This window comes from Panthera leo, chromosome E3, assembly GCF_018350215.1.
Source record: "Panthera leo isolate Ple1 chromosome E3, P.leo_Ple1_pat1.1, whole genome shotgun sequence".
Lineage (NCBI taxonomy): Eukaryota > Metazoa > Chordata > Mammalia > Carnivora > Felidae > Panthera > Panthera leo.
In genome coordinates, this window is record NC_056694.1 from 41,486,656 (window position 1) to 41,558,744 (window position 72,089).

Sequence of the window (72,089 nt, forward strand, 5' to 3'; positions counted from 1 at the left end):
GGATTAAGAAGTGCACCTGGGATGAGCTCCAGGTGACGTATGGAAGGGTTGCTCTATATTGGACACCTGAATCTAATATTACACTGTATGTTTACTAAGTGCAATTTAAAGTAAAAGATAACATAAGGTTAAGACACCAACCTACCAGGTTTTCTGTAGTTTTCAATCGCTTCATTAGGTTGGAAAAATAACCATAATTTTTTTAAAAAAGCATGTATGATGTGGGGGACAGTTTGTGCCCTTACCTTGGTCTCTGGTTCCAGCAGGACTCGGAAAGTGGGTCCCAGCTCATTCTTCTAGAAGGTCCTGAGATGAACATTTCAAGTATTCAAGTCCTAATGGAATGCAGCTCCCGTTCTTCTGAATTTGTCAGGGTTTCTTACCGGAAACAAGCCTGAACCCAGAACAAACCATCGACTGCATCTATGAGGTGATGTCGTGGGACCCCGCAATCCACTAGTCCTTTCATAAAATACGTCTTGTTCAAATACTGTCCAGGCAGTGGAGGAATGAAACACGGGAACAACCCAGGAAATGCAAGGGCCTGTGCTGCTTAGCAACCAGCTTGCCCAGGGAGGCCACCCAGCGCCCCCTCCTCAGCACTCAGTACAATAAGGCAGCTTCTCTCTGGCGACTCAGGAGATGCCAAGTTGCTGCAAACCTCCCAAGGTCTCCCCTGGGGCTTGTGGCAGAACCTGCTGGAAACGCAGCTCTGATCTGTGTCCTGAGACAGCGGTAGAGGCCCTGTGTCCTCTGGGAGCAACAGCAGCCCTTCCTGATCTGAAGTGCCCTGGGTCAGAAAAGCCGATGGTGCGCCCTCTGCTGGCCATCACTGCCTAGGCAGAGGAACCCGCCCCTCTGGGTCTGTGGTCCTTGAGCTCTCTCTGCTGGCTACCATGGGAATTCCTGCAATGTTGAAGGCCCTGGGGGCTCAGCTGAGGGACCGAAGGTGCTCTGGGCAACCCAGCCTGTTCTCCACATTGGGAAGGGTCTTAGTGACAGGGCCTGGGACACAAATCTTTTCCTTCTCCCTTCTTTTGAGTGAAGAATGAAACCGAATTTATTAACATAATGGCATCATTTGTAATGTTTTAAGCAATGTCCACAGAAAAATAGACCGCCAATTTACACATGCTGAGCAAGTAATTGTGTTTACCACCAGAGTGTTTAGGTTAGATGAAGAATTGACACCTTTGAGACAGAGATAACTCCTTCCAGCTATGGAATGAATGAGTCCTAGGGATACAAGAGACAGCCAATTGAATAGTGTCAATCCTGTAATAATATTGTTGCATGCTTTCACAGGATAGCTACACTTGTGCTTAAGTACAACATAATTTATAGGCATATGGAATGACTACAATGTATGCCTAAAACTAATACAACAAATGTGTGAAGAATATTTCAGTGAAAAGTCGACATCCTTTATGTTATCTTTAATTAATTAATTAATTTATTTTTTTGTCAATAAACTATCATTCCTGGGGTGCTTGGGTGGCTTAGTCAGTTAAGCGTCCGACTTCCCCTCAGGTCATGATCTTGCAGTCCATGAGATTGAGCTCCGTGTCAGGTTCTGTCCTGACAGCTCAGAGCCTGGAGCTTGCCCCAGATTCGGTGTCTCCTGCTCTCTCCCCCCTCCCTCCCTCAGGCTCTCTCCAAAAAAGAAAAACAGAAACATTTTAAATTAAAAAAAAATCATTCCTAATTTAGGACCTGTGAAATTACACTTATACTAGGTTCTCTAACATCACCATCTTGATGTTGAGAGTTTATCTGAATAGTCACTAATAATATCTATGATGACACATATGTGGCAGGGTCAGAATGCAACTTATAAGGAGCTACGCATCTGTTATGAATTTACTGTATGTATCCTTGGCTAATATTTCCAATGAAATGTGCTTTAGGGATACAGATGTATGAAATAATGTCCATCAGTCATATAGGTCAAATTCCTATAGGACCATTCATTATGCCTTCAATTACTAATTGCCATCTCTTCAGAATTAAAGCTGGGACAAGAAAATGTCTTTGAATTTGATGTAAGAGAAGACTATGGTGTTTTAAAGGGTTCGCTTACCATCTGGCATCCTCAGTTTGGCAGTGGACAGGAGGATAGAAACCCACGATCTTGATGCACACCGCTAGTTCCAGAGGGAGAATATGGACCTTCTTGTCAAATACTTTTTATCACTATCAGCAGTTCAACTCTGCCAGGTCCAGACTGCCGGACCTGGAGGCAACACAATGCCTGATGCTTGGGTTCAGAACATGAGGAAGGGCAGCTGGTAGGGAGCGGCGGGGAAATCCAACAGGGCCTGGGGCAGTGAGAGAGATGGGTCCGGGTCCCCTCCCCACAGGGCGGCTCTAGTATTTACCTGCCAAAGAGCAGCACACTCTCCCTCAAGACATCCCTCTCCATGACAGAACATGAGGCTGTGCCCCCACAATTCCAGGAGAAATGAGGGATACCCATCTTTTCAAATGCAATAGCCTCTGCAAAGCTTGGCCCCAGGGATGTTGGAATCTGGAGTCACGGAACACTGATGCCCATGATACCAGCCATTTCTGCCCCAGCACTCAGAGACACTTCATACATCCCCTTCTCCCCTGGCCCACCCCACCCCATCCACATTCCTGGACCAGGTCTCTACTTTCTCCTTGTACTTCCTCTTTGTCTCTCTTTCTCTCTAACCACATCTCTCTCTATTTCTTCCTTTCACTCTCTAGGACTTGCCCAATTCCCCTATCACAAATTCAATGTCTCTCTCCCTGCCTGTCTCTTTCTCCAACTCTCCCCAGGCTTCAGGCTATCTGCTCTGTGCATGCAGCCCTGTCCAGGAGCACAGGGCCCTCCCGTCTCTCCCTCTCTCATGTCTTGTTTTGTCCCAGGCCCTGATCACAATGGAGGAGAATCCCCTGTACAGCAGCTGCTCACGTTGACATTTGCTAGAGCAATGCTGGCAGCACGTGGACAGCCAGACATTTACCCTTGGTGGCCCAGCCATGGCCCAAAAGCTGCTGGAGAGCTGGCTGCTTCCCTAAGCTGGGAGGAAAAAGGGGCTCACAGGTTCAGAGTCCCTGGGGCAAAGTGGATTGGATTGGCCGATGTAGAAGGAGCCATAGGCTTACACCCAACTCTCCTGGGTGGTGTCGAAGGAACCTATCTCAGACCATGGAGCTCTGCCCTACCCATCCCTCAGTAAGGCAACACGGGAAGCTTTGTGGGACATCATGTGACTCACCACAAAAGCTGCCCCATTTGCTCCCTTGGAGGCCACCTAGATTGGTGCTATTGGGGGAAGCTGGTAAGGTGCACAAGGGCACAAGAGCTGAGTTAATGAAGGGCCTCCCCACTGGTCTCCTGAATCCATTCCTCAGCATCGGAAGAGACCCTTTCCTGGAGACAGATACCTGCCCTCCTCATCAGCACAAACCCCATCAACTAGCACGCACGCCGTGTGCTCATGAGTATCTATCTACAGATATAACAACCACCACCAGGTCTCCCTAAAGGACGTATCCAACTCCTCAGATGGAACTATAGGTCCCTTCCAGGCATTACAACCCCAAAGAATGATCTGTCTTCTTCCACCAATCCTGTACATACTATGTGTTGGCTAACTGCATATACAGGAACCCCAAAGTGTGCGCTTGATGGGGAATGAGTGTTGATTTTCCTGGAAGCAGATGCTGACACAGAAACACAACTGTGACAAGTGTATTAGGGGAAATTAGGGAAGAACAAAGTGGAGTGGACAGGGTGGTCAGGGAAAGCATTCAGACCAAGGGACAGATTAGACACCATCTCTAAATAAATAATAACCATAGCTGGTTTGTAATGGTTCAGTGTCCTCTTCAAATTTCAAACGGATTGTCCTCTATGTCAAAGTAATTTTGACTTATTGCAAAGGGATCTTCTGTTCTTCTCCATGCATTTTGTCTTCTATAATACATCTGTGGCCTTGGATGAGCACATATTTGTGTGGCTGCATTTGTGTGTCTACCTCAGATCTTAGATGTAGATGCCTGAATATACACATTCTCATATTTATCTTTTCCTTCTTTGTAAAGTACGACCTGAATTTTAATAGAAAAAAAAACACAGGTGTTTTTGTTGTATCTTTTGAAACAGGAATTGCCAGTCTCCCAACCTCAGGCATTATACCCTTAATTTCATGAAACTGAATGAACATCTGTTGGTGATCTGTGTGCAGATACATTCATTTCCACCCTGAGAAGAGTGAATGCCCACTCATCACATACATTTTACAAATTCTTTATGTGCTTAACCACCTCCTCATCGCACTGACCTCAGAGACCAACATTGTTCCTGCTTCTCAGATTACAATGCTGAGGCTCTGAGTTGGCCTCACTGAGAGCTGGCATTAGGGCTGAGACATCAGGATCACAGGCAGTGCCTCTGGAAATTGTGAGGGAAGTTTCAGAGATGTACACCTTCATGCAGCATCATGAAAGTAGGTTCAGGGGTGTGGTGACAAGATTCCAGCAGGGGCATTTCCTGGTCAACCCTGACTTCCCTGCTAAGAGTCTGATTCAGGCTGAAGGCCAAGGAAGCCACACAGCTAATCTACAACCTTTAATCACATTTAGTCTCACAGACTTAGGCACACAAACTTAGGCAGACAAGCATCCCATAAGAACCAAGGTAAAATACAAATCTCCAGGGCATTCTTTCACAAGGATCCAGAACCCTCAGGAGAACCTCCAAGAGAAATAACAGTCTTTATTTAGATAATGAACTAGGTGCACTTTGGCCACAATGACATTTCAGAGATGATACCTGCATGAACTATCCTTGAACCCATACAGCAGCTCTGTGTGGATGTCACCTTGCGCTCACTCTCCCTGCCCAGGTTGTGGGCCCTGCCACAAATGGCCTCCAACTCCATCTCACTGAGTCCAACATCCTCCCCTCTGTACCATCTCAGCTCTCCCTTCTCATGCACAGTCTCCAATTCATTCCCATGAGATTCATGTCTCCGTCTCTTGTACTTAAGGACCCATTACTGGAGCTGCCATTATTGTAGACCAGAAGCTCCATGTAATTTAATGCATGGGACTCTCTCCCCATTAGGACAGTTGAAGCCCCTGATGGTAAGGGTTTGCCTCATCTCTCACAGAGCCAGGGACATGGACTATGTACAAGGCACATCTGCAGAACTGATATGCCTGCTTTTCTATTAAAAGACTCTTTCCTTCTCCACAAAGGCTATATGCAGCCAGCTCAGTAATGGAAATGACACAGCCCAACATATGTATGTCCTGAGAAACTTGAGGAATCTTAACAGTGTCCTCTTCCAATAGCGCCCTTGCATCACAAAGCGTGTGAGGCCATCTCTACGTCTTCTCAAAGACTCAACAACATAGAAGCTGAACATGCTGAACATGTCAGCTCATAGAGCTCAGTTCATCTCACAAATAGTCGAGGTGGAGGTGATGGGTCCTGTACCTGAGAACATCAAGGAGCTGGAGGTAGCCCATAGAACCCATGAACAGTGATAAAGGGTATCTGTGGGGGATGGACCTGGGAAAGAAGGAGGTCCTCTTGCATCCATAGGGACCTACAGAAGTGACAGGTGTGTTGGTATGACAGACAGAAGCAGAACGCCCACAGGAGCTGAAACACAATGAAGTAGGTGTCAGCACCTGGCCCCTTGTTCATTCATGGGTCGTAGTAGAACAGAGCATCAGTGTCAGAAAACTCTACCCTTCCATGAGGTCCCACCTATAGCCTGAAAGTACCAGATGCCACAAGGAAAAACTACTGTTGCCACACATCACTGCCAATGTTTACAAATGCAGAAAGGCAAGGAGTCCTATTCTAGAAGATTGATGGCAGTAATGCCAGTCTAATAAAGGAACGTATTCCAGAGAGGCAGGCATCTATGTCCAGGACCCCTCTGGTGTCCTCTTCCACCAGATCTGAAGACTTTTTATTAGCACACTGAGAACAGACAGAACATGAGGAATGAAAGAAATGACCAGAACCACACAGAGATCCAGGGCCACCCCAAGGTCAAAGCTCTACCTGCCATCCCATGCCTGTCCTCACTCTGCTTCCCTCCCTGACAAAGACATCTTCTGTGCAAGGCCACAGAGACCTCTGAGGAGATGGGGGTTCCTGGAGTCCAGAATTGGGTCCTGGATATGTGTTTGCTGAGGGAAACACATTACCTGTGCATATTCATTGGTCTCAAGTATGTTTATCTTAATTCACAGGTAATTCAGCTTTTAAATACAATATGAGTTGCAGAGCTATTTTGTGCCATTGTAAAAGGGAGGTAGAAATTCTACGTAAAAGAATGAACAGAAACATGTCTCAATTTCAGGTGCAAAACTCCCATAAGGTATCATGAGACAAAGTACCGATTACAACTGCTCCCGGGACACAAGAGAACCTACTCCTATAAACACAACTGAAGAACTCTGTGAGGAATTGGCCCTGCAGGTAATCACTGATTCTCTCCCTTCACGACTGCAGTTCCACGTACATTTTTTATTACACGTGCCACTTCTGAAAATTCAGAGTATTTCCACCTAGGGGACAACTGGAGAAATTCTCTATCATACATTTACCAACACAGAAGGACTAGTAATGAATTCTGAAATTTTTCTAAGAACCCTCAGCACTGCACAAACACACAATATAATGTTGGAAAGAGTTTTTATCTATTCCAGTCATGAGGCTCATAGCAGACATTCTGAACAAATTCATGGCCTACACTGAAATAGGAAAAAATGAAAATAATCAGGATAATCCCATGTAAAGAAGGTGCTGAAGGAATCAGACGCTCCAGAAGACTTGAGGGTGCAGTGAAGTGTCATCCTCCTCAAGTTATTTCCACAAACACTAAGTGAGAGCCACGTGGTCCTCAGCCTCCATGCACTTGTGGTGTCCAGAGGCACTAGCTAACATGATGATGTTACATTGGAGAAGCCTGGAGGCTTGTGAGGATGTAAATCAAACAGTAAAGACAACAGTAGACAAAAAAAAAAAAAACCAAAACAAACAAACAAACAAACAAAAAAACCAGACAAGGCCAGATAAAAGTTTCCAGAAAGCATTGCAACTGAAACTGGCAACAGAATTTACCTTGTCTTTTTCTGCATCCTTGGTAGAGACACAACTGATATTTCCCATTGGAGCTGCATCACGTCTTAGGTTTCATAAAGGATGGAGGTGGATGGAGGTGGATGGAGGTTGATTCTGACTTGCATAGACTGTGTGGAAGAAAAACAAACCATCCTGAACATGTTTCATTATATTCAACTCATTCACACTCTCAGGTTCCTTACCAGGGACAGAGTGTTTTTCATGTGCCTCGGGTGACCCTTGAGGACAAGAGGGAGATCTGATCCTGTCTCTTGAGGAAGGTTTACAGGGCCCTGGTTCAGGTGTTTTTTATAGCTAATCAAGCAGCTGTGAACAGCTCAGGTCTCAACTCGCTAGAAAGCATGTTAGGGGTGTGTTTCATTGCTCAGAGAGCCCAGCACATGATCTCTGTACAAGCTACATCCTAGGGAGTGCTATGTCTGTCAGCACGTATAAGGCGTCTTTCCTTCTCTATCAGAAACACGTGTTGCCCAGCTCACTATGTGGAAATGACTGCCCATTTCATGCATGTCCTGAGAAACTTGAAGAACATTACAACATCCTCACTCAGGCTGACCTGAAAGCCCTGTGGTGCCCTCACTGCATCTTCTTCAACACATAACAAGTAAAAGACAAAACGTGTTTTAGAAGTCAACTCATACTGGTCATATCATCTTTCCACATGGTGGAGGAGGAAGGTGAGGTCCCAGAGGACCCCAGTTTGGAGAAGATGGGCGTGGTCCAAAGCCCATGGGTTGTGATTAAAGTCAGCCCACGGGGTATGACATGGAGGGCACTTCTGGGAAAGGAGGAAATATCCTGGAAACCATGTGGATGGACCTGAAGGACAGAAATTAAACTTTTGAGATTTGGTAGGGTAAAAGGTGAAAAATCCAACCCCAGCACCAACACTAACATACCTGAACCCCAATGAAGCCGGAATGGTACCTGTCTCCTTCCCCTCCACCTGGTTTCAACAGGGCAGCATCAGTGCCACTAAAATCCATGGTTCCCATTGGGTCCCACCTAGAACTTCTAGGAGTTGGAGGAGACAAAGCAGTGCCTTGCTGGCAGCATGGTACTAGCTGTGTCTGCAAATGTGGGGAAGGAAGTGGGTAGTCTTAAAGGATCAGAGGGATAATTCCAGACAACTAAAGAAAGTCTGTTCCACACACACAGTCTTCTATGTCCAGGACTACTCTCCACCCAGCCCTTCACCACCTCAACAGCTCCGTCTTGGCATAGTAAGAGCTGAAACGATGGGGAAGAATTTTGTTTCTGTACTATTCATTTACATCTTTAATCCATTTCAAGTTAATTCTTGGAGTGGTATAACATAAGGTGCTAAGCTTTATTCTTATGCACTTGTATATCCAATTTTCCCAGCCCCAGTTATTCAAGAGACTACCCTTCTCTACTGTGTATTCTTGACTCCCTTGTCAAATACTAGTTGACTGTTCATGCAAGGATTTAGTTTGGGCTCTCAATTTCTGTTCCATTGTCTTGTGTGTGTGCTTATGCCAGTGACATAACTGATTTCTTTGTGTTAGAATGCAGCTTGAAATCGAGAAGTGTGATGCCTCCTGTTTTGTTCTTTCTTGGCATTGGCTACTTGGGTTTTTTTTTTTTTTTTTTGTGGTTCCAAATACATTTGAGGATATGTGTTTCTAATTGCATAAAAATTGCATCGGAGTCTTGATAAAGATTGCACTGAATCTCTAGATGGCTTTGGGTAATATGGACATTGTATCTATATTAATTCCTCCAAAAGATGGACATGGGATGGCTTTTCACTGACTTGTGTGTTCTCCTGTTTCTTTCATACAAATTGAATTTCTTCCATTTCAGTATGCGGGTGTTATAGTTTTCTGTAGAGAGATCTTTCATTTCCTTGGCTAAATTTATTCCTATGCAGTTTATTGTTTTTGATGCTATTGTAAATGGATTGTTTTCTTTTCTTCTTAGATAATTTGGTTACTGTATAGGAAAGCTACAGAATTTGATATGGTGACTTTCTAGTTTGGAACTTTAATGCATTTCTTGATTAGATATTAACAAGTTCTTTTACACTGAATTATTTCATTCTTTTACCTTATTAAAAAATCATGTTATTTGGGAATAGCTGATACAGTGTGTTACATTAGTTTCAGATGAACAACATAGTGATTGGACAAGTGTATACATTCTGATAAGCTAACACAGGTGTAGCTACAATCTGTCACCATGCATCACTATTCTAGTACCATTCTCAATGTTCCCTATGCTATATCCTCTATCTGTAATTTATTATTCCATAACCAGAAGCCTGCATCAACCAATCCCCTACACATAACTAGGGCATCCTTGTCTTGTTCCTTATCTTAGAGGACAATCTTTCACGATTTCACTATAGAGTATGATGTTAGATATGGGCTTCACATACATGGCTTTTCTTATGTTGAGATATGTTCCCTCTACAGGGAATTTTTAAAGAGTATTTTAGCACAAATGGATACCAAATTTTCTCAGAACTTTTTTTGTGTGTCTATTGACATCGTCACAGGGGTTTTCTTTTTAATTTTGAAAATGTATGGGGCGCCTGGGTGGCTCAGTTGGTTGAGCGTCCGACTTTGATTCACATCATGATCTCACTGTCTATGGGTTCGATTCCCGCATCAGGCTCTGTGCTGACAGCTCAGAGCCTGGAGCCTGCTTCAGATTCTGTGTCTCACTCTCTCTCTGCCCCTCTCCTGATCATGCCCTCTCTCTCTCTCTCTCTCTCTCTCTCGCTGTCAAAAATAAATAAACATTAAGAAAAATTTAAAAAATGTATTTATTTTGTTTAGTTTAAATTTATTTATGTATTTCTTTAGTATTTATTTTTTCAAGTTTTTATTTAAATTCCAGTTGGTTAACATACAGTGTAATGTTAGTTTCAGGTATACAATGTAGTCATCCATCACTTACATACAACACCCAGTGTTCCTCACTTCTAGCGCCCTCCTTAGCCCATGACCCATTTAACCCATCCCCCTGCCCACCTCCCTTCTAGTAATCCTGCGTTTGCTATTTATAGTTAAGATTCTGGTTTCTGGTTGATTTTTCTTTCATTCAAGGATGTGAGGAGTCACATTTATTGATTTGTATTTCTGAAACATACTTCCTTTACAGGGAAAAAAACCCTACATCACCGTCAATGATTCTTTTTATGTGATGCTGAATTTGGTTTGCCTGTATATCACTGGTATTATTCATCTATATTCATCATGGGAATACTGGCCTAAAGTTTTCTGTTCAGGTAGTATCCTTTTCTCGTTTCCTGCCAGGGTAATTCCAGTCTCATGAAATGAGTTTATGGTGTTCATTCCTTTTGGATCAGTGAGAGGACTGCTGTTATTTCTTCTACAAACGTTTGGTCACATTCACCAGTGAATCTACCTGGTCCTTTTCTTCCCTGAGAGAATTTCAATTACTGTTTCAATTTACTTACTTTGGTTATCTTCTTGTATTGATGCAGTCTTCTTTAATGGGTCGGTGCAAACCTTCTATTTCTTCCTGATACAATCTTGGTAGGTTGTGTGTTTCTAAGAACCTATCCATTTCTTCTAGTTAGGCGATTTGCTGGCATCTAATTTGGCCATGGTCGCCTCTTTGTCTCCTTTATGTTTCTTTGGTATCAGGTGTAATGTCTTCTCTTTTATTTATAATTATTTTCAGTTGGGTCGTCTCTCTGTCTTAGCATAGTCTATGTATAATCTTGAAAATTTTGTTTCACTCTTCAGAAAACCCACTTTTGGTCTTCTTCATATTTTCTATTGATTTCAACGTCTCAGTTTCATTGGTTTCAACTCTCATATGAATTACTTTCTCCTTTTTGAGAACATTGGACACTGGTAGATTGTTTTTTTCTAGTTCTTTTAAGTTAAAGGTAGGTTGTTCATTTGAGTCCCAAAGCTATCCTCCATGCATGCAAAACCAGTGACTCATCAGAGAACCTTCAATAGGTCTCTCCTGCCCTATTTCTCATTCTCCAAACTCTGAGAAATGGAACCAGAAAATTTATTTGAAGACACAATAGATGAAAACTTCCTTAATGCGGGGAATGAAACAGATCCAGAAGCAGGAGGCAAAGAACCCCCAAAATATTCAACAGAAGCAGATCCACATCAAGTCATCTAGTAATTAAAATGCAAAATGCCGTGATAAAGAAAAAAATTTAACAGCAGGAAAACAAAAGATGACAATTACCTACAAGAGAAACCCCATAAGGTTATCACTGGATATTTTTCAGAAGAAACTTTGAAACTGTAAGTGAGCAGCACGGTATGGTAAAGGTGCTGAATGGATAGCATCTGCAGCCAAAGAGAGTCTATCCACAACACTATCATTCAGATGGAAGGAGAGATCAAGAGGTTCCCAAATAAATAGGGAGTTCACAACCAACAAACCACCCCTGCAAGAAATGTTAAAGCGGACTCTTTAAGTGGAAAAGAAACACCTAAAGTGACAGTATTAAAGTGCGAAACGCAAAGGCAATAAAAATGAGTATATCTGTAAAACATCAGCCAAAGTATTCGCGATATGAAAGGTTTTGAAATATGACACTACATATCTACAACACGGGGAGGAGAGGAGTAAAGAACTGGTTCAAACTTAAACAACTATCAACTAAATATAGACTTCTATATGCACAAGTGGTTAGGTACAAATCTAATAATAACCACAAATCAAACACCACCAATACATATGCAGACTATAAAGACAAGAAATTTCAACTGTGGTACTAAAGAAACCCAGCACACCATAAAAAAGAGAAAGAGGAGAAAGGATCAAAAAGGTTCAGAAACAACAATCATCAAGTAATAAAAGGACAAGTATATGTCTATCAATTACTTTGAAGGAAACAGAATAAATGCTCAAATCAAAGGCACAGGGTGACAGATAGGGCCCCTGGATGGCTCAATCACTTGAGATTTCAACTCTTAATTTTGGATCAGGCTATGATGCCAGGGTCATCGGATTGAGCCCCAATTGGGCTCTGCACTCAGCATGGAACTTGCTTAAGATTCATCCTCACTCTCATTCTCTCTTTTTGTCTCTATCTCCCCCATTCCTCCCACCCCGCCCTCCCATCCCTGAGCTCTCTCTCCTCATAATAAAAGGCACTGGGTAAGAGAATGAATGAAATATAGGACCTATCTATCCTCTACCTATAAGAGAGTAATTATAGAAGTAAATTATCAAAAGAAAACAGCAGTAGCCATACCTATATCAGACAAATAGATTTAAAAATAAAACACTAACAAGAGAGAAAGAAGGACACTATAATGATAAAAGGTATAATCCAATGAAAGATACAACAATTGCAAACATATATGTGCTCAACCTGAGAGCATCCAATACACAAAACACTGAAAACCTAAAGAATTGATACTCATACAATCATAGAAGGGCACTTTAACACCGCAAAGACATCAAGGGAGATATCATTCCATCAGAAAATATACATTTGTATATTTTCTAATAACAGCATGCACATGGGTTCCAGAATTGATGAAGAAATTCTCAACACGGAACGTGGAATATCACCATGTCATTTACAAAGCGTGACGGCAGCGGCATGAGAGGATACCTGAAGCCTACTCTAAGGGTGGCAATTACATTTGTCTAGCCTTGGAACACATAGAATAATCCTGACCAGCACACAAACTTGTGACTCCACTCAGCCCTTTGGGAAGACACCTGCTCTGCTCTGGGGTAACTACCTGGAGCATCCAGGGACCTAACCCTAAACCAAATGGTTACCCTAACCAGAATACTCACCCTACACCTAACCCTATATATCATAGTGACACTACAACAGATGCACATCGGAGCATGTGCCCACATTTCAGCCTTACATGGAATTCAAAACACTGATGTCGCTTTGACCCTGGCGACTTCCCTGGACCGAACCATAAACCTCTCACAACACCACGTGACTGGGGTCCAGAAGTGGTAAAGTGTCACTCGGAATGGAACCTGGAACCTCACCATGTCACTTCCCAGGCCCGGCTGCAGCTGCCCGAAAGGATTCCTGAGGCTTACCCTACCATGGGGCCATAGATTTGTGTGAAATTGGAAGCCAGAGAGTGATCTTGACTGACACCTCCCTAGTGCCCTCAACTGAGACCTTCGGGGAGACCACTACACTGATGTGGGTTCAGCGCCTGGAACCTCCTGGGACCTAACCCTAATCCTAACCCAACCCCTAATTGGAATCCTCCACCGAAGTCTAAGCCAACATCGAACCCTAACCCTATACTTGAGCCCCACCATCGCATACACCCTCACTTCAGACCTCGAGGGAGATCATGAGTCTCGGATCGAGTGGTCCTGGCCACGTCACTAACCCTAGCTAAACATGGAGACCCAGTACCCCAGTCTGACAACACCACGCGCCAGGGGTCCAGAAGCAGTGCAGGCTCAGTCGGCATGGAACCTGAAACCTCAACATGTCGTTTCCCAACCTGGCTACAGCTGCCTGAGAGGATTCCTGAGGCCTCCAAGAACAGGGGACCAGAGAGGTTGTGGTCTTGGAAGCCAAAGATGATCCTGAATGGCACCCTCCCATGTGCCTAAAAACAGACCTCCGGGGAGTACACTGCACTGCTGAGGGGTCACCACCACATCCTCCTAGGAACAAACCCTAACCCTATCCCTACCCGTAACTGGAACACTCCACTGAAACCTAAGCTGACCATGAAACCAAACCCTAGACTTGAGCCGCACCGTCACATGGGCCTTCACTTCAGCCCTCGAGGAAGATCACGAGACTAGAGTCGCTTCTGCCCTGGCGACGTCCTTGGAAAGCTCTCTCCCCATGGGGACATAATAACAAAGTCTGACAATACCACGTGCCTGGGTTCCAGAAGGGGTGCACGGTCACTCGGCATGGAATCTGGAAGGTCACCATGTCGTTTCCCATGCCCGGCAGCCGGTGCCCGAGAGGACTCTTAAGCCTCCCCTACCAGAGGCCCATAGAGTTGTGTGGCCTTGGAAGCCAGACACTGATCCTGAACGGCACCCTCAATGTGCCCTCAACTCAGCCCTTCAGGCACACCACTGCACTGCTGGGGGTTCGGCGCCTGGAGCCTCCTGGGACCTAACCCTAACCCTAAGCCTAACCCTAACCCTAACCGCAACCCTCCACCGAAACTTAAGCCGACCTCGAAACCTAACCTTACACTTGAGCCGCACCATCGCATGGGCCCTCACTTCAGCCCTCGAGGGAGATCACGAGACTGGAGTAGCTTCATCCCTGGCGACGTACCTGGACAGAATCATAACCCTAGCTAAGACTCTCTCCCCATGGGTCCCAACCCAAAGTCTGAAAACACCACGTGCCTGGGGTCCATAAGCGGTGCAGGCTCACTTGGCATGGAACCTGGAAACTCACCATGTTGATTCCTAGGCCGGCACCACCTGCCTGAGAGGTTCCTGAGGCCTCCCCGACCAGGGGCCCAAAGAGTTGTGTGGCCTTGGAAGCCAGAGACTGATGCTGACTGGCACACTCCCTTGTGCCATCAACTCAGCCCTTTGGGTAGAACACTGCACTGCTGTGGGTTCAGCGACTGGAGCCTCCTGGAACCTGACCCTAACCCTAACCCTACTCCTAAACGAAACTCTCCACCGAAACCTAAGCCACCCTTGAAACGTCCCCCTACACTTGAATGCACCGAGGCATGAGCCCTCACTTAAGCCCTTGAGGGAGATCATGAAACTGGAATCGCTTCTTCCCTGGACACGATCCTGGACTGATCCCTAACCCTATCTTAGGCTCTCTTCCCATGGGGACCCAAAACCAAAATTTGACACCACGTGCCTGGGGTCCAGAAGCGGGGCATGGTCACTCGACATGGAACCTGGAAGCTCACTTTGTTGTTTCCCAGCCACGACAGAAGGTGCCCGAGAGGATTCCTGAGGCCTCCCAGATGAGGGACCCATCGACCTGTGACCTGGGGAGCCAAAGACTGATCCTGATGGGCACCCTCCCTTGTGCCCTCAACTCAGCCCTTCAGGGAGAGCACTGCCCTGCTGTGGGTTCAGTGCCTGGAGCCTCCTGGGACCTAACCCTAACCCGAACCCTACCCCAAACCGGACCCCTGCAACAAAACCTGAGCCGGCCTTGAAACCTAACTCTACACTTGAGCCGCGCCATCGCATGGGCCCTCACTTCAGCCCTCGAGGGAGATCACGAGACCGGAGTCGCTTCTGCCCTGGTGACATTCCTGGACCAAAACCTAACCCTACGTAAGGCTCTCTCCCATGGTGACCCAATAGCAAAGTCTGACAACACCACGAGCCTGGGGTTCAGAAAAGGTGCAGGCTCACTCAGCATGGAACCTGGCAGCTCACCATGTCATTTCCCATGCCCGGCTGCAGCTGCCTGAGAGGATTCCCAAGGCCTCCCCAACCAGGGGCCCATCGACCTGTGTGGACTTGGCAGCCAAAGACTGATGCTGACCGGCACCCTCCATTGTGCCCTCATCTCAGCATTTTGGAGAGACAACTGTCATACTGTGGGGTCGGTGCCTGGAGCCTCCTGGGACCTAACACTAACCCTAACCCTACCACGAACGGGACACTTCCACCGAAAAGTAAGATGGCCTCGAACCCTAACCCTACACTTGAGAAGCCTCATCGCATGGGCCCTCATTTCAGCCCTCGAGGGAGATCACGAGACCAGAGTCACTTCTGACCTGGCAACGTCCCTGGACAGAATCCTAACCCTAGCTAAGGCTCTCTCCCCATGGGGACCCAATTCCAACGTCTGACAACACCACGCACCTGGGGTCCAGAAGTGGTGCAGGCTGACTCGGCATGGAACCTGGAAGTTCACCATGTCTTATCCCAGGCCCTGGTCAGCTGCCCGAGAAGATTCCTGAGGCCTCCCCAACAGGGGCCCAACGACGTGTGTGGCATTGGCAGGCAAAGACTGATGCTGACAGGCACCCTCCACTGTGCCGACAACTCAGCCCTTCGGGGAGACCACTGCCCTGCTGTGGGTTCGGTGCCTGGAGCCTCCTGGGACCTAACCCAAACCCTAACCGTACCATGAACCGGACGCTTCTACCGAAACCTAAGACAGCCTGGAAACCTAACCCTACAGTTGAGCCGCAACATTGCATGGGCCCTCACTTCAGCCCTGGATGGAGATCATGAGACCAGAGTCTCTTCAGCTTTGACGTCGTCCCTGGACCGAACCCTAACCCTAGCTAAGGCTGTCTCCCCATGGAGAACCAATAACAAAGTCTGACAACACCACGCGCCTGGGGTCCAGAAGCAGTGCAGGCTCACTCCGCATGAACCTGGAGCTCACCATGTCGTTTACCAGGCCCGACTGCAGATGCCCGAGAGGAATCCTGAGGCCTTGCTGACCAGGGGCCCATCGACATGTGTGGCCTTGGCAGCCAAAGACTGATCCTGACTGGCACCCTCACGTGTGCCCTCAAATCAGCCCTTCGGGGAGACCACTGCCCTGCTGTGGGTTCGGCGCCTGGAACTCCTGGGAACTACCCCTAACCCTAAACCTACACTGAATAGGAAGCCTCCACTGAAACCTGAGCCAGCCTCGAATGGTAACCCTACATTTCAGCTGCCACGTTGCATGGGCCCTAACTTCAGCCCTTGAGGGAGATCACGAAACTGGAGTCGTTTTGGCCCTGGCGAGGTCCCTGGACCGAACCCTAACCATAGCTAAGGATCTCTCCCCATGGGGACCCAACACCAAAGTCTGACAACACCACATGCCTGGGGTCCTGAAGCAGTGCAGGCTCACACGGCATGGAACCTGGAAGCTCATAATGTCGTTTCCCAGGTCTTACTGCAGCTGTCTGAGAGGATTCCTGAGGCCTCCCCAACCAGGGGCCCATCGACATGTGTGGCCTTGGCAGTCAAAGAATGATCCTGACCAGCACTTTACCTTGTGCTCTCAACTCTGCCATTCGGGAAGAACACTGCACTTCTCTGGTTTCATCACCTGGAGCCTCCTGGGATCTAACCCTAACCCTAACCCTACCCTGAACCAGAACCCTCCACCGAAATCTAAGCTGGCCTCGAACCTAACCCTACACTTGAGCCACCCCGTCACATGGGCCCTCACTTCAGCCCTCGAGGGACATCATGAGACAGGAGTTGCTTTGGCCCTGGTGACATCCCTGGACTGAACCCTAACCCTAGCTAAGACTCTCTCCCCACTGAGACCCAACATAAGTGTGACAACATCACGCGCCTGGGGTCAGGGAGCGGTGCAGCCTCACTCAGCATGTAACTTAGTAGCTCACGATGTCGTTTTCCAGGCCAGGCTGAATCTGCCCGAGAGAATTCCTGAGGCCTCACCGAGCTGGGGTCCATCGACTTGTGTGGCCTTGGCAGCCAACGACTGATCCGGACCAGCACCCTCCCTTGTGCCCTCAACAGAGCCCTTCGGGGAAACCACTGCCCTGCTGTGGGTTCAGCACAAGGAACCTACTGGGCTGTAACCCTATCCCTACCCCAAACTGGACCCCACCCCTGAAACCTAAGCCGGCCTCGAACCCTAACCCCACACTTGAGCCACCACGTCACATCGGCCCTCACTTCCGCCCTCGAGGGATACCACAAGACTGGAGTCGCTTCGGCCCTGGCAACGTCCCTGGACCGATCCCTAAATCTAGCTAAGGCTCTCTCCCCATGGGGACCATTTACCAAAGTCTGACAACACCACGCGCCTGGTGTCCAGAAGCAGTGCAGGCTCACTCAGCATGGAACCTGGCAGCTCACCATTTTGTTTCCCAGGCCCGACTGAGCATCTGCCCGAGAGGATTCCTGAGGCCTCCCCGATCAGGGGCCCATCGACGTGTGTGGCTTTGGCAGCCAAAGACTGATTCTGACCAGCACCCTCCCTTGTGCCCTCAAATCAGCCCTTCGGGGAGACCATTGCCCTGCTGAGGGTTCGGCGCCTGGAGACTCCTGGGACCTAACCCTAACCATAACCCTGCCCTGAAATGGAGCCTCCACTGAAACCTAAGCCGGCCTTGACCCCTAACCCTACACTTGAGCTGCCCCATTGCCTGGGCCCTCCTTTCAGCCCTCGAGGGAGATCGAGAGCCTGGAGCCACTTCAGGCTTGGTGACGTCCTTGGACCGAACCCTAACCCTAGCTAAGGCTCTTGCCCCATAGGTACCCAATACCAAAGTCTGACAACACCACTGCCTGGGATCCAGAAGCGGTGCAAGTTCATTCGGCATGGAAGCTGGAAGCTCAGCATGTCAATTCCCAGGCCCGGCTGCAGCTGCCTGAGAGTTTTCCTGAGTCCATCCCGACCAGGGGCCAATCGAGTTGTTTGGCCTTGGGAGACAAAGACTGATACTGACCGGCACCCTCCCATGTGCCCTCAACTCAGCCCTTAAGGGAGACCACTGCTCTGCTGTGAGTTCAGTTCCTGGAGCCTCCTGGGACCTAACCCTAACCCTAACCCTACCCCGAACTGAAACTGTCTTCCAAAACCTAAGCCTGCCTCGATCCCTAACCCTACACTTGAGCCGCCCTGTCTCATGGGCCCTCATTTCAGCCCTTGAGGGACATCGAGAGCCTGGAGTCGCTTCGGGCTTGGCGACGACCCTGGACCGAACCCATACCCTACCTAATGCTCTCTCACCATGGGGACCCAATACCATATTCTGACAACACCACGCGCCAGGGGTCCAGAAGCAGTGCAGCCTCACTCAGCATGGAACCTGGGAGCTCACCATGTTGTTTCCCAGTCCCGGCTCTACCTACGCGAGAGGATTCCCAAGGCCTCCCTGACCAGGGGCCCATCGACCTGTGTGGCCTTGGCAGCCAAAGACTGATCCTGACCGGCACCCACCCTTGTGCCCACAACTCAGCCCTATGGGGAGACCATTGCCCTGCTGTGAGTTCAGAGCCTGGAGCCTCCTGGGACTTAACACTAACCCTAACCCTTCCCCGAAACGGAGCTGCAAAAGAAACCTAAGCCGGCCTCCAACCCTAACCCTACACTTGAGCCGCCCTGTCGCATGGGCCCTCACTTCAGATCTCGAGGGAGAACCCGAGACTGGAATCGCTTAGGCCCTGGTGACATCCCTTGACCGAAACGTAACCCTAGCTCAGGCTCTCTCCCCATGGGGACCCAATACCAAAGTCTGACAACACCATACACCTGGGGTTTAGAAGTGGTACAGGCTCATTCGGCATGGAATATGGAAACTCACCATGTCATTTGTCTGGCCCGCCTGCAGCTTCCCGAGAGGATTCAGGAGAACTCCCCGCCCAGGGGCCCATCAAGTTGTGTGGCCTTGATAGACAAAGACTGTTCCTGACCGGCACCCTCCCTTGTGCCCTCAAATAAGCCCCTTGGGGAGACCTCTGCCCTGCTGTGGTTTCAGCGCCTTGAGTCTCCTGGGACCTAAACATAACTCTAACCCCACCCTGAACCAGAACCCTCCACCAAAACTTAAGCTGGCCTGGAACCCTAATCCTACACTTGAGTCACCTGGGCCCTCACTTCAGCCCTCGAGGGAGATCACGAGACAGGAGTCGCTTCGGCCCTGGCGACTTCCCTGGACCGAGCTCTAAACCTTCCTAGGGGTTTCTGCCCATAGGAACCCAAAACCAAAGTGACAACACCTTGTGCCTGGGGTCCAGAAGCGGTGCAAGGTCACTCGGCATGGAACCTGAAGCTCACTATGTAATTTCCAGGCCCGGTTGCAGCTGTCCGAGATGATTCCTGAGGCCTCCCCGACAATGGGCCAAGAGATTTATGTGGCCGTGGAAGCCAGAGACTGATGCTGACAGGCACCCTCCCTTGTGCCCTGAACTCCGACCTTCAGGGAGCCCACTGCACTGCTGTCAGTTTGGCGCCTGTAGCCTCCTGGAACTTAACTAGTCTCCTAAATGGAACCCTCTACCGAAACCTAAGCTGGCCTCGAACCCTAACCCTACACATGACCGCACCATCGCATGGGCCCTCACTTAAGCCCTCCAGGGAAATCACAAGACCGGAGTCGCTTCGGCCCTGGCGACATCCCTTGAGAGATCCCTAACCCTAGCTAAGGCTGTATCCCCATGGGGACCCAATACCAAAGTCTGAAACACCACGCGAGTGTGATCCAGAAGCAGTGCTGGGTCATTAGGCATGGAACCTGGTAGCTCACCATGTCACTTCCCTGGCCCGGATGCTGTTGCCCCAGAAGACTCTTGAGGCCTCCCCGACCAGGGGCCCAGAAAGCTGTGTGGTCTCTGAAGCCAGAGACTGATGCTGACCGGCACCCTCCCTTGTATCCTCAACTCAGCCCATCGTGGAGACCACTGCACCCCTGTGGGTAAGGCGCCTGGAGTTTCCTAGGACCTAACCCTAACCCTAACAATACCCCTAACCATAACCTTCCACCGAAACCTAAGCCGTCCTCGAACCCTAACCCTACACTTGAGCCGCACCATCGCATGGGCCCTCACTTCAGCCCTCGAGGGAGATCACGAGACTGGAGTGGCTTCAGCCCTGGCAACGTCCCTGGACATAACACTAACCCTAGCTAAGGCTCTCTCCCCAAGAGGACCCAATACCAGAGTCTGACAACACCACACACCTGGTGTCCTGTAGCGATGCAAGGTCACTCAGCATGGAACCTCGATGCTCACCTCGATGCTCGTTTCAGAGGCCCAGATGCAGCTGCCTGAGAGGATTCCTGAGTCATCCTCGTCCAGGGGCTCAGTGAGATGTGTGGCCATGGAAAGCAGACTGATGCAGATGGGCACCCTCCCTTGTGCCCTTAACTCAGCCCATCGTGGAGACCACTGCACCCCTGCAGGTTAGGCGCCTGGAACCTCCTGGGACCTAACCCTAAAACTAACCTTACCACTAACACCAACCCTCCACCGAAACCTAAGCCAGCCTCGAACATAAACCCTACACTTGAGCTGCACCGACGCATGGGTCCTCACTTCAGTCCTCGAGGGAATCACAAGACTAGAGTCACTTCAGCCCTGGAGATGCCCCTGGACCGAACCCTAACCCTAGATAAGTCTCTCTCCCAATGGGGACCCAATACCAATATCTGACAACACCACATGCCTGGGGACCAGAAATGGTGCAGGGTCACTCAGCATGGAACCTAGAAGCTCACCATGTCCTTTCCCATGCCCGCCTGCAGATGCCCGAGAGGATTCCTGACGCCTCCACGACCAGGGGCCCATAGAGTTTGGTGGCCTTGGATTCCAGAGACTGATGCTGACTGGCACCCTCCAGTGTGCCCTCAACTCATCCCTTCGGGGAGACCACTAAACCGCTGTGGGTTGGGCGCCTGGAGACTGCTGGGACCTAACCCTAACCATAACCATAACCCTCCACCGACACCTAAGCCGACCTCGAACTCTAACTCTACACTTGAGATGCACCATCGCATGGATCCTCAGTTCAGTCCTAGAGGGAGATCACAAGACTGGAGTCGCTTCATCCCTGGCGACGTCCCTGGATGGAACCATATCCCTAGCTAAGTTATCTCCCCATGCGGACACAATACCAAACTCTGACAACACCACGCGCCTGGAGTCCAGAAGCGGTGCAGGGTCACTCGGCATGGAACCTGAAAAAGCTCAGCATGTCGTTTCCCAGGACCGGCTGAAATTGCCCGAGAGAATTCCTGAGGCCTCCTTGACCAGGGGCGCATAGAGTTGTGTGGCCTTGGAAGGCAGAGACTCATGCTGAACTGCACCCTCCCTTGTGCGCTAAACTCAGCCCTTCGGGGAGACCACTGCACTGCTGTGATTTCGGCAACTGGAGTCTCCTGGGACCTAATCCTAACCCTAACCCTACCCCTAATCGGATCCCTCCACTGAAACCTATGCTGGACTCGAAACCTAATTGTACTCTTGAGCCACACCATCGTATGGGCCCTCACTTCAGGCCTCAAAGTAGATAACGAGACTGGAGTCGCTTCGTCCCTAGCAACATCACTGGACCGAACCCTAACTCTAGCTAAGGCTCTCTCCCGATGGGGACCCAATGCCAAAGTCTGACAACACCACGCGCCTGGGGTTGAGAAGCGGTGCAGGGTCACTAGGCATGGAACTGAAAACTCACCATGTCGTTTCCCATGCTCGGCTGCAGATGCCCCAGAGGATTCCTGAGGCCTCCCCTACCAGGGGCCCATAGATTTTTGTGGCCTTGAAGCCAGACACTGATCCTGACAGGCACCCTCACTTGTGCCCTCAACTGAGCCCTTCAGGCAGACCATGGCACTGCTGTGGCTTTGGAGGCTGAAGCTTCATGGGACTTAAACCTAAACCTAATCCTAATTGGAAACCTCCACTGAAACCTAAGCCAGCCTCGAACCCTAAACCTACACTTGAGCCGCACCGTCACATGGGACCTCACTTCAGCCCTCGATGGAGATCACGAGACTGGAGCGATTCGGCTCTGGCGACGTCCCTGGACTGATCCCTAACCCTAGCTAAGGCTCTCTCCCCATGGGGACCAAATACCAAAGTCTGACAACACCACGCGCCTGGGGTCCAGAAATGGTACAGGGTCACACCCGACCTTGTGTGGCCTCCCCGACCAGGGGCCCATAGATTCCAGGGCCTTGGAAGCCAGAAACTGATACTGGCCTGCTCCCTCCCTTGTGCCCTCATCTCAGCTTTTCGGGGAGACCACTTCACTGTTTTGGTTTCGGTGCCTGGAGCCTCCTGGGATCTAACCCTAACCCTAACCCTACCCCTAACCGGAACCCTCCACCGAAACCTACACTGGCATCGAACCCTAACCCTACACTTGAGCTGCCCAGTCGCATGGTCCCACACTTCAGCCCTCGAAGGAGATCACGAGACTGGAGTCGCTTCGGCCCTGGCAATTCCCTGGACCGAACCCTAACCATAGCTAAGGCCCCCCCCGGATTGGGACCCAATACCAAAGTCTGACAACACCACGTGCCTGGGGTCCAGAAGCGGTGCGGGGCACTCGGCATGGAATCTGGAAGCTCACTATGTCATTTCCCAGTTCCAGCTGCAGCTGCCCGAGGGGATTCCTGAGGCCTCCCTGACCAGGGGCTCAAAGAGTTGTGTGCCCTGGAAGCCAGAGACTGATGCTGACTGGCACCTTCCCTTGTGTCTTCAACTCAGCCCTTCGGGGAGAACACTGCACCCCTGTGGGTTCGACGCCTGTAGCCCCCTGGGACCTAACCCTATCCCTAACCCTTCCCCTAACCAGAACCCTCCACCGAAACCTAAGCCGGCTTCGATCCCTAACTCTACACTTTACCCGCACCATCACATGGGTCCTCACTTCAGCCCTCAAGGGAGATCATGAGACTGCAGTCGCTTCAGCCCTGGCGACGTCCGTTACAGCCCTAACCCTAGCGAAGTCTCTCTCCCCATGGGGCCCAAACCAAAATCGGACAACACCATGTGCCTGTGGTTCAGAATCATTGCGGGGTCACTCAGCATGGAACCTGGGAGCACCTATGTCGTTTCACGGCCCAGCTGCAGCTGAGAGAATTCCTGAGCCCTCCCCGACCAGGGGCCCAGGGAGTTGTGTGGCTTTTGAAGCCAAACACTGATCCTGACCCGCACCCTCCCTTGGGCCCTCAACTTAGCCCTTCGAGGAGTCCACTGCACTGCTGTGGGTTCAACTCCTGGAGCCTCCTGGACCTAATTCTAAATCTAACCCTACCCCTTACCGGGATCCTCCACTGAAACCTAAGCCAGCCTGGAACAGTACTCCTACACTTGAGCCGCACTATCTTATGGGACCTCACGTCAGCCCACGAGGGAGATCACGAAACTGGAGTCCCTTTGGCCATGGCGAAGTCCCTGGCCCAAACCTTAACCCTAGCTAAGGCTCTCTCCCTATGGGGCGCGAATACCAACATCTGAGAACAACACGCACCTTAGGTCCAGAAGCGTTGCAGGGTCACTCTGCTTGGAACCTGGAAGTTCACCATGTCGTTTCACAGGCCCGGCTGCAGCTGCTCCAGAGAATTCCTGAGTCCTTCCCGACCTGTGGTCCATAGAATTTGTGGCCTTTGAATCCAAATTCTATTCTGACCGGCACCCTCCTTTGTGCCCTCCACTCAGCCCTTCGGGGATACAACTGCAGTGCTCTGGCTTCAGCACTTGGAGCCTCCTGGGTCCTTACCCTAACCGTAAATCTAACCACAATGGTCAGTGGAAACCTAACCCTTTCTGAGAGATTATCCTACACTTGACCCTCCCCGTCGCTTGGGCCCTCACTTCAACTCTTGAGGGATATAACGAGTTTGGATTTGCTTTCCCCCTGGGACGACCCTGGACTGAACTTCAAACCTAGCTAATACTCTCTCCCAATGGGGATCCAATACCAGAATCTGACAACACCACGTGCCTTGTCTCAGAAGAGATGAGGGATCATTGGACTAGATCCTGGTACATTAGCATGTTGTTTCCAAGGCCTGGCTGCAGCTGCCTGAGAGTTTTCCTGATGCCTACCCAACTAGTGGCCCATACAGCTGACTGGTCTTGGAAACCAAAGACTAATATTGACCAGCACCCTCCATTTTGCTTTCAACTCAGGTCTTTGGGGAGACAACTGCACTGCTGTGGTTTTAGCCCCTTGAGTCTCCTGGGAAATAAACCTAACCCTAACTCTAAGCTTATTCCTCAACCAAACCCTATTGTATAAACGAAGGTCATGAGACTGGAGTTGCTTCAGCCTTGGTGAAGTGCCTGGATCGAATCCTTAACAATGTTAAGGCTCTCTCCCAATCGGGACCCAATTCCAATGTCTGACAACAGCAAGTACATGGGTTCGAGTATCAGTACAGAAATACTCGGCATGGAAGGTGGAACATCACCATGTCATTTCCAAAGTGTACCTGCAGCTGCACGAGATGATACCTGAGGCCTCCCTGAAGGGTTGACCATATTTTGTCTGGTCTTGGAACCCACGCCTATTCCTAACTCGCACCCTCCCTGTGTACTCCACTCAGCCCTTCGGGCAGAAAATTGCTCTCCTGTGGGGTCAGTGCCTGGAGCCTCCTCGGACATAACCCTAACCCTAACCTTAACCCTTACCATAAACCTCAACCTACACCTAACCCTATCTGTCACAGTAACTCTACAGCAGACCCGCATATGCCCTCACTTCAGCCCTCCATGTAATTCACGACACATGTCATTTCAGCCATGGTGATGTCCCAGGTCGAAATCTAACCCTAGCTACAGCTGTCTCCCCATGGGAACCCAATTTCACAGTCTGACGACAGCACACACACGGGTTCCTAAATCGGTGCAGAAATACTCAGCATGGAACCTGAAATATCACCATGCCATTTCCAAACCACGACTGCATCTACAAGAAAGTATTTCTGAGGCCTACTCGAAAGGTGTCCCTTAGAGTTGGCTGGTCTTGGTACTCAAAGATTAATCCTGACTGGACCCTCCATTGTGTACTCCACTCAGCCCTTCAGGGACGCAAGTGCACTGTTGGGGTTTCAGTGCCTGAAACCTTCTGGGGCCTAACCCCAATCCCAACCCTTACCCTAACCATAACCATCAACCTACCCCTAAACCTATCTCATTAAAAAGAACAACAACAGAATCACAGCGTCCCAATGATAAAGAGAGAGAAAAGGGGTAGAAGTGTTAAGTTAGCAAATCATAGCAGATAATTTTTCTTACCTGGGAAAAGGCACAGACATTAAAATCCAGGAAGCACAGAAGTCTCTCATTAGATTCAAGAAAAACCCACAAGTAAAAGAAATATTACATTCCAAGTCAGAAAATACTCAGGCAAGGAAAGAATCATGAAAGCAGCAAGGGAAAAAAGTCCTCAACAAACAATGGAAGACAGATCAGATTAGCAGCACACCTATTAACAGAGACTTGGCAGGGCAGAAAAGAGTGGCAAGGTATACTCAGTGTGCTGAATCAGAAAACTATGCAGCTAAGAATTCCTTATCCAGCAAATCTGTCATTCAATATAGAAGGACAGATTAAAAGTTTCCCAGAAAAACAAAACTTAAAGGAGTTCGCGACCACTAAACAAGTCCTCAAGGAATTTTCAGGGGGACTCTCTGAGGAATAAAAGATGTAAAAAAGAAAAAAAAACATAAAAAGTACCAAATACTGGATAGCACAAAAAACACCACCACAAAATCCAACTCTACAAGACACATAATGACAAAAATCTCATATCTTTGAGTACTCACTCTAAACGTCAGTGGAATAAATGCTCCAATCAAAAGACATAGGGTAACAGAGTGGGGAAAAAAAGAAGATCCATCTATATGCTGTTTACAAGATACCCACATGAGACCTAAAGACACCTTCAGATTGAAAGTAAGGGTATGGAGAACTATCTATCATGCTAATGGTAGCCAAAGAAAGCCAGAGCAACCATACTCATATGAGACAATCTAGACTTTAAAAAAAAGACTGATACAAGAGATGAAGAAGGATGTTGCATCATAATTGAGGGGGCCTATCCACCAACAAGACTTAACAATTGTAAACATTTATGATCCCAATGTGAGAGCACCCAAAAATATAAATCAATTAATCACAAATATAAAGAAGATCATTGATGGTAAAACCATAATAGTATGGGACTTCAACACCCCATTATAACAACAGAAAGATCATTTAAACAGAAAATCAACAGACAATGGATTTGAGTGAGACACTGGACCAGATGGACTTAACAGATATTCAGAACATTTCTTCCTAAAGCAGCAGAATATACATTCTTCTCCAGGGCACATGGAACGTCTGCAGAATAGATATCATACTGGAAACAAATCAGCCCTCAAGAAGTTCAAAAAGTTCGAGATCATGCCATGTGTATTATCAGACCACAATGCTATGAAACTCAAAATCAACCACAAGAAAAAATTTGGAAAGAAAACAAATACTTGGAGACTAAAGAACATACTACTAAAGAATGAATGGTGGAATGCAAGCTGGTGCAGCCACTCTGTAAAAACAGTATGGAGGTTCCTCAAAAAACTAAAAACAGAACTACTCTATGACCCAACAATTGCACTGTTAGGCATTTATCCAAGGGATACAGGTGTGGTGATTCGAAGGGACACATGCACCACCCCCATGAGTATAGCAGCACTATCAAAAGTAGCTAAAGTATGGAAAGAGCCTAAATGTCCATCAATGGATAAATGGATAAAGAAGAAGTGGTACATATATACAAAGGTGTGTTACTCGGCAATCAAAAAGACTGAAATCTTGCCATTTGCAACTATATGGATCGAACTGTAGTGTATTATGTTAAGTGTAATTAGTCAGTCAGAGAAAGACAGAAACCATATGTCTTCACTCACATGAGGACTTTAAGAGACAAAACATATAAACGTAAGGGAAGGGAAACAAAAATAAAATAAAAACAGTGAGGGGTCAAAACAGAATTAACTCATAACTATGTAGAACAGACAGAGGGTTACTGTACGGGATGTGGGAGGGGGTTGGGCTCAATGGGTAAGGGGCATTAAGGAATCTACTCATGAAATCATTGTTGCAGTATATGCTAACTAATTTGGATGTAAAATTTAAAAAATAAAAAATAAAATTAAAAAAAAAGGAATGAATGGGTGAACCAAGAAGTTAAAGAGAAAATTTAAAAGTACATGGAAGCCAATGAAACGGATAACACCACACCCCAAAACCTCTGGGATTCAGCAAAGGTAGTCATAAGAGGAAGTTTATAGCAATCCAGGCCTTCGAAAAGAAGTAAGAAGGTCTCAGATACACAACCTAACCTTATACCTTAAAGAGCTGGAAAAAGAACAACAACAACAACAACAACAAAAAACCCAAAAACCAGCAGAAGGCAAGAAATGATAAAGATTACATCAAAAATCACTGCTATCAAAACTGAAAACAAAACAAAAACACACACAGAAAAAACAACAACATATAACCCCACACAAAACAAACTAACAAACAAACAGTAGAACAGATCAATGAAACCAGAAGCTGTTTCTTTGAAATAATTAATAAAATTGATAAACTCCTAGCCAGTTGGATCAAAAAGAAAAAGGAAAGGACCCAAATAAATAAAATCAAGAATGAAAGAGGAGAGATCACAACCAACACAGCAGAAATACGAACAATGATAAGAGAATATTATCAGCAAATATATGCCAATAAAATCAGCAATCTGGAAGAAACGGACAAGTTTCTACAAATATATAAACTACCAAAACTGAAAAAGGAAGAAATAGAAAACTTGAACAGACCCATAACCAGCAAAGACATTGAATTAGTAATCAAACATATCCCAAAAAACAAGAGCCCAGGTCCAGATGGCTTTCCAGGGGTATTCTACCAAACATTTAAGGAAGAGTTAACACCTATGCTCTTGAAGCTGTCCCCAAAAAAGAAATGGAAGGAAAACTTCCCAACATTTTCTCTGAACCTAGTATTACCTTGATTCCAAAACCAGAAAAGGACCCACTAAAAAAGAGAAGTATAGACAAATTTTCATGATGAACATGGACGCAAAAATCTCCCACAAGATATGAACCAACCAGATCCTACAATACATTTAAACGTTATTCACCAAGACCAAAAGGGATTCATACCTGGAATTTAAAGCTGGTTCAATATCTGCAAAACAATGTGACTTATCACATCAATAAAGGAAAGGACAAGAACCACATGATCCTCTCAATAGATGCAGAGAAATCATTTGACAAAATACAGCATCCTTTCTTTATAAAAAGCCTCAAGAAAGTAGGGATAGAAGGATCATACCTCGAGATCATAAAAGGCATATGTGAAAGACCCGACTCTAAGATCATCCTCAATGGAGCAAAACTGAGAGCTTCCCTACTAAGGTCAGGAACAAGACAAGGATGTCCACTCTCATCACTGGTATTCAACATAATATGGGAAGTCTTAGCCTCAGCAATCAGACAACACAAAGAAATAAAAGGCATCCAAATGGTTCAGGAGGGTGTCGATCTTTCACTCTTCGTAGATGGCATGAAATTCTATGTGGAAATATAAAATAGTGCACCAAAAAACTGCTAGAAATAATACATGAATTCAGCAAAGTGGCAGGATATAACATCAATGCACAGAAATCAGTTGCATTCCTATGCACTAACAATGAAGCAACAGAAAGAGAAAACAGAGAATCTATCCCATTAACAATTGCACCAAAAACCATAAAATACCTAGGAATATATCTCACCAAAGAGGTGAAAAATCTATACACTGAAAACTACAGAAAGCTTATGAAAGAAACTGCCAATGACAAACACACAAAAAGGAAAAATATTGCATGCTCCTGGATAGGAAGAACAATTATTGTTAAAATGTCAATAGTACCCAGAACAATGTATATATTCAACACAATACCTATCAAAATAACACCAGCATTCTTCACAGAGCTACAACAAAGAATCCTACAATATGTATGGAACCAGAAAAGACCCTGAATAGCCAAAGCTATCTTGAAAAGGAAAACCAAAGTAGGAGGCATCAGAATCCTGGACTTCAAGCTGTATTACAAAGTTGTAATCACCAAGACAGTATGGTCCTGGCACAAGAACAGACACTCAGATCAATGGAAGAGAATATGAACACAGAAATGGACCCACAGACGTGTGGCCAACTAATCTTTGACAAGGAAGGAAAGAATATCCACTGGAATAAAGACAGTTTCCTCAGCAAGAGTGCTGAGAAAACTGGACAGCGACATGAGAAGAATGAGTATGGACCACTTTCTCACACTCAAAATGGATGAAAGATACTCAAATGGATGAAAGACCTAAATGTAACATAGGAAACCGTCAAAACCCTTGAGGAGAAAGCTGACAGAAACCTCTTTGATGTTTGCTTCCACAACTTCTTAGTCAACAAGTCTCTGGAGGCAAGTGAAACAAAAGCAAAAATGAACTATTAGGTCCTCATTAAAATAAAACGCTTCTGAACAGAGAAGGAAGCAATCGGCATAACTAAAAGGCAACTAACAGAAAGGGAGAAAATATTTGCAAACGACATATGAGATAAAGGATTAGTATTCAAAATCTATAAAGAACATATCGAACTCAACACCCAAAAAACAAGTAATCCAGTGAAGAAATGGGCAAAGACATGAGAAAACACTTCTCCAAGGATGACATCCAGATGGCCAAATGAGACATGAAAAAATGCTCAACATCACTCATTATCAGGGAAATACAAATCAAAACCACAATGAGATCACACCTCACTCCTGTGAGAATGGCTAACATTAACAACTCAGGCAACAACAGATGTTGGCGGGGGAGCAGTGAAAGAGGAACTCTTGCACTGCTGGCGGGAATGCAAAATGGTGAAGCCACTCTGGAAAACAGTAGGTAGGTTCCTCACAAAATGAAAAAGAGGACTACCCTAACCCAGCAGTAGCACTACTAGGTATTGATCCAAGAGATGCATATATGCTATTTCGAAGGGACAAGTGAACCCCAAAGTTTATAGCAGCACTATCAACAACAGCTAAAGTATGGAAAAAGCCCAAATGTCCATTGATGGATGAATGGATAAAAAGATGTGGTATATATATGTATGTATATATACATACACAATGGAGTATTAGCAACCCAAAGAATAATTGTACAACTCGCATGAAGGCAAATATACTTTTTAAAACAAAGCTCATTCTGAAATAGACAATCTATGCAGAAAAATCCTAAGTTCTATTTCCAACAACCAGCTGCACCCAAAGAAAGAACAATACTCTCTTAAATATAAATAACTGACTTTCAAAGTCTACCACGGTTTTCACCAATACAGCTCAGTCATGTTACCAAGAACACATGGTAAACTCTTACAACAAAGGCAATGACCTTTTCCTCTATATTGTAGGAAAAAATAACAGCTATTATCTTGACATTATGAATTCATTGTATAATTCAGACCTGTTACAAAGGAAACAAACTCAGTATTCTTGCTGGCTAAATTTTGCAAAGGGCCGAATGCATTTATATAATCAATAAGGATAACAGATATTGCAGCAGTAAAAAATAAAAGGATGTGATATTGTAATTCAACCTGAGGGTATAATTACTCAGATACTAAACTTAATCCCATTTCCTGGAATGTGACAGCAGCTTTACATGTACCGTTGCTTATAATATACCAGGCTGAAGTATGGCCTTTCCCCGTTCATCTTGGGGACAGTGTGGTAGATGAAAGAAAGTGGGCTTTGGAGCCCATGAGAACATAGTTATCCAAAGGACATCACTTACCAGTACTGTGATCTCAGAAACATGACGTACTCTTTCTTGAGCTTCAGATTGTGGATTTTCAAAATGAAAATAATCATACTTACCTCACCTAGATGTTGTGATGCCCATGCTAAGGATGTAATTCCAGTGCCAGCCAGGAACTTGGAGTATAGAGGTAGAGGGAAGATGCAAGCCTATACAAATAAATAAACAGAGTTATAACTTAGGCTAAGGGCAAACTGGGATTAGCACTGTGTGAGCAAATAATGGGAAAAAGGGCATAGAGAAAAAAAAAACATGTAGGTAGTGACTAGGTACAACAGACAGAAAACTGTTATGGAATGCTTTTGCCCCCTAAGTCCATATATTGAAGTCCTAACTACCCATGGGACTGTACTTGGATACCATATCTTGAAAGGTAAAGTGGAGGTCAAATGAGCTCAATTGCTGGGAGGGACCCTAATCTGATAACTGGTGTCCTATAGGAAGAGAGTGGGCACCTACACACATAGAAGGAAGACCACGTGAAGACAGTGGGAAGGAGGTCGTCCACCAGTCATGAACACAGGACACCCACCCTGGCCACACCTTGATCTAAAGTGTGAGAAAATTGGGGGCACCTGGGTCGCTCAGTCGGTTAAGCATCCGACTTTGGCTCATGATCTCGCGGTTCATGAGTTCAAACCCCGTGTCGGGCTCTGTGATGACAGCTCAGAGCCTGGAGCCTGTTTCAGATTCTGTGTCTCCATCTCTCTCTCTGACCCTCCCCCATTCATGCTCTGTCTCAAAAATAAATAAACGTTAAGAAAAATAAAGTGTGAAAAAATAAATAAATCAATTTCTGTTGCTTAAGCCACCCAGTGTGGTACTTTGTGATCGTGGACCCAGCAAAGTAATATGAAATCCCAATATTACTTGCTCAGCAAATGGTGTTTGAGCCTTTGAAGGAGTTAGACACTGATCTAGGGCCCTACGGAAACAGCCCTAAACAAGCTAGTTTGGTCTTTGCACCCCATGGAGCCGACATTCTGGCAGGGACTGCAGTAGGCGACATCCAGCAAGCAAGAAAGAAAAACAGATGGTGCCAAGGGCCGGGAAGAAAAGAAAGCTAGGAAGGGATACTGGGTGTTCAGGTTGGAGAAGGAGCAGCTTTCGGTTTTAGATAGAGAGCTAGCAGAGACTCCACTGTGCAGGTGATGTCAGAGCAAAGATATGACAGAAATGATGGAGTATGCCATGTTGGTCTGTGGGAGAACATTCCTGACAGAGAGAGGAAAAGTGAGTGCAAAGACCTGAAGCAGGAATATGTGCCTGACATGCTCAGGGGGCAGGGAGGGGGCAGGTGTGGCCGCAGCCTAGTAAACAAGGGGAGGGGAATAGGAGAAGCCTTCAGGGAGGAAGCAGAGTCTGGGGAGGGTAGCACCTTTGTGGTATACATTGGAGTCAGTAGTCTGGAGACATGAAGAGCTGGGGGCAGGGCATAAAGACTTGGAGGCCCCAGCTGCTGGTAGATAGAAGCCTGAGGCTGGCTGCAATGACACCAGAGTAAGGGTGGACTGAAAGCAGATGGGGGAGGGTGTGGGAAAAAGATGAGTACCAACCAACACAGACACTGGTGAGCAGCGGCCCGGATGGTGGGAGGAGGACGGAAGTAATTTTTAAAGAAAGGGAGTAATCAAGTGAGTCTGTAAAATGGTGCCACGTCATCCACATACTGGGGGTTGAGACTTCACTGTGAGCTTTAGCGATGTATGTCATTCATTAAAGAGATGAGAACTAGGGACGAGTGGGAGAGGAAGCCCATTCAGACTCAGCTGACAGAGACAAGGGAAGGTCTGCAGGCACAGGCACGTGCAATGCTAGGCATAGGAAGACCAAACAGGTGGTGCTGGATGGGAAGTGATTGCTCCCCATGGGCTGGGAGAAATAGCTGGAGGTGCACAGGATGGCCGGGTCCTGAGAAAACTCGTGGTGTGCAGAAGAGAGAGAAGCGGTATGGGAAGCATGTTAGCAAGACATGGATTCCTCCCTTAGGAATACGACCCAAATGTGTCAACGGGACACCAGCCAGAGCCATGGGGATAGATGTAGCAAGGTGGGCGGCTGTGAGGTTGTTGGGAATGTGTGTGATTGGGAAACACGATAAAGATGCCCTACGTTCTCTCTGCCTGTAGAATGGGATCATGGCCAACATTTCAATACTGATGCACACAAGAAACAGAGCATCAAGCCCTCCATAGGGACTCCCAAGTTGTCCTCTTACAGCAGACATTCCCACCTCCTTCCTGCACCCATCAACTGTGATGCCTGGCAATCCCTGATCTGCTAACCATTTTTATGATTTTGTCACATCGAGAGGATTATACAAATTGAATTGAAAAGCATGTGATCTTTTTAGGATTCGCTTTTCCACTTTGGGCATAATTCTCCAGAGATTCGGTCCTGCTGCAGTGTCTGTCAGCAGTGCGTGCCCTGGCACTGCTCACAGGTGTGCGCCCACCACACGGGGATAGCATGGTTTGGCTGTCTCCCTATGGAAGGACACGTTGTACTAGGCTGTTCAATGGCACTCAAAGAAAGCAAGTCCTAATAGCTGGAATCTAACTCCCATCGATGGGATCTAGTTAAGGATCTTGAGTCCTGGGTTGCCTAAGTGAGCCCTAGATGGAATGACGAGCATTCTTAGGCGAAGGGAGACTTGACAAATAGGAGGCACTGTGTCCATGAAAACAGACTGGGGTGATGTGGTCACAAGCCAAGGGAGGTTGGTGGCCACCAGGAGCTACTAGACAGAAGGGGTACACTGTCCCCTGGAACCCTTGAGTCTCCACCGGGAGTAGAGCCCTGGTGACACCTTAGTCTCAGTAAAGGGATTTCGGGTTCCTGGCCTCCAGAACTCTGAGAGAACATGATTTTGTTCTCATAAGCCATCAAGATTGTGGTAAAAGAGCAGGTGTGCGCACAACAGGCCCCCATTCCCATCTCCCTTGGACTTTGGAGTCTTCCTTCCCTGAGAAAGTCGGGGAAGTTCTGGCATTTCAACTTAGTTGACTGCAGGCAGCCATTGAGTCATTATTATGACTATTCCCCGTTCTCCAGGCAACATATTAAATTACATTTCCTGCAGGAAGAACCGTGTATCCATGTCTGGCCTATCTTATGTCACCCTCTTTGGTGTAATACTCTTCAAACCCACTCCCATACTTGTCCCCCATCTACTACCAGTGTGAAATGGTAATATCCTGCAACTCCCCTGCATGGACACCTGATCATGCGTGGACCTGATCCCACACCTCCGTTTGGAGTACACTGGAATCCCTCTATTTTCCAGGAAGTAAACACAGATGGTAGATGTGGAGCGTGAAGATCACTGTTCTCGGTCATGACAGTATTGTCTTAGATGAAGCCATTGAAACCTTTTCTCTAGGGGTCCTGGGGTGGGATAGGACTATTTTCCTCAGACAGGGGAGTTGCTTCTCTTGGCAACAAACACAAGATACTCACCTCATGAAGTCATACATTTTCTGGTGTTTTTCCCTTGCTTTCAACCTCTCCTATTTCCTGCGTATACACCAGACACCCAAAACTGACCCCGGACAGGCTCTGTAACTGCCCCCCATGGCCACAGTGACAACTCCACCCGTGATCCTCCAGTGTGCTGTCCTCCATCACTCCACACCAGCACTAGTGGTAATGTGAGCAAATGTGAAATCACCTCTTACCACCAATGTCCAGTATCCACTTCTGCCATCAAGGAAGCTACTTGTATGTCTTCTACTGGAAGATCAGTCCAGTCCCAGAATTCCAGTTCTAACCGGTTTCCTGTGGCCACTCGTGGTACAAATTACCACTGGTACAGGACTGCAACAGAGGCAGACAGCACATCCAAAAGCAGTGAGTGAAGAGCAGTGCAAAGGTAAGAGAACCTCCAGGAGATGGTGGAGAGGCCAAAGCAGCCATGCTAAGCAAAGACAAGATGTTTCCACCAAGAAGAAACTGCAAAGAAAAGTGGTTCCTGATCCTGTAATATTTATCCGGAGAGGAGAGACTTGTGGGGAGGTGTAATGCAGAGGAACATGACTACAGAAGCTCCCTGTTATCCATGGGGATATGTCCGGAGACCCCAGGTGGGTCCCAGAAACCATGACAGTACAAACACTGTAGTGGCCATGAAGGGGTGCTGGCGCCACAACCCTACATAAACCATGAAGGGGCACAGGTGGCTCTCCCCTACATCGCCCAGGAAGGGACACAGGCGTGACATATATACAAGGCCAATGAAGGGGCACAGATGGGCTGCAAATATCAGACCCCTGTATTGCCGATGTAGGGGTATCAAGGCTGTCCTTGAAGGTCAAAATATATGATTCACACACTGTAGGCAGCTGTTAGAGATACGGCCATGAGCATTCGTAGTAGATCTCAGGCACTGGTATATGATCTTAAGATCTGAGTATCAAAAATAGACAACCAACTCCTAAGTTAACACTGGGTGTATTTCATAATAGAAACAATATTGGTAGTATGTGCAACAAGAAATATTTGTACTTGCCTAAGCTCTATGAGGGCGGATAACCATGGATAGTTAACCATAAGATAAAAATAACCTAACTGTAAAGTCAATATCAAACCAATTGTTGATGCAACACAGATAGGCCATTAAGGAAAGATGAAAAGAAGTAAAAGGAACTCAGCAAACACAAACCCCATCTGTTTACCAGTAAAGTCACCTCTAGCATTTCTAGTTTTAGAAGCCCTGCCTGCCCAGAGACATTCGTGAAATGACCATAGTATCCTGACCATGCAAAGTAGCATAATCACTTGTTCCCTAAATAGTGACTCATATGAATGGCCACACGAGGGTTTTACTGTCTCTTCCAATCGGTGAAATGGACCTTCCCATGAAGAGGCGGGAATAGGGCAAGAAGACAAGTAGAACGATGGATCTGCTTTCAAATGTTTTTAGCTTCATGTTTTTGGAGAGAGAGAGAGAGAGAGAGAGAGAGAGAGAGAGAGTGAGAGAGATACAGAACACACATGGGGAAGGGGCAGACAGAGAGTGAGACACAGTATTTGAAGCAGGCTCCATGGTCAGAGCCATCAGCACAGAAGTGAAGCCAGGGTTCAAACCCACAAACCGTGAGACCATGACCTGAACGAAAGTGGGACACTTAATCCAATGAATGGCTGAGGCAGTGCAAATACGTGTGACCTAAAAGGAACATGAATGCTACATTGCCGATGAAGGGATGCAGAAGGGACACATGCATGATCCCCTCCATGCTGAGGTGGGGGAGAGCACATGAGTGACACCCCTCCATTCCAGAGACAATGGCGCAATGGTGACCCCCCACCCTTGATGTGGTAGGGTGCATGTTTCAACCCCTGTCTGTCCAAAGGCGGGGGAGCGCTAATGCTTGAAAACCTTCCATACCCAGGGTGGAGGAAGTATGACCTAAGACTTACCCTCCCCTTATGTCAGTGCCAACCCTAACCCTTACCTTAAGAGATGAACGTTTCTTCAGCTGTGAAAGTGAAAGAACCATTCGTGAAACATCACGTTTAATAGTGACATCACTACTCTCTCCCTGAAGGATGGCACTGTGCATGCGTGGCCATCTCATACACCAACCAGGGACAAGGCAGAATTCTGAACCACCTCTGGTGTCAAGTGGGGTGGGGCACATGTTTGAACACCCTCCATCACTGAGGAGGCTTCTGTGCATGTGTGAACACCCTTCCTGACGAGGTGAGTTGGGCCAAGCGTGAATGCTCTCCCTTGCTGAGGGAGGGTTGTGTGCCTGTACAAATGGTCTACCTCACAGAGAGGGGGTTGTGGGCATATATGAACCCCCTTCGGACAGGAGGGGGGGCTTTGCATATGCGTGATCACCATTCTGGCAAGGGGAGCGGGGAGCATATGTCAACGGCCTCCCTGGCCACAGAGTTGCATGGCACATGCACGAAAGCACCACTTCCTCATAGAGAGGGGCTTGTTCGTATGCGTGAACACCCTGCCATGTCAAGGGGGCATGGTGCGTATGAGAACCTTCTCCCCGTGGAGAGGGCTGGGCGCATGCGTGAACCCCATTCCACAATGAGAGTGTTTGTGCACATGTGTGAGTACCCTTTTGTCCCTATGTGTGGCAGTGCACGTGCGTGAATAGCCTCCCGCAATAAGGGGGTGGGACGCATATGTCAAAACCCTGCTGTGCCAAAGTGGGGTTGGGCTCATGGGTGAACACGCTCCCATGCCAAAGGGGGACAAGCTAATGCTTGGAAATCCATGCCCAGGGGGAGGAAGCTTGATCAAACCCTTACCCTACCACTGATGGTAATGTTAACCCTAAACATAACCTTAAGAGATACGTTTTCTTCAGCTGTGAAAGTGAAAAGAACCATTCATGAAACATCACATTCAATAGTGACATCAGTACTTCCTCCCTGAGGGGTGGCACTGTGCATGGGTGACCGACTCACATGCTGACAGGGGGCCAGGCGGAAGCCTGAACAACCTCCTGTGCTAAGTGGGGCAGGGCGCATGCGCCAACGACCTCCCTGGCTGAGGTGGTGGTTGTGCGCATGTCTGAACACCCTTCTTTGCTCAAGGGAGGGGGAAGCATGTTCAAATGCCTTCCCTCATTAAGGGGGGCTGTGCACATGCGTGAACACCCACCGGTAAGGGGGGGTGCTGTGCACATGCCTGTAGAGCCTACTGCAGTAGCGGGTAAGGAGCATGCATGAATGCCCTCCCTCGCTGATGGGGGTTGTGCTAATGTGGAAACGCCCTATATCTTTGAGCAGGACTTTTGTGCATGTGTGAACACACTTCCGCCAGTAGGGAGAGCTGTGCACATGTGTGAACAGCTCCCCATGGTATGGGGTGGGGCCCACGTGCGAATAGCATCCCTCCCCTAGCCGGGGTTGTTTACAAACGTGAACACACTTCCGCCACGACAGGGGCTGGTCACATCTATGAACAACCTCCTGTGCTGAGGGGACGAGGTGCATAGGTCAACACCCTCCGTGCCAAAGTGTGTATGGGGCGCATGCTTAAACCATTCCCTTGCTGAGGGATGCATGGCGCATGTGTGAACACCCTCCCTCATGGAGAGGTTGTTGTGAGCATGCATGAATACCGTCCCTTAATGACTGTGGGCTGTGCCCATGCATGAACACAACCTCCCCTCCCGGGCAGAAGAGGGTGGGGCAGATGCGTGAATATTCTCCCATGGTGATGTATCAAGTCACATAGGTCAACACCTTCTCATGCCAAATGGGGGATGGTGCACATGGGTGAATGCCCTTACGCCAGGAGGGAGGGGGCCTTACACACATGAGAACAAACTCCCGCGCTAGTGGGGCAGGATGCATGCTCAAACGCCCTCCGTTGCAAAGGGGGGTTGTGCGTGAGAACATCCTTCTACCCCGAGGGAGGGCTGTGCGCATCCGTGAACATGTGCCAAGTGGGGCAGGGAACATGAGTGAAACACCTCTTGTGCAGAGAGGGGGAGTAAGCATGACCTAACCCTTACCCTAAACCCTAGATGTAATGCTAACCCTAACCCTTACCTTAAGTGATGTGTGCTTCTTCAGCTGTGAAAGGAAAAGAATCATTGATGAAAAGTCACATTTAATAGTGACAACACTACTCCCTCTCCGAGGGGTGGCACTGTTAATGGGTGACACCCTCCCTCGCCAAGAGGTGAGGAGCATTTGTGAACCACCTCCCATGTGGAGGGAGACAGGGCACATGTGTCAACACCCTCACTCACCTTAGGAGGGATGTGCAAATGTGCGAATACGTGAACGCACTACCAAGTGGAAGGGGATGGGGCACATGTGTGAACACCCTACCATGCTGAAAGGGGTGGGGCACATGCATTAATATTCTCCTGCACTGAAGGGCTGTGCTATTGCGTGAATATACTCTGGTGACGAGGGGTGTGGAAGCATGACCTAACCCTTACCCTAACCGTTAGTAGTAATGCTAACCCTAACCCTTACCTTAAGGGTTGTCTGCTAGTTCAACTGTGAAAGTGAAAAGAACCATTCATGAAACATCACATTTAATAGTGGCATCACTATTCCCTCATTGATGGGTGGCGCTCTGCATGGGTGACCTCTCCCACACCAAGGTGGGGCTGTGCACATGTGTAAAAACCCTCCCATGCTGAGGTGGGCAAGACATATGCATGAACCATCTCCCATGCATAGGTGGGGTGTGCCATGAGTGAACACCCTCCCACACCGAGAGGTGGTGGTACACATGTATGAACAATCTGTCCCAAAGTGGCGACCTACGCAGCAGAGGTGGAGTGGAGCACATGCTTCAATATTTTACCACTCTCAGGGGGTGGGGTGAAAGGGTGAACACTCTCCTTTGCTCAGGATAGCAGGGTAATGCGTGAAACATTCCCATGCTGAGGGGGGAGAGCAAGATTGAACTAACAGTTATCTTAACCCCTAACTGTAATGCTAACCCTACCCTTGACCTTAAGAGATGTATGCTTCTTCAGCTGTGAAAGTGAAAACAGCCGTCCATGAAAAATGAGATTTAATAGTGGCATCACTACTCCCTTACTGACTAGTGGTGCTGTGCACAAGTGACCCTCTCCAGCTCCTCAGGGGGGCAGGGCACATGCGTGAACCCCTCCCGCACCTAGAGGCCTGTGCGTGCACATAACTGAACACCCTCCCAAGCCAACGGGGGACTGTGCGCATGCGTGAACACCCTCCTGAGCCAAAGAGGGCAGGGAGCAGGGGCAAATGCCCTCCCTCGCCTAGGGTTGTGGTGCCCATGCGTGAACACCCTCGCACACGAGAGGGGTGCAGGCGCATACATCAACACGCTCCCCCGCGGAAGGGGGCTGAGTCCTATTGGTGAACACCCTCTCTAGATGAGAAGGGGCGTGGAGCATGTGTGAACGCCCTCCCACTCCAAGGGAGGGTGCAGGCATGGTCTATCCCTTACCCGAACCATGAACGGCAATCCTAACCATAACCCTTACCTTAAGAAATGCCTGCTTCTTCAGCTGTGAAAGTGAAAAGAGCCATTCATAAAACAACAGATTAAATAGTGGCATCACTACTCCTTTGTGGAGGGGAGGCAGGGTGCATGCCTGAACACCCTTTGGCACCAAGGGTGGTGGGGGTCAGGTGTGACCTTCCTCCCTTGCCAAACGGGGGGGTGCAAGCATGACCTAACTCTTACCCTATCCCTCAGGGTAATCCAAACTCTAACCCTCATCATAAGAGACGCTGCTTCTTCAGCCATGAAAGTGAAAAGACCCATTCATGAAACATCAGATTTAATAGTGGCATCACTACTCCCTCGCCAAGGGGTGCTGGCACATGGATGACACCCTCCCATGCTGAGGAGTGGCAAGGTGCATGAGTGCCTCCCTCCCACACCTAAGGGGGGGGTGTAAGTGTGACCTAACCTTTATCCTAACCCCTAACTCTAACTCTAATCCTAACCCTAACCCTAACTGTAACATAAGACTGCTTCTTCAGCTCTGACTGTGATGAAAACTATTCAAGAAATGTTAGATTTAGTGGTGGTATCACTACTCCCTTGCCGATGGGGGAGTGCTAGCATGACACCCGTCCAAGACCGATAAGGGATTTGAGCATTACACCCCTGCATCACCAAGTACGTGTATCAGGCTGACCTAGAAGGGCAAAAGATATGATTCGCGTACTGTAGGCGGTTGTTAGGTCTGTGGCGATGAGCGTTCATAGTATGGCTCAGGCACTTGTATATGATCTTAAGATCTGAATACAAAAAAAAGACAACCAACCCCTAAGTTATGACCAGGTTAATTTCACAATAGAAGCAATAAGGCTAGTATGTGCAACAAGAAATATTTGTCCTTGGATAAGCATCTATCAGAGCAGATAACCATGGATAAACATAAGATAAAAATAACCTAACTGTAAAGTCAATATCAAACCAATTGTTGACCCAACACAGATAGACAATCAAGGAAAAATGAAAAGAAATAAAAAGAACTCAGTGAACACAAACCCCACCTGTTTACCAATAAAATAACCTGTAGCATTTGTAGTTTTAGAGGCCCTGCCTGCCCAGGGACATTCGTGAAATGACCATGCAAAGGTAGCATAATCATTTGTTCCCTAAATAGTGACTCATATGAATGGCCACACGAGGGTTGTATTGTCTCTTCCAATCAGTGAAATGGAACTTCCCATGAAGAGGCGGGAATAGGACAAGACCCTATGGAGCTTTAATTCACTGGCCTGCAGAGACAACATCAATACAATCAATAGGGACAACACATCTCCCCATGGGCCAACAATTTAAGTTGGGGTGACCTCAGATAATATCCTCTCCGAGGGATTTAGATGTACACTTACCAGTCAAAAGTACAACCTCACTTATTGATCCAAAATACATGACCAACACCTTAGGTTCCATACATGTACCCTGTTGGAGTTTCATTTAGGGGGTGGGTGGTTGTTGTCTCCACATTTGGTGCAGGGTTATGAAACGGTGGTGGTGGGTGTTTTCTCCTCTTCCATAAAGAGTTCCAAGGCGACCATTTGTGGGAGAAAAGTGGTAGCTGGTCTGCTCCTGAATCCCTCTCTGCTTAGGGTTCCCTGTTGGGCGTCGTAGCAGTGGCCTAGTGGAAACATGAGAGAAGATGTCAGAAGACACTCAGGTAACCAAAGATGTGAATGAAGAACCTCCTCAAACACCATCAAAAGATTATGGGACAGTGCTACCATCCATAGTTACAGTCCAGTAGCCGGGAGCATGTGGGATGCGCTAGAGGAATGCAGTGTTACAGTGGACAAGAGGTGTCCGGCTAGTAGAAGAAATGTTGCGCACCCCCGATGCTGGTTGGGGAAATGTCCTATATGTCGTCAGCTATGCCAAAGATAACAAAAGAACAATGGACGAGACAGACACCCTGCTTCTTCAGGAATGAAAGTGAAAAGTTCCATCCAGGAAATATCAGATTGAAAATGATTTTAGGTACATTAATTTTTGAAAGAGACAAGGAACACAAGTGGGGCATAGGCAGAGAGGGAGAGAGACAGACGGTATCTGAAGCAGGCTCCAGATTCAGAACCATCAGCACAGAATCCACCCAGGTCTCAAAACCAGACCGAGAGACCATGACCCAAGACGAAGTGGGACGATTAACCAAATGAGACACCCAGGTGCCAAAGAAAACATCTGAAATAAAAGGAATATCACTGCTACATCGCGGATAAAGGGGAGCAGATGGGACACATTCGAGAACCCCTCCTACACCAAGGGGGATTGCGACCATGACCTAAACCTTACACTGACATCTAATATTAATGCTAACCATAAACCTTACCTTATGAAACGCCTGCTTTTTCAGCTGTAAAAGTGAAAAGAGATATTCAAGATTTAATACTGACATCAGTATCAGATTTAATACTGGCATCAGTAATCCCAATCTAAGGAGTGGTGAGGCTCATGGGTGATACCATCGCACGCAGAGGGTGTGGAGGGTCACATATGTGAACACAACCCATGCACCAAAAAAGGAATGGGGGATATGTGAAACCCTACCATACTGAGACAGGGCGGGATGACAGTGTGAAACACTCCAGAGCAAAGCTGGAATGGGGCCAGGGGAGAACAACTTGCAATGCAGAGAGACTGGGGTGATAGCATGAACACAATCCCTCAAAGATGGAGGGTGGTGTCCACGCATGAACACCTTCCCTCTCAAAGTGGGGGTGCAAGCATGACCTACTCTTTGCCCAACTCCTAACCCTATCACTAAATGAAATCCCACCAACTAAAGCTAACACCTAACCATAACCATAACCCTAATGCTAAATCCTGCCTCTACCCTTCCCCTAACCCTACCCCTAACTCTAACTAACCATTAACGTAAACATAACCTGAACTAACCCTAACCTTAAACTTAACGTCTAACACTAACCCTCTAACTCTAACCCTAAAACCCTAACCTTAATGCTCTAACTCTACCCGCTAACCATAAAACTATAAACCTAAGGCCCACCCCCACGGGAATCCATATCGAAAGACTGACAACAGCATACACATGGGGACCATAAACAGTTCATGAACACTCGGCATGGAAAGTAGAAAACACCATGTATTTCCAAGTGTGGCTGCAGCTGCACAAGAGGATTCCTGACGCCTAACCGATGGGTGACCCATACAGTTGTCTGGCCTTGGAACCCAAAGAATAATCCTGACCAGCACCCTCCCTTGTATACTCCACTCAGCCCTTTGGGAAGACAATTGCTCTGCTGTGGGTTCAGTGCCTGGAGCCTCCTGGGACCTAATCCTAATGCTAACCAGAACTGTACGCTAACCCTCAACCTCAACCTAACCCTATCTCTCACACTGCACACACATATCTACACCAGACCGGATACAGTTGTCTATCCTTGGAACCGAAAGACTAATCCTGACAAGCAGCCTCCATTGTGCACTCCACTCAGTCATTCCGGGAGGCAACTGCACTGTTGTGGATTCAGTGCTTGGAGCCTAGGGACCGATGTGAACCCTAACCATACCCCTATACATAACCCTCAATCTAATCGTAACCCTGTTTCTAACCCTAACCCTACACTTGAGCCGCACCTTCGCATGGTATCTCAGGTCAGCCCTCAAGGGAAATCATGAGACTGGAGTTGTTTCGGCACTGGTGACTTCCCTGCACCACACCCTAACCCTGGATAAGGCTCCATCCCCATGGGACCCAATTCAAAGTCTGACATCAGCACGCACATGGTGTCGAGAAGCAGTGCAGGAATAGTCGGTGTGGAATGTGGAACATCATCATGTCATTTCAAAAGCCTGGCTGCTACTGCACTCGAGGATTCAACAGGCCTACCCGAAGAGTGCCTGAAACATTTATCTGGACTTGGAAACAAAAGACAATTCCGGACTGGCAGCCTCCATTGTGCACTCTGCTCAGCCCTTTGGGGAGACAAGTGCACTGCTGTGGGTCCAGCGCCTGGAGACTCCTGGGACCTAACTCTAAACCTAACCGTAACCCTAACTATAACCTTCAACCTAAACCTAACCCTATCTCTCACACTAACTCTATACCAGACAAGGGTTCTCACTTCAGCCCTCCATGAAATTCATGAGACTGGAGTCCCTTGACCTGGTGATGTTCTGGCACTGAATCCTAACCCTAGCTATGTCTCCTTCCTCATGGGGACCCAATTCCAATAACAGACAACAGCACGCACATGGTGTAGAGAAGCGGTGCAGGATTACTCGGCGTGGAACCTGGAACATCACCACGTCATTTCCAAAGCCCAGAGGGAGCTTCACAAAGGCGCTGCTGAGGCCCAACTAAGGAGTGTCCTACACCCAAGGATGGCCTTGACACCCTAAGACTAAGAAGGAATGGCACCATCCCTTGCACCCTCCACTCAGCCCTCTAGGAGACCTCTGCACTACTTAGGTTTCTGTACTTATGCACCTTCTGGAACCTACCCCTAACCCTCACCATGACCCTAGCCGTTTTCCTCAACCTAAACCTCACCCCAACTCTAACACTAACCCTACCCCTGACCTGCTACCACGCATGGCCCTCACTCAGACTCAGTGGAGATAAATGGAATGTTGTTGCTTCAGCTTTGTTTATGTCCCTGGATCAAACTGTAACCCTAGCTGTTTCTCTATCCAGATGGGGATCCAATTCCTAACTCAGAGAATATCACGCACATGGGGCCCAGAAGCGGTGCAGGATTACGCCACATGGAACGTGGAGCACCACCACGTCATGTCCAAATACCAGAGGGAGGTGCAAAAGTGCTTGCTGAGGCCCAAATGAAGAGTGGCCCACATGCAAGGCTGGCACTGGTAACCAAAGACTAAGCCTGACCAGCACCTTCCCATGCGCCCTCCACTGAGCCCTCCCAGGAGACCACTGAACTGCATGGGTTTCATCACCTGGGGACTCATTGGAGCTATCCCTCACCCTAATCATGACCCAAACCATACTCCTCAATCGGAACCTCACCCCAAGTCTAACGCTAACAAGAGGCTGGTCTTGGCACTCAAAGTCTCAGCATGACCGGCACCCTCCCATGCGCCCTCCTCTGAGTCCCCCAGGGAAACAACTGCACTGCCTTGGATTCAGCACCTTGGGCCTCCTGGAACCTAGCCCTAACCACAACCTGGCTCTCCCCGTACTCCTCAACCTCTACCTCACCTCAACGCTAATGCTACCCCTACACCTGACCCTCACCAACTCATTGGCCCTCATACAGGCCCTCATGGAGATAACGGGACCGGTGTCTCTTCAGCCCTGCTTATGTCCCTGAACAGAACCTCACCCTATCCGTGGTTCTCTCCCAGTGGGTATCCAGGTCCTAATTCTGAAACACCACACATATAGGACAAAACCCCTGCAGTATTATTTAGTATGGAATTGGAACATCATCATTTCGTTTCCACTGCCGGGATGGAGCTGCCCCAGGAGGTTACTGAGACCCAAATGAAGTGTGGCACACACGGAGGCTGGCCTTGAAACACAAAGAGTAAGTCTGAACTGAAGGCTCCCATGCAGCCACCACTCAGCCTTCCGTGGAGATCACTGTGATGCTAGGGGTTCACCGCCTGGAATTTCTTGGGCCCTAACCCTAACACTAACCGTGACCCTCACCATACCCTGAACCTCAAATCATTCCAACACTAACTCTAACCCTACAACTGACCCTCACCTGCACACTGGGCATCATTTTTCACCCCATAGAGGTAAGTGGAATGGGGTAGCTTCAGCCCTGCTTATGGCCCTTGTCTGAAACCCAACTCTACCTAAAGCTCTCTCCAGATGGTGACCCGATTCTTAAGTCTAAGCATACCTCACACATGGGGTCCAGAAGAAGGGGCGGATTACTCGGCATGGAATATGGAATATCACCATGAAATATCCAATGCCCGGATGTTGTCTCAGAAGCAGCTCCTGAGGCTCAACCAAAGTGTGGCCCACAAAGGAGTCTCGCCCTGGGTCTCAAAGACTAAGCATGACCCACACATTCCCACATGCTCACCAATGAGCCCTCCGGGAAGACCACTGCACTGCTGGTGCTTCAGCACCTGGAGCCACTTGGGACAAAACCTAACCATTATATTTACCGGAGCCATACACATCATCCTCAACCTCACCCCAACCCTAAAGGTAACACTACACCTGACCTGCACCCCTGCATGGGTGCTCATTCAGCCCTCCATGTAGATAATGGGACTGGTGTCGCTTCGGCCCTGCTTATGTCCCTGGTCCAAATCCTGACCCTAGCTATGGCTCTCCCCCAATGGGGATACAGTTCCTAACTCTGAGAACACCATGCACATAGGGCCCAAACCCCTTCAGTATTCTTCAAGATGGAATTGGAATATCAGCATTTCATTTGCACTGCTGGGAAGGAGCTGCACAAGAAGGTTGCTGAGGCCCAACTGAAGAGTGTCACACATAGGATGCTGCCCTGGCACGCAAAGACTAAGTCTGAACTTTAGGCCCATGCAGCTTCCACTCAGCCCTCCGTGGAGACCACTGCACTGCTAGGAGTTTACCTCCTGGAACCCCCTGGGACCTAACCCTAACAGTAATGATGACCCTCACCACACCCCTCAACCTAAAGTTCACACCAACTCTAACCATAATCCTAAACCTTCATGCATTAGTGCATTGGCCCTCACTTCAGCCTTCCTGGGTGATCATGGGACTCCTATCCTTTCAGCCCTATCTATGTCTCTAGGCCAAACCCTAACACTAGCTAAGACTCTCGCCTGATGAGGACCAAATTCATAAGTCTGATATGACCACACACACGTGGGCCCAGAAGCGGTGCAGTGTTACTTTCCACGGAAAGTGGAACATCACCAGGTAATTTCTAAAGTCCAGAGGGAGGTGCACAGGGGGTTGCTGAGGCCCAACTGAAGAGTGGCCCACAACTGAGGCTGGCCCTGCCAACCAAAGACTAAGTTGAACGGCACCCTCCCATGCACCCTCCACTCTGCCCTTCAGGGAGATCACTGCACAGCTAGGGGTTCAGCATCTGGGGAATCCTGGAACATAACTCTAAACACAACCAAGATCCTTGTTGTCCTCCTCAACCTCAACCTCACCCCAACACTAATGCTAACCCTACACCTGAACCGCACCCTTGCATGGGCCCTCATTCAGCCCCCATGGAGACAACGGGACTGGTGTAGCTTCAGCCATGCTTATGGCCCTGGACCAAACCCTAACTCTAACTAAGTCTCTCTCCCAATGTGGATCCAGTTCCTAACTCTGAGAAAACCATGAACATAGGCCCCAAACCCCTACAGTATTATTCAGGATGGTATTGGAGCATTATCATTGTCATTTCTACTGCCAGAATGGAGCTGCAAAAGGAGGTTGCTGAGGCCCAACTGTAGAGTGGTACACATGGGAGGCTGGCCCTGACACACAAAGGATAAGTCTGAACTGAAGACTACCATGCAGCTTCCACACAGCTGTCCGTACAGACCACTGCACTGCCTGCGTTTCAGAATCTGGGGCCTCCTTGGCCCTACCCCTAACCTTAACTGTGATCCTCACCATCCTCCTCAACCTAACCTCACCCCAATTCTAAAAATAACCCTACACCTGACTAGCATTCATGCATGGGCCTCCATTTCAGCCCTGAAGGGCAAACAGGGGACTAGTGTCACCTTGGCCCTATCAATGTTCCTGGCATGAACCCTCAACCTAGTTATGGCTCACTGCCGATAGTGATCCAATTCTGAAATCTGAGAGACCACACACGTGGGGTTCAGAAGAGCCGGATTCCTCGGCATGGGACGTGGAAAATGACCAGGTAATTTCCAAAGCCCAGAGGGAGCTGCACAAGGGGGTTGTGAGGCCCAACCAAAATGTGGCCTATATCCGAGGCTGGCACTAGCCCCTAAAGATTAAGCCTGAATGGCGCCCTCCCATGCGCCCTCCACTGAGCCCTCTAGGGAGACTGCTGCACTGCTTGGGTTTCAGCACCTAGGGCCTCCTGGAACCTAACCCTAACCCTAAGCATGACCCATGCCATAATCCTCAACCTAAACTTCACCCTAACTCTAATGCTAAACCTATACCTGACACGATCCGCGCATGGGCCTTAATTCAGGCCTGCATGGAGATAACACAACTGATATAGTTTCAGCCCTGCTTATGTCACTATACCGAGCCATATCTCCACCTAAGGCTCTCTCCGATGATGACCCAATTTTTAAGTTTGAGGATACCACACACATGGGGGCCAGAAGAGGAGCAGGATTACTCAGCAGGATTATATCACCATGTAATATCCAAAGCCCAGATGTCATTGCAGAAGGGGTTGCTGAGGCTAAACCAAAGAGTGGTCCACAAAGGAGGCTCGCCCTGGCACGCAAACTCTAAGCACGACCCATACTCTCCCATGTGCCCTCTACTGAGCCCTCTGGGAGGACCACTGCACTGCTGATGGCTCAGTGCATGAGACCACCTGGGACGTAAACCCAACCCTAATACTTACCAGAACCTTACACATCATCCTCAACTCACTCTAAGTCTAACGTTAACCCTACACATGATGCACACCCTGTGCATGGTCCCTCATTTAGACCTAAATGGAGATAATGGGACTAGTGTCGCTTTGGCCCTACATATGTCCCTGGTTCAAACCCTCATCCCTAGCTATGGTACACTCACGATGGAGATCCAATTCCTAACTCTGAGAAGACCACACAGCTGGGGCCCAAAGCAGTGCAGGATTACTCAGCATGGAATGTGAAGCGTAATCATATCATTCCCAATTCCCTCATGGAGCTGCACAAGGGGGTTGCTGAGGTCCAACTGAAGAGTGGCCCAAACCAGAGGCTTGCCCTTGCCTTCCCAGACAAATCCTGACCAGCACGATCCATGGGGCTTTCACTCAGCCCTTCTGGGAGACCACATCCATGCTGGAGCCTTCTGGACCTAACCCTATCCGTGACCTTAAACGTACCCCTCAACATAAAAATCACCCCTACTCTAAACATAATCATATAATTGACCCACATCCTCGCATGGGCCCTCATTGCACCACTCCATGGAGATCACAGGACAGCTGTCACTTCAGTCCAGCTCATGCACCTTGATTGAACCCTAACTCTAGATAAAGCTCTCTCCCAATGGTCACGCAATTCTTCAGTATGAGGACACCACACACATGGGGCGTCCAGAAGAGGAGCAGGATTAATGGATATCAGACACGGATTATCACCATGTAATATGCAAATCCCAGATGTAGTTGCAGAAGCAGTTGCTGAGGCTCAACCAAAGAGTGGCCCACAATGGAGGCTCGCCATGGCACTCAAAGACTAAGCATGACCGACACCCTCCCATGTGCACTCCACTGAGCCCTCTGGAGAGACCACTGCACTGCTGAGTGTTCAGCACCAGGAGCTACCTTGGATGTAACCCCAACCCTTAAAGTCACCAGAGCCATTCACATAAACCTCAACCTCACCCCAACTCTAAAGCTAACCATACACTTGACAGGAACCCTTGCATGGGCCCTCATTCAACCCTCCATGGACATAAAGGGACTGGTGTTGCTTCAGCCCTGCTTATGTCCCTTGTCCAAACCCTCACCCTAGCTATGGCTCTCTCCCAATGGGGATCCAGTTCGTAAATCTGAGAACACCACGTACACAGGGCCCAAATTCCCTGCAGTATTATTCGGTATGGAATTTGCGCATCATCATGTCATTTCCACTGCCAGGATGGAGCTGCACAAGGAGGTTTCTGAGACCCAAATAAAAAGTTGCACACATAGGAGTTTGGTCCTGGCACGCAAAGACTAAGTCTGAACTGAAGGATCCCATGCAGTCTCCACCCAACCCTCTGTGGAGACAACTGCACTGCTAGGGGTTAAGCATCTGGGGCCTCCTTGGAACTCTCCATAACACTATCCGTGACCCTCATCATAGTCCTTAACCTAAACCTCACCCCAACTCTAACTCTATACCTGACCCTCACCCATGCATGGGCTCTAATTCAGCCCTCCATGGACTTAACGAGACTGGTGTAGTTTGGACCCTGCTTACAGCCCTGGACGTAACCCTTACTCTAACTAAGGCTCTCTCTCGATGGTGACCCATCGAGGATACCACACACATGGGGTCCAGAAGAGGAGCAGGATTATTTGACAAAGAACATGGAATATCACTATGTAATATCCAAAGCCCAGATGTAGTTGCAGAAGCAGTTTTTGAGGCTCAACCAAAGAGTGGCCCACAGAGGAGACTCGCCTTGGAACTCAAAGACTAAGCATGACTGAAACTCTCCCATGGCCATTCACTGAGACTTCTGGGGAGAACACTGCACTGCTTGTGGTTCAGCGCCTGGAGCCACCTGGGACATAAGCCGAACCCTAATAGTAAACAGAAAGATACACCTCAACCTCACTCCAACTCTAACGCTAACCCTACACCTGACCCACAGCTGTACATGGCCCCTGATTGAGCCCTCCACAGAGATAACAGGACTGGTGTGGCTTCAGCCCCACTTATGTCCCTTGCCCGAACCCTCACCCTAGCTATGGCTCCCTCCCAATGGGAATCCAGTTTCGCATTCTGAGAACACCACACACATAGGGCACAAACCCATGCAGTATTATTCAGTACGATATTGGAGGATCATCATGTCATTTCCACTGCCAGGATGGAGCTGCCCGAGGAGGTTGGTGAGGTCCCACTGAAGAGTGGCAGACACGGGAGGCTGGTCCTGGCCCACAAAGAATACGTCTGAACTGAAGGCTCCCATGCAGCCTCCACTCAGCCCTCCATGGAGACTACTGCACTACTAGGGTTTCACTACCTGGAACCTCCTGGGTCCTAACCCTAACACTAACCATGACCCTCACCATACCCCTCAACCAAAACATCACACCATGTCTAACCATGACCCTACTCCTGAATTGCATTCACGCATAATACCTCACATCAGCCCTCCAGGGTGATCACGGGACTTGTGTAGCTTCAGCCCTCTCTACATCACTGGGTTGAACCCTAAACCTGCTAAGGGTCTCTCCCAATGACGACCAAATTCCTAAGTCTGATATTAGCACGCATATGGGATCCAGAGACGGTGCAGTTGTACTTGCCAAGGGACGTGGAACATCACCAGGTAATTTCAAAAGCCCAGAGGGAGCTGCACAAGGGGGTTGCTGAGGCCCAACCAAAGAGTAGCCCACAGCTGAGGCAGGCCCTAGGTCCCAAGACTAAGACTTCCCGGCACACTAACATGCATCCTCAACTCAGCCTTCCAGGGACACCACTGCACTGCTTGGGGTTCAGAATCTGGGGCCTTCTTAGACCTACCCCTACCCCTAATCTTGACCCTCACTGTATTCCTCAACGTAAACCTTACCCCAACTCTAATGCTAACCCTACACCTGACCCTCACCCACTCATGTGTCATCATTTATCCCACCATGAAAGTAATGTGACTGGTGAGATTCTGCCCTGCTTTTCGCCCTGGAAAGAACACTGACTCTAACTAAGGCTCTCTCCCAATGATGGCCCATTTCTTAACTCTGAAGATACCATACACATGGGGTCCAGAAGAGGAGATGAACTACTGGGCATGGAATGTGGAATATCACCATGTAATATCAAATGTACAAATGGAGTTGCAGAAGGGGTTTGCTGACAGCAAAGAAAAGAGTGGCCCACAAAGGAGGGTCGTCCTGGCACTCAAAGACAAAGCATGAGAGACACCCTCCTATGTGCCCTCCTGAGCCCTTGGGGGAGACCATGCACTGCTGGTGCTTCAATGCCTGGAGCCACCTGGGATATAAGCTCAACCCTAATAGTGACCAGAAACATACACATCAACCTCAGCCTCAAACCACCTCTAACTTTTACCCTACACCTAGCCTGCACCATGCATGGGTCCTCATTCAGCCTTACATGGAGATAATGGAACTGGTGTCTCTTCGGCCATGCGTATATCCCTGGATCGAACCCCCACCCTAGCTATGTCTCTCTCCAATGTGAATCCACTTCCTAACTCTGAGAGCACCACACACATAGGGCACAAACACCTGCACTACTGTTCAGGATGGAATTGGAACATCATGATGTCATTTCCACTGCCAGGATGGAGGTGCACAAGGAGGTTGCTAAGGCCCAACTAAAGAGTTGCACACAAGGGAGTTTGGCCCTGGCACAAAAAGACTAAGTCTGAACTGAAGGCTCCCATGCAGCCTCCACTCAGCCCTCCATGGAGATCACTGCACTGTTAGGGGTTCAGCATCTGGGGGCTCCTTGGACCTACCCTTAACCCTATCTGTGACCCACATCATAGTCCTCAACCTAAACCTCACCCCAAATCTAACGCTAACTCTACACCTAACCCTCACACGTACATGGGCCCTCATTCAGCCCACCATGGAAATAACGGGACTGGTGTAGCTTCAGCCCTGATTTCGGCCCTGGAATGAACCCTTAGTCTAACTAAGGCTCTCTGCCAATGAAGACCCATTTGTTAAGTCTGAGGATACCACACACATGGGTCCCAGAAGGTGAGCAAGATTACTCAGCATGGAAGGTGGAATATCACCCATGTAATACCCCAAACTCAGATGCGGTTGCAGAAGGGGGTTTCTGAGGCTCAACCAAGGAGTGGCCCACAAAGATGGCTCACCCTGGCACACAAAGACTAAGCATGATTGACACCCTCCCATGTGCCCTCCGCTGAGCCCTCCGGGGAGACCACTGCACTTCTGTGGATCAGCAACTGAAGCCACCTGGGAAGTAATCCCAACCCTAATAGTGACCAGAAACATACACATCAACCTCAACCTCAACTCCAGCTCTAACGCTAACACTACACCTGACCCGCACGAATTCATGGGCCCTCATTCAGCCCTCCATGGAGACAACAGGACTGGTGTCGTTTCGGCCTTTCTTATATCCCTGGGCCAAACCCTCACCCTATCTATGGCTCCCTCCCAATGGGTATCCGGTTCCTATCTCTGAGAACACCACGCACATAGGGCCCGATCCCTACAGTATTGTTCAGATTTGAATCGGAACATCATCATGTCAATTCCATTGCCGGCATGGAGTTCCACAAGGTTGCTGAGGCCCAACTGAAGAGTGACACACATGGGAGGCGATCCTGGCATGAAAAAACTAAGTTTGAACTGAAGACTCCCATGCAGCCTCTACTCAGCCCTCAGTGGAGACAACTTCTCTGCTAGGGTCTCACTGCCTGGAACCTCCTGGGTCCTACCCCTAACACTAACCGTGATCCTAAACATGCCCCTCGACTTAAACTTCATACCAACTCTAACCATAACCCTACAACCATAAACCTACACGACACAGGGCCTTGTACATAGTGAGTACTCAGAACACACATGTTGAATCAATGAATGCATGCTCTGAAGTCAGACCTCTCAGATAACCATTCCACCTCCACCACTTAAGGGCTTTGTGATTGGGCAAGTTATTTAATCTCTTAATGTTTCTTTGATATTAAAAAAATTGTACCAGAATCCTTAATGAATTAGGGAGTTGTGAGGAGGAAATGAGCTTGCACATAGTAAGGGTTCATTTAGTAGGAGATTGGCAGCAGCAGCAGCAGAAGCAACATTCACAAGCATCATTTTCTGTCACACACAGTTAGGGCCACAATACCCTCTGGTGACCACACAGTGTAAATGCACATGCACATGCACTTTGCCCTCCCTCCACCCTAGGTGGGAGGCTGGGGAGATATGGCCCGGAAAATCTTTTTCCTGCACCTGCCTTCCAGGAGCCCAGACATAGCCATGATGCCCTCTGTGTCCTCGTCCCTACCTCCCTTTGAATTGGGTCCAGCTGCTCAACAGAGCTGATTAAGCTACGGCCAGATATTCCATCAGGGCATTCTCCACCTCACTGGCCCGATTCAGCACCTGGAGGATCAATGACTCCTTCTCGGTTTCTGAGCAGCTGGCAGGGTTGGGTGACCCAGGCCATCAAGTGTCATATTTTGGAATGTCACATCTTACTTTTGTATGTAGGATAACTATCTCAGGGAGCCCAGATACCTGTGTCCTGCCTCTGTCTTGGGCCCCATATATGAAGAATGGACACTCCATGTAGTAAATATGACAGTTACTGGGCACCTGGGTGGCTGAGTGGGTGAAGCATCCGACTTCAGATCTGGTCATGATCTAGCAGGTTGTGAGTTTGAGCCCTGCATTGCATTCTGTGTTGACAGCTCAGAGCCCGGAGCCTGCTTTAAATTCTGTGTCTCCCTCTCTTTCTGCCTCTTCTCCTCTCACACTCTGACTATCTGTGCCCTCTCAAAAATAAATAAGCATTTAAAAAAAAGAAACATGATAGTCACATGCTCCCTAAAGTTTCTTACCTCACTGCCTCTGGTCAGGGAAGAGGACACATGTTTAGTCCTCCCTGAGCTCTGGGGCTTCATCTGAAACCTTCAGGAAAGTTCTGCATCCTATTCCTCATTATATGAGCATGTTTTAGGAAAAAGAAGAAAAAACTCTCTATTGTCTAAATATACATGGAAATGGGGTGCTGTAGGATAATGTAAACTTTTTCCTAGAAAAATCACTTTATTTTACAATTATGACCCATTCCTCCTTCTGTCTTCTCTCCAAGACTGCCAAATATTCATTCAACAAATGTTAACTACCTGCTATGTGTCAGACATGATTCATGGTCTTGGGGACACCATAGAGAAAAACAGCAGGGTCCATGCTGTCAGTAAGTTACATTCTCAAAATGATAAGAAGGTTACCACAGATTAAGCTGTTACAGTATGCAAGTGTGGTGCAGATTCATTTCCACACATCATGACTCTTACACTTCATAAAGGATTAGAAAGTACACAGTTAATTTCCCAGGTTCTCTAAGGTAACACAGACTCAAATGGTGAAGTAATTTGTCCCATGTCACCAGCTAGCGTTTGGGCTCAGAGTGGAATTATCACCTGTTTCATTCTCATGTTTAGGCTGCATGTTTTTGGGCACATGGACTGTAATTGCAACAAAGTCAATAAGATTTTCTGATCTGAAGTTGAAGACTGCCTCGTACATGTTCTATTGCTATTGTATTACTACCTCAGCTTATGAGCTTTCAGGTTAATGAAAATGTCTCACTCTAGGGGCGCCTTGGTGGCTCAGTCCATTAAACGTCCGACAGTTGATTTCAGCTCAGGTCATGATCTTAACGTTCATAGGATCAAGCCCCACATAAGGCTGTATGCGAAGTGTGGAGTTTGCTAGGGATTCTCTCTCTCTTCCTCTCTCTGTGCCCCTCCCTCTCCATGCACTCTCAAAATAAACAAATACACTTAAAAAAATATGCCTCACTCCAACGTGTAGGCAGGTAACACAGAGGTATGAACAGAGTCAACCTTTCTTATACTTTGAAGGATTTTCTAAAATAATGTGGAGATACTCTGAACTTGAGATCCAAGACCTAGTTTTCCCGTGTGCTAAGGAACAACTGAAGGAACATTCAAAGGTTCCCCTCATCCTTGTCTGTATCCAAGCTTCTGATTCATTCATTCATTCATTCATTCATTCCATGCGTACTAACAGAAATCCTATTCTCTTCTAAGCAAAGTACATCGTTGTGAACCAGAACACATGGCTCAGCCTCATGGGAATCAGATACAGCAGAGGAAAAAAATTAGCCTAATAACCATGTAGTAAGAAAATAGCCACAAACGAAAATATGTGCTATTAAGGGAAGGACCAGATAAGGCCATGAAGATACATTTAGAAGGAAATTACCAATTTTAGAAGAAAAATGATACCTTCCCTAAAAAAGTCCTTCTTGCCCTGACATCTGAAGGATAAATGGGACTTTACCAGGTGAGATGGGATGCCTGGAAGGGGGGCAGCTCGCACCAGAGAAACTCTCAGAAGGGTCATGCACACACTACTGAGTGTTGGGGGTTGGATGTCAGGGGTCACTGAGAGGTGGGCTTGGTCTAGACCTTCCAGGCCACTTATAGCCAAGATGATAACTGTCACCCAACATCCATTCCTTCTCTGTCACAGTAAGACAACACTCTGAGTGGAGGATGAATAATCTGAAGCTCCAGAGAAGCTGAACAACTTGTAATGATCACAGAATCACTCCAGGTTGGATATTTTAATTGACATATTGACATACCATGGGATAATTCATTGAGCACTTTTATGTAGATATTTTGTACTTCAGTTAGTTCTTTTTAGAAAACTAGAGAAAAAGGTATTTCCTCACCATGAAATTTATCATGGTGGATTTTAGTATATTCATAAGGTTCTACAACCATCACTGCTAGATGCACTTGCTTTTAAGTACTCTTCCTTCTTATCAAAATTGTTTTCAAAATACTATTTGAGTTTATAAAATACACAATTTAATTTGCACACATATTGTGACACAGCTCAACGAAATTTTTACATGTGCATTCATCTATGGAACCACCTACCACATCAAGATGCTTAGGACACCTCCTGCCACCTAGTTGGCTCCCCAGGTCTCCCACTTGGTATGTCCTCCCAGAATGACCACTAAACATTCTTAAAGCCCCTTATAGTAGAGAACAAGAAGGCAGGGACTTAGAAGGGTCAGGTGTTGATCCCACCTGTGATGCAGCAAAGAAGGGCTGATGAGATCTTCCCTTGCTCCCTCAAACAGGCTTCCTCCTGAGAAGTGAGTAGAAAAGTCCTGAGAGGCCTTGTCCATCTCAGAAGGGATGAAAGCAGCAACTATCGTGGCCCTGGTAGTGTGGGCATTAGAAAATTTCACCTTAGCCCTTAAACAGTCAGTTGCTTCAGACTGAACCATGGGGAAGGGATCATCCGGATCCTCATTAGAATCCATGGGTAGGATGATGCTGAGTGAACCAGCACTGGCCACTGACCCAATGATATATCCTATGGAACCTGTTGCATGTACCACTGATCACTGTGATGGCTTTGTCATGCATCAGCACAGCACCACACACATTTCCTAAACCCACATGTAACCTCCACACAAATGCAATGACCAAGTAATGCTTCTCCCAGGATCCAACTATACCTTGTACAACTGAAAACACACTAAATTCTTTCCCCTAGAAAGTTTTGTCCTTGGGTAATGTTCTCATGTATTCCTCTCTAATTCATTCAAGTGGCTATTCCTCACCCTCCTTGTAACATTCTTGATGCTGGCCTCTGCTGCCAATGGTCTATGAGTGTGAGATTTCAGGATGCTAAGAGGACTGATGCTGGAAAGTATTGAAATCATTCATAAAGTGACAATGGAGGGTGTCATAGAGTTCGATCAGAAACATCTGAGGGAAAGAAAATGAACAGTAGGAATGATGTGACAAGTCCTTTAAGAAAAAAGAAGACGAGCAGATTCCATAACTTGATAACATTTCTGAAGCCTCTAAATATTGTTCATTAAACAAGAACCATTTTTGGGTTGCTTGAGTGGCTCAGTTGGTTGAGCATCTGACTTCATTTTGGCTCACGTCATGATCCCAGGGTCATGGGATGGAGACCTGCGTTAGGCTCCACACTGAGCATGGAACGTGCTTGGGATTCTTTCTCTCTCCTTCTCTGCTCCTCCTCCCCTTCTCATGTGCACTGTCTCTCCAAAGAAAAATTTTAAAAAGAACCATTTTCATGACAGTATTGTACAATTAGGAATGGATTTCAAAACATTAAAGTACGGATGACACATAATTTTTGTCAGAAAATTTGCATACAAGCTCTCCTGCATCAACACTTGACTCAGTATGTCTTTATGCCAGGAATGAGCACATAGTTGCAACTATAGCTTCAATGTTATTACATAAAGTAAGCTAAAATACACAAGATGTTTTCAGGGCAAATTCTTAACCCTAGTATTCTCAACCCTTTCTTTTCTCAACCCTAGTATTAAGTTTTGGATTCCAATGCTTCAAATACAAAATTAAGGAGCAAAACCAAATAAGAAGTCAATCTCATCAAAAAACAAAAAGAGAATCCAGAGACTGGTAGAAAATATTTGTAAAACACACACCTGTAAAGGACTGTTATCTACAATATGCCAAGTACTCTTCAAACTCAACAGTAAGAAAACAACCTGAGAGAAAAAATGGGCTATGACTTTAACAGATGCTTCAACAGAAAGATATACACATAATAAATAAGAATATGAGAACATGCTCTACCTCATATGTCACAAGGTAGATGCAAATTAAAACAACAGTGAGATACCACTACACCTGTTAGAATGCCAGAATCTAGGGCACTGATGACACCAAATGCTGTCGTGGATGTGGAGCCACAGAAACTTGAGGTGTCTGACTTCATTTCAGGTCATGATCTTGTGGTCTGTGGGCTCGAGCCCCGCATCGGGTTCTGTGCTGACAGTTCAGAGACTGGAGCCTGCTTCGGATTCTGTGTATCCCTCTCTCTCTGACCCTCCCCCATTCACGCTATGTCTCTGTCTCTATCTCTCGCTCTCTGATAAATAAATAAAAAAAAACATAAAAAAATAAGAAAAAATGAAAGAAAACCGAGGTACATCCGGACAATGGAATATTATTCAGGGCTATAAAGAAATGAGGTATCACGTTGTGAAAAATCATGGAGGAAAACCTAAACAGATGTTATTAGGTGGAAGAAGCCACTCTGAAAACGCTACATACACTATGAATCCAACTATATGACATTCTAGAAAAAGAATGATGATGGAGATAGTAAAAAAGTCAGTGACGGTCAAGGCTTAGGAAAGAGGGAGGTGGAGGGATGAATAGGTGCAGTACAGAGGACGTTTAGGGCAGTGAAACTAGTGGGTATGATAGCATAATGGTGGATACATGTCATCAAAAATTGTCCAATCCAACAGAATGTACAATCCAAGAGTGAACCCAAATGAAATCTATGGTATGTCATACATAGTTTCCTAGTGTCAAAGACATATCCTGTGTGGGAGTCCACCCAGGATTTGGGGGGGTGGGAGGTTGGGAGCAGGGGTGCGTATGGTGTGGATTTTTGGTAATGGACCTTCTCTACCTGCTTCATTGGTTCCCAAGGACTCCCCTTTGGCCTACCTTTCAACTCACTGCAACCAATTAGGATTGCAAGGCTTACAAAAGTACTGGTCTTCTGTAACATTGCAAGACCTCATTATTCCTTAGGATATGAGGAAAAATGGCCCATTAATGGCATATTAAGCTTCAGTATAACTTTCTGTTAGATCTCTTCTGCAGGAAATAGGGCACATGGACTGAGGTACCCTATGTCCAAGCCTGAGTGGCCCTAAATCAGGACCCCGCTCTAAGGGTCTCTTGCAGAATGTGTTTGGCCACTAACCAGGCTGATAAATTCCCTCCTGATATATTGGCTGATTGTCTCAACAAATCTCCTCTGAATAAACCCAGCTTGCTGGAGGAAACACAGGTCATCCCTAACAAAGAGGATGCTGATATTCTTCCTTCCTCCTTACAGACTCAGGTTCCTCTAGCTGTAAGTGGGAGCGTCTCCTTCCTTCACTTCCCAGGTTAATGGCTATGATAATTGGAGCCAAGTGTCTCTGGTGAGTCTACCTTGGGACAGGGAGTTTAAGGAATATTCTCAAGCAGCTGCCAAAACTCCTTTTGTTTTAGGAAAATTCCCTGTCTTCTCTGGCCAGATATGGACTGCCCGTTTCCCCTTGTTGGTGGGAAAAAAAATATCTGCATCTGGTCATCTGTCTGAGCTGACAAGCTTTAGGACCAGAAAAGCTCTTTCTCTGCCTTCTGGGCTTTGACTTGCCTCCAGCCTTCCTGGAAGCAGGAGGATGGTCTCCCATCCCAGCCTTCCCCTCCCCCTTTTCCTGTTACTGCACCACCTTGGGTACTGCCTGCCTAACTGGTTCCTATACCATCCTGGGTGCCTCTGGCACCACTGGCTCCTCCTGTTGCCTTCACTGTCAAAGAACAAAGAGCACCCCCTTGGACTTTAAATGCTCACTTCAGATTCCCTACCAATGTCCCAGGTACAAATTGACAATGGGGAGCAAATTGGTTGACTTTTAATTGGGCACAGGTAGAAAAAACTCAGTATTTAAACTAAATTAAGTTTGTTGGTTTAATTAAGATAGACATGTCTTTGGAGTTGTCAGCATGAAATGTGAAACTTTACCAACACTTTCTAAAGGTCAAATAAGCTCCTGTTATCTCTGTGGCCATTTGTTAACAAAAGATGACTTGAAATGATGGTTAATGTCATCTGTCTCAAAGTTTTCATGAGTAATTGTTAAGATAGCTATCAAGAGCTTTGGTAACCTGAAACTTTATAGTTTTGCTAACTTAAGTGATAAATTGGGTTCAATTCATTGGTATCTAAGTATTTTCCAAATGAAATAAAATAAGAAAGCAATGTTTACGGAAGGTAGATTTGTGATTTCAGCTTCTTATTGCACAAGCCTGAGGATACTTGGGTTTCTTGGTAAATATGCTTTGTGCTTTATTGAAAGATTCTACTATGGAAAAACCTCTGTTTTAAAATTTCAGATCTAGAAAAATTATGATGTAACAGTTCACAAATGGTCCCTACTTAGTTTTCACTGGAGACCTAGGTTTTTAAGAGTTAATATTCTTCTGCTAAATGTAATTAAGTTTTATGGAAATGAGGAAAGCATCTCTGAATTTGTTTAAAAAAAGGTTGTAAAAGTTTTATGAGGGGAAATCTTTGGAAATGAATTTTATGTGCTGTTGGGACAAGATTGAAATAAATGGATTTTAACAAGTACACTGGTATTAGATTGAAATTCTGCTTTTCTCTCTGTTAAAAAAGACAAAGGTTTCTTGGATTGTTGGTCGGCTCTTGATGAAAACAATGTAAACAAAGTTGTTTTTTTCTTCTCTTTTGTCTCCCTAGATAACCAAACTTTCTAAGTTTTGTCTTTATCAGGTCTTTGGTTACTTAAAAAAGGTTAAAACTTCTCAATATATAAGGAGCTAAGTTTTACTCACAGCTATATAACCCTACATATTTCCTTTTAAAATCTTATTGCCACGTTGGTTAAATAAATAATTAAGTTTTAAGTTTTATATTTAACCATAATCCTATTTAGACATGTACATTAGAACTTTCTGAGGGTTGGGATGCCTGAGTGGCTCAGTCGGTTGAGCATGCACCTTCACCTCAGCTCATGATCTCACGGTTTGTGAGTTTGAGCCCCGCATCAGGCTCTGCACTGACAGCTCCGAGCCTGGAGCCTGTTTTGGATTCTCTGTCTCCTTCTCTCCCTTCCCCTCCCCCACCTGTGCTCTCTCTCTCTTTCTCTCAAAAATAAATAAATGTAAAACTCTCTGAGGGTTTTAACAATTTTCCTCATAATGTGAATTGTAAATGAAGTCCTTTTGACTAATTAGGCTTTTTTATTTGGTATGTTAAATTACTTGGAAAGAACTCTCAAACAAATAATTATAAACCTTAGGTTGTATTGCTTGGGTAAATGCTGCAAGTGTTCCAATATATATATGAAATTCTGGAAACTTTAATGTGCTTTGATAATAAGGTCATCACTTGATATTCTGATTATTGAAGTGTTCTGTGTCACAGAAATAACTGAATTTTCTTGTCAAGGGCATTACAGTCATTTGTCATTTGCAAAATAAGTTTCATCTTCAAGGAGATTCATAAAAAGAACTTTAAAAAAACAAATACAGCTTTTTGTTATCTTCAAAGTCATAAAAGTGAAATGGGCAAGAATTTCTAGAACTAAAAAGCTACATTCAAACTGAACAAAAGATTAGCAACATGACACTAAATGAAGTGAAAAAAATATGATTTTTATGACTTTTGTTTGAAACATTATTTGTTCTCTAATGTTTGCTCTTCCAGATTAGGAAGAGCTCATTCAGGCTCGAGGCTGAGCATGGAGTCTCCCTGGGGTTCTCTCTATCCCCCTCTCTCCCCTCTCCCTCTGCCTCTGCTCACTTCCCACAACTTGTACTCACTCTTTAAAAATAAAATAAAAAATTCCCAATGAAGCTCTGTCTGCCCACGGATCCTGTCCCTGTGCTATAAAAAAATCACATTTTTGCACCAAAGACATCTCAAGAATTCTTTCTTAGCCGTTCGCTCTCTCAAACCTTCAAAAAATTTTCACATTTCATCAAAAACATGTGTGAAATTGTGTAAATTAGAAATGGGAAACCTGACAAAATGGACACAGGATGTTTTGGTAGGGGCAGCTCTCCCACCCTACCATGGCAAATCAATTGTAGACACAACAGGAAGAGAAGGCCTTGACCTTACAAAGACTTGACCTTGCATGTGGATACTCATCTACTACTCCAGCCACAGGGAAGAAACTCTTTCCTCACCACCACCATCTCTGCAACAGCTCAGACAATGAGAAGCCACCGCATTTCAAACCCCCATTTTACTCCAGTGGACTTTTTATCAGCCTTTCCTACTTACCTCTTTTCTCCCTAAAAAGAGCATTCCCCTCCTTTGTTTCCTGTACTTGCTTATGGTTTTGCCACAACTTGTATGTCCCAGATTACAATTCTGTTTCATTCCTCAATAAAAACATCTTCCTCTGGTAAAATAACTGGCGGTTTGTATTTTTAAGGCTGACAACTCTTGGTGATCAGAAGTGGGCTCCAGAGAAGACCCCAACTGCTCCAGAGCTGGGTAGCAAATAGGTGCAGTACCCATGGACATTTCTGAGCTGCTTTCATGCCTACCCTGGGGTTTTAAGGACAAGTTTTATCCTGGTTTCAAGCTCCACACTTCCTGTCTCAGTTTTCCAGGATTTATTTGCGATCTATTACGATTTTTTTTTTAAATCATCTCGATGGGTACTCATCTGAACTTCAGTCTAAAGGCACTGTGCTAGCTTTTGGTCTAATTCTTGTTTTGAGTGAGACTGCTCCTAATGGAACTGGGCTAGCCCTCAGTCTGAGTCCTTTTCACAATCACACCTTTCCAGTCCGAACTGTGCTAGTCGGAATAGTGAAGGCCTTTGTTCCTGTTTCCCTCTGCAACTGGATTGTTCCCATTGGAACACTGCTGGTTGCAACTGTGTTATCTTTCAGTCTATGATCTGTTTGGGGCCCGACTGTTCTCTCTGGACCTGCTGGCCTTGGGTCTGATTCCTTCTGGAAACAGGCAATCCCTGAAAAATTTCTAAGAAACGGGATCTCAGACATCAAAATGCTTTGAGGGCATCCTGCCTACTGGGACTCTGGATGGTTTTATGTTTAAAAACTATGGCCCCTCTCTGTACGCACGTTTATAAATGAATAGACTGACTGAACCAGAAATAATTTAGAACTTCAATGACCATGATGGGGAACTTTTGGTCACCTCAAACTTAATTTTCACAAAGCTAAATTGAACAATTATGGTTCTAAATTTGACAAAACTGAATGAGAAGCCTATTTCAATAGGTATTTTGAAGCTTCCAAATGCTATCAAGAATCAAAAATTACATCTCTCCAAATACAATTTACAACCTAAATGACGCAAGCATAGATTGAAAAGACAAAACAGGGCTTCTGAGTCCTCTTCTTCCCTTCCCCCACCTTCTCTGTCTACAGACAGGAGGCAACAACATTGTGCTTAGGCCACAGCTCAAGCCCTGCCTCTTGTGTCCATCTTCCTCTGACATAGTGTGTAAGGCCAAGACTAAAGCCTCAGGTTTTTCTTAAGTCTCCTTTCCTGTTGTTTTGTTTTGATTTGTTGTTTTTTTTTTTAATTTTTTGAACGTTTATTTATTTTTGAGACAGAGAGAGAAAAAGCATGAATGAGGGAGGGTCAGAGAGAGAGGGAGACACAGAATATGAAACAGGCTCCAGGCTCTGAGCTATCGCCACAGAGCCCGGCGTGGGGCTTGAACTCATGGACCGCGAGATCATGACCTGAGCCAAAGTCGGACACTCAACAGACTGTGCCACCTAGGCGCCCCTGTTTTGATTTGTTTTCATCTCGGTTGTAATGTACCCAATTGGCAGCTCAAAGACCAACTCCAGGATCCCTTCCAGGCCAATAGCCAAGTTTTTCAGCTTCTTCTGACTATCTGGGGGCAATTGAGTGACAAATTTGTCGTTTTAAATCATCTCAGCTTCAGGGGTGTCAGGGGAAATAGCCATATATTTAAAGAGAGCCTCCTCAACCTCTCTAGGAAGGCCATCGGGCTCCATTTTGTGTTTGTAAAATAGTGGCTACTTTAACACAATTTAAGGGCTTAACCTTAGACCTCCTTAATGTCTCTAAAGCACAAGCTTGGAAGTGGTGGCAATACCATTTCTTAATGGGATGGTCATAGTCCCAGGTAGGATCTTGAGATGTAATTACCTGGGTCCCAAGGAAACTGAAAGTTCCCTATAGGATCTTCAACTCCATGATAATTAATGGGTTGTTTTTATCTTTTTCTTTCAAAAATTATGGATCAAAATCATCTCAACTTTTCAGAATGCATCCCACAGGAGGATTGGCTTTGGTTGGGGAAATGCCCATCTATAGGGAAAGGAGGAAGAGGCATCCCTTAACTTAATTTTCCATAGCTGGCCAGGAGAAGCCTCCTGTCCTGACCCTGATAGTTGGACAGGAGAAGAAGCCTTATCTCCTGGCCCTGCATTTTGTCTGGCTATTTGACTGGCAGCCAAAAGCTTTGTCAGTCTCATGAGATGCTGGGAGCAGTCACTCTTATCCAGACTTGACCCTACCTCCCAGAATTGACCTTGTCTTCCCTGATTTCTCCTATCCCTCTCTTTTCCACCTCAGGACTTTGGGGGTATTGACTACGACCAAGAAATAATTCCTTGGTTGTAGAAGGATGCACTAATATTATTTTGGCCCAAGAGTAATCGACTTTACAAATATATTTTAACAGGCTTGCGAAAACCATATTTTTTAGGATAAAATAGGCTGCCAAGAGGACTAAAAGGGCCAAAGTACAGGTCTATTTCCTTGCCTTTTTCAGCAGTGCCCACAGATATATGTTCCAGCAATTTAGAGTATCTAGGTTGCTACCAATTGGCAGACACTGGGCTAAGTGTAGCAAATCGGCTCCTATGTATTCTAGAACACGCCCTGTATATATTATGGTGATCAAACGGGCATGCTGTCCTGCTCTTTTGGTTAAAATCACATTTTTACACCTTTTGGGACAGACAAAAGTAGGGGGAAAACTTTGCTTACCTTTTTTCTTTTCTTTTTTCTCAAAAGCATACCGACAATCCAAGAGACCTTTGCTTTTGTAACAGAGACTAGGGAAGAATTTTAATCTTATACCACTGTATTTTAAAATCCATTTATTTGAACCCTAGTCCATCCTGAGCACATATGAAATTTATTTCCAAAGATTTACCTTCACAAACCTTCTACAACTTTTTTTTGCTTTCAGATTGCGACTTAAGCCCTTTTTCTCCAAACAACCTGTCTCATTTGGGACAAAATTACTTTCTTTTACCATCAACAAACATGTATTCCATTCCTTATATCTTTCTTACATATCTCCTACTTTTCTTCATAATAACTTTCTTATCTTTATCCATCCTCATTACATTAAGCAGAATTTTAACTCTTAGAAACCTTAGTCTCCAGTGAAAACTAAGTAGTAACCAAGTACAAACTGTTACAGCAGAATTCTGCAGATGGCAAATTTATCAATTAAGCAAAAGCATGTTTTCCGAAAGACCCAAATATCCTTTGTTTCTGTGCAATAACAAGTCAAAAGCACAAACCTATGTTTATCAATCAAAGCTTTAGCACTTTGTCTTGTTTGAAAAAGACCTAGATGTCCAATGAATTCAATTTCAATTTATCATCCTAGCAAAACTTATACGTTTCAGGTTACCAAAGACTTTCAAAGCTATCTTCACAATTACCCATGAAAACTTTGAGAAAGAATTAACCATCATTTTATGTTACCATCATTTTGCTAACAAATTGCAACATAGATAACATGAGCTCATTTGAACTTCAGTAAATCTAGATAGAATAAAGTTTTTTATTTAATGCTGACAATTCTACTTTTAATTAAGCCAAAAAACTTAAATTCGTTTACATACCTAATAAATTTCTCTTGCATCCATTAAAAAGACACTCAATGTGTTCCCTATTGTCAGTTTTTACCTGGGACACTGGTTGGGAGATCTGAAGTGGGTGGCCCAAGGGAATTCTCTTCACTCCCTGACATTAGAGGGTGGGAGGGGAAACCAATGGTGCCTGAGGCATTGAGGATGGTATAGGAGCCAGTTATGCAGGACTCACCCAAGGTGGTGCAGAAACAGGAAGTGGGAGAAGGCAGAAGAGGCCAGATTCTGCCTAAAACCCAAAGGCAGATAAAAGCCTAGACGGCAGAGAGAGGTCTCCTGGTCCTAAAGTCTGTCAACTTGAACAGTTAAGCAGATGCCAGGTTTTTTTCCACCAACAAGTGGAATTAGACAGTCCATGTCAGGACAGAGAAGACAGAGAACTTCCACTGATTAAAAGGAGTTTTGGCAGTGGCTTGGGAATATTCCTGAAAGCCTCCATTCTGAGGGAGACCAACAAGAGACCATTAGCTCTAACCACCATAATCATTGACCCAGGAAATGAATGAGAGAGTAACCCCCACATACAGTTACAGTAACCGGAATGTATTAGGAAAAACACTAAAAGGGTGTTAGATTCCCCTTTGTTAGGGATTGCCTGTGTCTTTTTGTTTCCCCAGCACCCTGGGTTAGGTTTTGGAACACTTGCATATATTGCTCACGGTTGTCTGCAAGTTTGCTCAGGTCTTTTTATTTGCTTAGAATATTGCAATGAAAATGGACCCTTCATGGGACCAAATTCACCTTGAAGCATTTTAGTCAATAGATACATTGAATGTGCCTTCCTTTCGAGGGGAAGATATTTCATCTCTGACAATCCTGGATAAGGAGGGCATGAGGGTCTAACAGGTGGCTTTTCCTGAGAAGAGCCTCAGAGGGCAAGTCTGCAAGAACTTGCGTTTCTCAGTGCCTTTAAGGGCCAGAAGGTTGGCACCTAACTTACAACTCTTACATAAGGAAATTTTGACCATTTACCCTCTCTTTAACAATATAGATATAACTTTAAGATAGTAGTGATTGAATGCCTCCCTCAGGAGACCAGGAATCTCTATTCTACAAGAGGATCCTTTGAAGGATTTTCTAAAATAATGTGCAGATACTCAACTTGAGATCCTCGACCTATAATTTGACAACAGTAACCAAAATAGCAAAAAGAGGAAACAAATGATCCTTTGGCACCTTTTCTGTGCTGTGTCTGTGCTGGTCCTATAGCTGAGTCTGGAGGTACTGATCATTTATTCCTATTGGATCAGCTACCATCCTCTTGATGGGAAAAATCTTCAACTGATATTGGCAGAATCCACAGTGTACCTCCCGTGAAGATTCAAGTTGATCTTGCAAAACTTCTCCATAGTATTAATATATTTTAAATTCAGAAGACCTTCAAGGCATCAACATCATAATAGAATGTAACAAGGCTCATGGTCTCATGATCCTCTGCAGTAGTCCATATAACACCTCTATTATACCTGTGAGAAAACCCAACTGCTGTGGATAGTATTTTGTCTAGGACTTCCGAGAAATCAATAGCACTGTAATCCCTCGACATCCCCTTCTTCCCAAACCTCACACTCTACCAACATCCACTCTTCCTGAAAGCAACGTTTTCACTCTACACGACCCATGTGGTGTAGTTTTTAGCATTCTAGTTGATAAGGATAGCCAGTATCTTTTTACCTTGACATGCAGGGAATGACAATACATCTGGACTGCAACATCCCTGGGTTTCACATAGTGCTTCATGTTTCCCAAAAACCTTAAAGGCTGATTTGGATGATGGAAAGCATTCTTCAGGCTCTACTTTGTTACAATGTGTAGATGATTTGCTTCTCTGCTCCCCTGCTCATGCCTCTTCACATGAAGACAGCACCCTCCTGGGAAAACTTTTGGTTTTAAAATGCCCATAAAGTCTCCAAAGAAAAACTACAGTTTGCTCAAACTCAGGTTAGGTATTTAGCTCACCTGTTCTCAGAACAAGGCTGACATCTAGATCCAGGCACACTCAAGGCATCCACAATCTCTCACAACTTAAATCTAAGAGCCAATTACAAAGCTTTCTTGGACTGGCTGTCTACTCTCAAAACTGAATTCCAAACTTCTCTCTTAAGGCTCAGCTCAATGCAGGCTTTCAGACACCTGGGAAATATCTGAAAAAGTAAAAAAAAAAATTAGTCCTTACTTCAAAAGCAACATTAGTGTTAGACACAAAGGGATTGTGATGAAAGGTTTAGGGAGAAAATATGTGATTTCATGGTGCTCTACGCATGGTCCTGTACCCTCATGTCTCATCAAATTATACCCTTTAACTTGAGGCTTTGTTATATGTAAATTATACCTCATTAAAGAGAGTTTCAAAACGTAAAATACTAGAAGCAAATGTTTCAAAGTTCCTTTCAAATCCTGAAGTGCATTGGTGATATGAATCTGCCTGCCCATGTCTCAAAAATCCAAAATAATAAGACATTTAAAAAATTAATAATAGCAGAGTAAGCGGATCCTGAGCTCACCTTGTCCCATGTGTTCAACTGCATAATATCCACATCCAAGTCCATGAAACAGAGAGCAATCCAAAGACTGGCAGAAGAAACTCCACACCTAAATAGAGAGAACCTGCATTAGAAAGGTTACGAAGGCCAGAAAGGTAGAGTCTGGCTGCCTGCAGAATGGGCAGAGAATGTGAGCCCTCACACCATGGAGCTCACACAGTGAAGACCAATCTCCATAACATTTGGCATTGAAACCCAGAGGGGCTGAATTCCCTTGAGTTTAGATCCTGGAGGTTTGGAGGTCAGCTGGCCCAGCACTGGGTGATATAGGAGGATGAGTGATAGCCAGGTACCTGCCTGTGTAGAGAGGCAATGTAAACATGGCATTTTACACAATGCAGAGGCAACAGGAGACAGATGCATTCATGCTGATTACTGAGTGTGTTGGGGGACTTCTCCAACAATGAGGGAGCTCACAGACACCATTCTTATCCCCCAGCCTCCCAGAATAAGCATAGAAGCACCCACCAGAGGGCGAGGCTGCACAGACACTTGCTAACTAACCCGTTAGCAGCATGCCAGTTCCAAGGGTTCACAGGAGGACTCACCACACCAAGTCTGCTGGTCTCAGGGCAAACATTCTTAAAACCACAAGGGCACCCTATCCAACAAGCTGCATGCATAGCTGCCACAGCACGCTGTGCACATCTGCACCTCACCCAGCTCTGCATATCTAGGCAACCTCATCTGTCACACCCAGCCACATATCCCCAGGCACAGACATGCTCTGTGCATATCCTCAAGCCCCTAGCTTCCACCGCTGGTCCACAGCCCCCACACAACAAAGGACATTGGGAAATCTGGCATAGGACTAGTAGCCCTGTGCAATTTTGCTAACACTCCTGCACTGGTCCCAAGTTACTCAGCGGGCATACTACCTCACAGTTGGCTTGCCTGAGCCCCACTGACACTACTGAGTGTAAGCACAGCCCACAACAGGCACGCAATCAGTGCGGACATCTATACTAAAAGGAAAAGTAACACAGACACAACAGCATGGAATGAGCAATACCCATGCGATATCCTCCTGAAGGTCCAGGTCCTATAAATGGATACGTGCACTATTGAGGACTCCAGGACCTCTTTTTCATACCGTCATTAATTTCAAGATCAAGAGGCACAGCTGACTTTCTTAACACAGAGAAATAGAGCCCGAGAGACAGACAAAATGGACACACAGAGATGTTTACCCACAATGAAAGACCTAGTCAAAGTCACAGTGAGAGATCTAAGCCAAAGAGATATAAATGACATACCTGATACTGAATTTAAAGCAATGATCACAAGGATACTCACTGGAGTTGTGATATGAGTAGAAGAGTGAGACCCCTGACATAGAGATAAGAAATAACACAGTACACATTGAGGACACAATAAAGGGGAAACAAGCTTGCTGGAATGAACAGAGGGATGGAAGAAGCAGCCGAACAAACTAGTGACCTCGAAGACTGAGTGATGGAAATTAATCACACTGAACAAAAGAGAGAGCACAGAATTCTGCAACGTGAGATGAGACTAAGGGAACTAGTGACTACAAGAAAGATAATAATATTCATATTGTAGGACTCCCAGAAAGAAGAGATTTTGGGGCTGAAAATTTATTTGAGGAAATAATAGCTGAAAACGTCCCTAATTGGGGGAGGGAAACAAATATCCACATCCAGGAGACTAAAGAACTCCCATCAACATCAACAAAATCAAGCCAACACACAAACATAATATAACCAAACTTGCAAATTACAGTGACATTAAAGAAAAACTCTTAAAAGCAGCAAGACAAAAGACCTTAACTTAGAAGGGAAGACCCACAAAGCGAGCTACCCTATTTCTGAACAGAAACTTGGCAAGCCAGAAGCTAGTGACATCACATATTCAAAGTGCTGAATGGAAAAATCAGCAGCCAACAATAGTCTATCCAGCAAGGCTATCCTTAAAAATGGAAGGAGACACAGACTTTCCCAAACGAAAACTAAAGGAGTTTGTACCACTAAACCCTTCCTGCAAGAAATATTAAGAGGGATTATTTGAGTGGAAAGGAGAGACCAACAGTGACAGTCTAGAGGTAGAAGACACAAATCAAGTAAAAAATGAATATGTCTGCAAAAAAATCAGTTAAGGATCTCAGAGAAATGAATTCGAATTGTAATAACATCTACCAAAAACCTAGGGAGGAGAAAATAATGGGTGCGAAGTTAAATGACCATCAACTTAATACAAACTGCTAAATGCAGAAGAGGTTATATAAACACATAACAGTAACCATATACTAAAACCAATCATAAATATGCTAAGAATAGAGATAAGGAAATCAAAATATATCACTAAAGAAAATAAGCAAAACATGAAAGAAAGGCAAGAAAGGATCAGAGAAAATCATTAGAAAACACAACAAAACAGGCAATAAAATGGCAATACGTACGTACGTATCAATCATTACTTTGAAGGTAAATGGAGTGAATGCTCCAATCTAGAGACGTACGGTGTAAGAATGGATGAAAAAACAAAACAGATTTATATGCCTATAAGTGGCCCACTTTACACCTCAAGAATGATAGTGAGAGGATAGAGAAACATTGCACACATTAATGTCAAATGAAACCTGGAGTAGCAATACTTGTATCAGACAAAAATACACTTAAAAAAAGTACATAACAAGAGACAGAGGAGGACACTGTATAACAGTAAAGGGTACAATCCAAAAAGAAGATATAACAAGTGTAAATGCATCCCACAATTCAGTGGGATTTATTCCCAAGCTGCAAAGGTGGTTCAATATTTGCATATCAACCAATGTGACACAATACATCAACAGGAGAAAGGATAAGGACCATATGAACAGGGCACATTGGTGGCTAAATCCTTTAACAGTCTGACATCAGCTCAGGTCATGACTTCATAATTCGTGAGTTCGAGTCCCATGTCAGACTCTGTGCTGAAAGCTCAGAGCCAAGAGCCTCCTTCAAATTCTGTGTCTCCCTCTCTCTCTGCCCCTCTCCTGCTTACGCTCTGTCTCTCTCAAGATCAATAAACTTTAAAAGAAAAGAACCATACTGTCATTTCAAGACATGCATAAAGGAGCATTTGACAAAGTACAACATCCACTCAGGATTATAACCCCCTAAACTAGATTTACAGGAAACAT

At 46.4% G+C, this 72,089-nt stretch overlaps 2 long non-coding RNA genes across 2 annotated transcripts; both read right to left on the reverse strand.

The window, feature by feature from the left end:
- Nucleotides 1–3,401: 3,401 nt before the first annotated feature.
- LOC122209565 lies at nt 3,402–35,164 on the reverse strand. Its single transcript, XR_006197662.1, has 4 exons — nt 35,061–35,164; nt 31,443–31,532; nt 7,118–7,245; nt 3,402–4,080 (listed from the first exon to the last, which is right to left on the reverse strand). It is a non-coding gene; the product is annotated as an uncharacterized LOC122209565 (long non-coding RNA).
- A 6,204-nt stretch (nt 35,165–41,368) lies between these two features.
- Nucleotides 41,369–68,992, reverse strand: LOC122209566. Its single transcript, XR_006197663.1, has 3 exons — nt 68,909–68,992; nt 68,364–68,548; nt 41,369–41,984 (listed from the first exon to the last, which is right to left on the reverse strand). It is a non-coding gene; the product is annotated as an uncharacterized LOC122209566 (long non-coding RNA).
- Between the last annotated feature and the right edge of the window lie 3,097 nt (nt 68,993–72,089).